A 72,089-nucleotide genomic window follows, 5' to 3' on the forward strand; every position below is an offset into this window, starting at 1 on the left:
GATACATTTTCTTCCACACAATTATTGGAAGCAACTAAGGGTGGAACATCAAGAGCACTCCATCATGCTCCATGAAATAAGAGAAGATCAAAAAGCAATGAGGGAGGAGCAACAAAGACAAGGAAGAGACATAGAAGAGCTCAAGGACATCATTGGTTCCTCAAGAAGGAAACGCCACCATCACTAAGGTGGATTCATTCCTTGTTCTTATTTCTTCTGTTTTTCATTTTCTATGTTATGTGCTTATCTATGTTTGTGTCTTCATTACATGATCATTAGTAGTTAGTAAACTCTGTCTTAAAGATATGAATGTCCTATGAATCCATCACCTTTCTTAAAAGAAAAATGTTTTAATTCAAAAGAACAAGAAGTACATGAGTTTCGAATTTATCCTTGAACTTAGTTTAGTTATATTGATGTGGTGACAATGCTTCTTGTTTTCTGAATGTATGCTTGAACAGTGCATATGCCTTTTGAAGTTGTTGTTTAAGAATGTTAAATATGTTGGCTCTTGAAAGAATGATGACTAGGAGACATGTTATTCGATAATCTGAAAAATCATAAAAATGATTCTTGAAGCAAGAAAAAGCAGCAAAGAACAAAGCTTGCAGAAAAAAAAAAGGGGCGAAAAAAAAAAAGAATAGAAAAAAAAATAGAAAGAAAAAGAAAAAGCAAGCAGAAAAAGCCAATAACCCTTAAAACCAAAAGGCAAGGGCAAATAAAAAGGATCCCAAGGCTTTGAGCATCAGTGTATAGGAGGGCCTAAAAGGAATAAAATCCTGGTCTAAGCGGCTAAACCAAGCTGTCCCTGACCATGTGCTTGTGGCGTGTAGGTGTCAAGTGAAAACTTGAGACTGAGCGGTTAAAGTCAAGGTCCAAAGCAAAAACAAAGAGTGTGCTTAAGAACCCTGGACACCTCTAATTGGGGACTTTAGCAAAGCTGAGTCACAATCTGAAAAGGTTCACCCAATTATGTGTCTGTGGCATTTATGTATCCGGTGGTAATATTGGAAAACAAAGTGCTTAGGGCCACGGCCAAGACTCATAAAGAAGCTGTGTTCAAGAATCATCATACTGAACTAGGAGAGTCAATAACACTATTCGAAATCTGAAGTTCCTATAGATGCCAATCATTCTAAACTTCAATGGATAAAGTGAGATGCCAAAACTATTCAAGAGGCAAAAAGCTATAAGTCCCGCTCATATGATTGGAGCTATGTTTCATTGATAGTTTGGAATTTATAGTATATTCTCTTCTTTTTATCCTATTTGATTTTCAGTTGCTTGGGGACAAGCAACAATTTAAGTTTGGTGTTGTGATGAGCGGATAATTTATACGCTTTTTGGCATTGTTTTTAGTATGTTTTTAGTAGGATCTAGTTACTTTTAGGGATGTTTTCATTAGTTTTTATGTTAAATTCACATTTCTGGACTTTACTATGAGTTTGTGTGTTTTTCTGTGATTTCAGGTATTTTCTGGCTGAAATTGAGGGACTTGAGCAGAAATCAGATTCAGAGGTTGAAAAAGGACTGCTGATGCTGTTGGATTCTGACCTCCCTGCACTTAAAGTAGATTTTCTGGAGTTACAGAACTCGAAATGGTGCGCTTCCAATTGCGTTGGAAAGCCGACATCCAGGGCTTTCCAGCAATATATAATAGTCCATACTTTGGCCAAGAATTGACGACGTAAACTGGCGTTCAACGCCAGCCTTCTACCCAAATCTGGCATCCAGCGCCAGAAAAGGATCCAAAACCAGAGTTGAACGCCCAAACTGGCACAGAAACTGGCGTTCAACTCCACAAATGGCCTCTGCGCGTGCAACACTCAAGCTCAGCCCAAACACACACCAAGTGGGCCCCGGAAGTGGATTTATGCATCAATAACTTACTCATGTAAACCCTAGTAGCTAGTTTATTATAAATAGGACCTTTTACTATTGTATTAGGCATCTTTTGATCAGTTTAGGATCTTAGGATCTTTGAACGCATTGTTCTTAGACCATAGGGGCTGGCCACACGGCCATGCCTGGACCTTCACTTATGTATTTTCAACGGTAGAGTTTCTACACTCCATAGACTAAGGTGTGGAGCTCTGCTGTTCCTCAAAGATTAATGCAAAGTACTACTATTTTCTATTCAATTCTTCTTATTTCGCTTCTAAGATATCCATTCGCACCCAAGAACGTGATGAAGGTGATGATTATGTGTGACGCTTATCACCATTCTCCCCTATGAACGCGTGCCTGACAAACACTTCTGTTCTACATGAATTAAGCTAGAATGAGTATCTCTTAGATCTCCTAACTAGAATCTTCGTGGCGTAAGCTAGAATGATGGCGGCATTCAAGAGAATCCGGAAGGTCTAAACCTTGTCTGTGGTATTCTGAGTAGGATTCAATGATTGAATGACTGTGACGAGCTTCAAACTCGCGATTGTTGGGCGTTAGTGACAGACGCAAAAGGAGGGTGAATCCTATTCCACAATGATCGAGAACCGACAGATGAATAGCCGTGCCGTGACAGGGTGCGTGAGCATATTATTCACTGAGAGGAGAGGATGTAGCCACTGACAATGGTGATGCCCTTGCATAAAGCCAGCCATGGAAAGGAGTAAGACTGATTGGATGAAGGTAGCAGGAAAGCAGAGGTTCAAGAGGAACGAAAAGCATCTCCATTCGCTTATCTGAAATTCCTACCAATGATTTACATAAGTATCTCTATCCCTATTTTATTATATAATATTCGAAAACACCATTATCACTTTATATCTGCCTGACTGAGATTTACAAGGTGACCATAGCTTGCTTCATACCAACAATCTCCGTGGGATTCGACCCTTACTCACGTAAGGTATTACTTGGACGACCCAGTGCACTTGCTGGTTAGTTGTATCGAAGTTGTGACAATTATGAATTAAGATCAAAGCACCAAGCTTTGGAGCCATTACCAGGGATTGTTCGAGCCTGGACATCACAATTTCGTGCACCAGTACCAATGGCAATTTATTTGTTAAGTACTTGTGGTGTTTATGTATCAAGCCAAATGCTTGAAAACAAAACACTTAGAAGTCAAGGTTAGGCTCAAAGTGCAAAAGCACTCCCTCAAAGCTCAAGGCTCTGAGCATCAATGATTAGAGAGTCAAGAAAAGAAAAGAAAAATGAGCTTAATGAAGTCCTCTAATCAAATGCTTGTGGTGCTTATGTATCAAGTGGTAATACTTGAAAACAAAGCATTTAGAAGTCGTAGCTTTGTTATCAACTCATGGGGCAAAGCACCCAAAAGGAGAAGCTAATAAGAAAATCAAAAGCTTGTTTCAAGGAAGAAATATAAGAGAAAGATTTCATAAATTGAGCTAGAGAGAAGCATCAATCATTTACATCTCTTTTGTAATTGTAGCATGCATAGAAAACTAGCTTGCCATGAACATTGAGTTGCTATTCTTCTTACCTTGGATTGTCAATCTCTATTGCATGATTCTTTTCTTGCTTGGAGACAAGCAAGGTTTAAGTTTGGTGTTGTGATGACATGTCATCATGTCATGTTTTTCTATGTTTTTTCTTTGTTTTTTTTAAGGTTTTATGCACTTTCTTGAGCCATAAGTAAGCCAATTGGGTAGAATTTTATGTTTCCTTTGATTCAATCAACCATGGATAAATTAATGCATTTTCATGAGATTTTGTGCTATAATTGTTATATATTATGAAAGAATAACAATCTCATGATTTTGAGCATAGCTTTGATGTGCTTGGTTGATTGATGATAGGTGAAAAGAGCTTTGAAGAAGGTTGAAGAAAGAAGAAATGGCAAGGAGCAAGAGAGAACAAAAAGCTTGAGCAAAAGCTTGCCTCAAACTTTAGCTCAAACTTTTGGAAGAGTTGAATTCACCCTGGATGGAGCAAAAGCTTGCGCCAACGTTTGACCTCAAGCTTTTAGGCAAACGTTGGCGCCACAACAAAACACCCTGGAGAAGAGCAAAGGCTTGCACCAACGTTTGACCTCAAGCTTTTAGGCAAACGTTGGCGCCACAACAGCTTGAAGGGGTATAATTCCAACAAGAATAACTTGAGTTGTAGATGTCCAATTGAGGTGATTCGAATTGGGTTAGAAAGCTAACATTCAGAGCTTTCCAACCATATATAATAGTCTATAGTGGGCATAAAATCTGCAACGTTGACAAGAGGACAAAGTAGCACCCCAAGAGGCATACAAGAGGGATCCACGTTTGGCTCAAAGTTTGACCTCAAACTTTAGCTCAAACGTGGATGACAGCAAAAGGAGGCAAGCTGATATGAAAGGCTTGAGTCAAAGTTTGACCTCAAACTTTTACTCAAGCTTTTCTGGTTCATGGGCCGGTTCACAAGTGGGTTTCTCTCCAACTCCAAGAGCAATCAACAGAGGCTTTTGTCAACCCAATTCCATCAAGAGCAAAGGCCCAATTCAAGGCTTGAAGATCATTTGAAGAGAGTGTATAAATAGCTTAGAATTTAAGTTTTTAGGGAGCTTTTCCTTTTTAGTTTCGCTAAGTGATTTTGGGAGAGCTTTTGGTTAGGAGTTATTTGGATATTCTAAGTCTTGGGGAAGGGAATTGAATTCTCTTCCTCTTAGTTTTCTTGTTTTCAATTTCATTTACACTTGTCTTGAATCTTGGGTTGAAGAATTGAGGAAATTCTGTCTCAATCTCACCTTGAGATCTCTCTCTGTTTTGATTTACTGCATCATTGAGAATTTGCGATTTCACTTCTTTTCTTCTACTACTGGATCTTTACTTTTCTTGCAATTGAATTCTCAATTTGGATCAAGGAAGGAATTGAGATCTAGACTTGTTTTCTAGTCTTTTTGATCCCCTGAGATCTTTACTTGTTTTTTTTTATATTTCATAATTGAATTGAGCTTTCTTGCTGATTTATCTTTCTGCTACAATTTTCTTCTCTGCAATTTTTACTTTCTGTTGCATTGCTTCCAATTTATATTTCCTGCAAGTTAAATTTTATGCAATTGATCTGAGTTCTAATTTACTGCTTTCATTTAATTTTCCTGCACCCAGCCCCCTTTTACAATTGATGCAATTTACTTCTCTTGTCATTTAAGATTTTGCCAATTTACATTCCTTGTTCTTTAAGTTTCAGTCACTTTACTTTCTGCACTTTAATTTTTCTTGCTGTTTACTTTCTGTTGGCTATATTTCACACAATTCACTCAATGTTAGCTTGACTAAACTAATCACCCACTAAAGTTGCTTGATCCATCAATCCTTGTGGGATCGACCTCACTCTAAGTGAGTTTTACTACTTGATGCGACTCGGTGCACTTGCCGGTGAGTTTTGGATATTTTGGAAATTCGTTTTTCCACAAATTTTCCCATCACATCTCCTGATCAGGTTCTTGTATCTTTCCCAAGATTCATAGATGGATTCACCTTCTCTTTGTCTGAAGGTTTAAATTTCCACTCTAATCTTGCTCATCCATTGAGGCGGAAAGAACTTAGCCAGAAAAGCATTAACTAGCTTTTTCCAAGAGTCAAGACTCTCTCTAGGTTGGGCATCCAACCGTAGCTTAGCTCGGTCTCTTACTGCAAAGGGAAAGAGCATCAGCTTGTAGACCTCAGGATCAACTCCATTAGTCTTTACAGTATCACAGATCTGTAAGAATTCTGCTAAGAAATGATAAGGATCTTCCAGTGGAAGTCCATGAAACATGCAGTTCTGCTACAGAAGAAAGACTAACTAAGGCTTAAGCTCAAAATTGTTAGCTTCAATAGTAGGTACAGCAATGCTTCTGCCATAAAAGTCAAAGATAGGCATGGTGAAGTCACGAAGGACCTTTTTGGGCTCCTCCTGTGGTTCGGCCATGTCCTCCAGTTCTTGTTCAAGACATTCTGAAAGATCTCTTCTAGAGTGTTGTGCTTTAGCTAGTTGTAAATGCTTCCTTAGAGTCTTCTCAGGTTCAGGATCAGAAGTCAAGAGGGGTTCTTTTTCCCTCTTCCTGGTCATAAACAAGAAGAAAAGAAAAGAAGAAGAGAGACTATGCCAATAGACAAGAAGCTCCTCCTTAAAGTCAGAAGTAGAGAAGAAAGAAGAAGATAAAAAACATAAAAATAAAAATAAATAAAATAAGTAGAGGAAAAATACCTTAGAAATAGTAGATAAGAGTAAATAAAAGAAGAGAGAAGAAAAGAGAAGATGGAAAGAAGAAAGCTCTTTGTGCCAATTGGCAAGAAGCTCCAAGTGAGATGTGAAGAAGAAAAGAAAGAAGATAAAGAATTGTAGGTAAAGAGTCGAAAGAAGTAGAGTTGAATGAATATAGATGAGAAGAGTAGAGGTATAAATAGAAAAAGTAAATATAAATTAAAATATTTTTATTTTTATTTAATTAATTAATTTTTCAAAAATTAAGTTAAATTAATTTAAAAAGATCTGAATTTTAATTGTTGAATTTTCGAAAATAGAGGAGGGAAGAGAAGAAGAGATTTTCAAAAATTTAAGAGAGGTGAGAGTTAGTTAGGTGGTTTTTAAAAAGAAGAGAGAGAAGATGAGAGTTAGTTTTCGAAAATTAAGAAGAGAGAGTTAGTTAAGAGGTTTTGAAAAAGATGAGAGAAAAGAAGAGATATTTTCGAAAATTAAGGCATTGAAGAGTTAGTTTGGAAGTTTTGAAAAATAAGAGAGAGAAGATAAGATTTTAATTAAGAAAAGATTAAAATAAAAATAAAAGATAAGATAAGAAAAGATTTGAATTTTAAAAATAAGATAAGATAAGAAATTAAAATGATTTGAAAAATATTTTAAAAAGATAAGATTTTGAAATTTGATTTTGAAAAAGATACAAGTTTTTAAAATTTGAAATTTGAAAAAGATAAAATTTTTAAATTTTGAAAAGAATATGATAAGATTTTGAAAAAGATAAGATTTTTTTAAAAAAGATATGATTTTTATTTTTGAAAAATTTGAGTTTTTGAAAACTTGACAACTAAGATATGATAAGATAAAAATTTTGAAATTCAAAATCTGAATTTTTTTGAAGATTTCGAAAATTAATAAAAAGATAAGATAGAAAATATATATTTTTTATTTTTGAATTTTATGATGAAAGAGAAAAATACAAAAAAGACACAAGACTTAAAATTTTTAGATCTAGCACCCTTGATTTTCGAAAATTTTGGAGGGAAACACAAAGGGACACCAAACTTAAAATTTTAAGATCAAAACACATACAAGACTCAAGACACCTTGAAGACTAAGAAGAACACAAAGAACAAAATTCAAAGACTCAAAGAACACAAGAACATAAAAAGAATACCAAACATAAAATTTTTAGAAAACTAAAAAGAAATTTTTGAAAATTAAAGAAAAACAACAAGAAAACACCAAACTGAAAAATTGAAATAAGATTTAACCAAAGAAAAATTATTTTTGAAAATTTTTTTGAAATTAAGATACCAAAAAATAAAAAATTGTTGTAATTAATAAATACAGAGACTTAAAGAAGCAAAAAGTTACCAAGAACATAAACACAAGACTCTAACCAAGATCAAGAATTAAACAAAGAAAAGAAAAATATTTTTGAAAAAGGTTTTGAAATTTTCGAAAATTTGAAGAAAAAGAAAATAAAAATAAAAGACTCAACAAAGAACAAAATTGAAACAAAGAAAATAAAAATTATTTTGAAAAGCTTTTTAATAACTTTTTTTCAGAAGTTTTGTAGAAGAAGAAAATCAAAATCAAGGACTTAACAAAAATAAAAGTTACCTGATCTAGGGAGTAAGACAATCCGTCAGTTTGTCCAAACTCAACAATCCCCGACAACGGCGCCAAAAACTTGTTGCGTTGGACCCCTGGAAGGGAGCAGGAAGCTGACGTTGGACGCCAGTTTTGGGCCTTTTAATCTGAAGCAAAGTGTAACGTCCCATCCAGCAAAATACGTTGCTTAAGTCAGGGTATTTCTACTAGAAAGAACATTATGTAATATTTCCTAGTATTAACTACTTAATTATCGAGCCTTTGTATCGAGTTGGCGTTTCAGTTTTAAGAAAATGCCAGAAAATTTTATTTTTTTTCATTAAAGGCATATATTAAAGATTTACAAGTAATAATAATCACATAAATATTATTAATAATAATTCTTATACAAAAGAAACCAAATGAAACTCAAATATAATATATCAAACCTACCCCTCTATGTAAAATAAAATCTCAAGGGATAACAGCGAGGGGACTCTATGAAAGCAATTAAAACCCTAAAGAAAACCTACTAATCGCTTGCAGCTTCATATTGCGTCTTCAAACCTGTGTCACTAAAAGGGTGAAAAATTTGGGGGTGAGAACCAAACCACAAGTTCTCAGTAGAGGTCGAGAATGCCGTAAACATAAAGAATAAATTGTAAATAGTTAATTTAGTTCAACAATATTCATTTTCATTAATTATATAAAACTCTTTGAAATTACGTTGAAAAAGAATTGGATATTAGCTTATGTAAATCTTGGTATGAATAGTCAGCCTATCCCAAGCATAGGTTCATTAAGTGTTCGCTGAAGCAGTATGACTTTTCATATAATACCTAATCCTAAGCGCAATTCAAAAACAAACAAGTAGAATACAAACAGACAAATAGAACACAAGCAAACAAAACAAGGAACACAATAAAAGCACAGGAAATATAACAGAGAATAATTCACAAACAAGATGATGCATGTCTAGCCCTAGTGCAGATAATGAGCTCATCTATCGGATATGGCTTTCCTGTTGGCTATACCCCTGTGTACATGATATAACCCCTCTGCCACCACAGGGTCCACTGCATGCAAGAAATAACACATTTGCCACTACAGGGATGTATGCCGACACACCTTCTGTATACAAGAAATAACCCCTCTGCCACTACAGAAATGGAACATGTGGTCACGGTACTTCTGTAGCAGGAAATAACCCCTCTGCCTTACAGAAATAAAATATGGATCTGTACTGCAGGAAAGCATTCTCAGTGGTTACACCACCATCTATCTGACTGCCTCAATGCAGCAGATGAATATATAAATATCTCTGAAGTTGCCTTAGTGCAACAAATGACCTTTCAATAGGCCCTCTGCTTGTTCTCTAATCTTTTTACTCTGCTCTGATTACTCTTTTCTCTTTTATCGTCGTAAATACACAAGTGGGACAAAACCCACGTCCTTGCCAACAACTTCTTAAACCAAATATCTTTTCTCAAAAGAATCACTGAAATTATTATTATTATTAAATAAGCCTTAAATATTCATTTTGAATAAATCCTTATATTTTTATAAAAATTTAGACATGATCTCTTCTGAAAATAGGACTTAACGACCCTTACGGGTTCCCTCTTTCTCAACATTTCACCAGCTTTTTATCAGCAATTGTCACAATAATATATTCTCAAAAACATTTGATAATGTTAAAGAAAATCTATTTCTTAAATTCCATATCCAAGGTAGTCATCAAAACAACATCGGCAACCAAATCTCAATTTTGTTTTTAAAATACCAAATGAATTCGGAATTACACAAACTTTATGTCCACAAGACCGTCTCAGATTAAGCTTTCTAATAAACTAAAAATCATAATTTTCTGATCAATCTTGCCTTGGAAACAGAAGAAAAACGGTGCCTGCTCTGCAGTGCTTAAAAACCAGAAAACAGCAGCAGCATACAACATTTAAAATTTCATATAAAATCCAAATTAAATCCAATCACCTTCAAAATTAATATGATTAAACTTAACTTATCCAAATTTCTTTCTCAATTGGCTCCAGATCAATATCATTTTTAATAAAGAAGTTACATAATTTGAAAATTAGGTAAAAATAAGTCAAAATCTGTTTTAGAAACCAACAAACTTGGTATCTTTCAACTAGTATAACTTTTACTAAAAAACTTCAAATAGGCTAAAGTTTGGTTCGTAGACTCCTAAATTATCTAGAAACAAGTTTGTCTTGGTTGCAACCCAATTGCTATTCAATTCTAAGAGTTACAAGCATTGGGAGTTGAGGCATAACTTGCTGAAAACTGATTCCTTCCAACTTTAATCATTAACTTTCAAAAATTCACAACTCCCAATCCTTAACTCCTAAAATTCTGATGTTTTAGAGCAATAAACCAACTTAATCAAATTTTAAAATAAAATTGGTTTCTCAGCTCGTAGGAATCGCATCAAGACAAACAAGTTGCTGCCCTGTTTGAACTCTTCTGCTGTAGGACAGATTTAATGACTTAACTTTAAAAATTCACCATAAATTTTATATTGAACAAAAATGCCTCAAATTTTCTAGTCCAGCTCCACATATTCCCAAGTTTAAACTAAACTTGGTTCCATACAATTCTGATCATTACAAAATTAGTTATAGATTTTCAAAGTTTTCAACTTCGTTTAAAAGTAATGCAGAAAATCAGATTTTACAATACAACTTTGAAAAATCATAACTAATTCTATAGTTAATACGAAATCTTAAAAATTAAATCTTGATAATTACATTTATTATATTTACATAACTTTTAATCCCTTATCAATTCAATCAATATCGAGTTACTGATTCACTTTCAAAGTTTTTATTTAGTTTCAAGAAAATTCGATTTTCAGCCGGCAGTTCAGTATCTCAAAATCCAACCCCTCAATACATCTCAAAATCAATTCCAAATCAACTACCAACCAAGTTCATCACCATCACGATACATCGAATAACCAACTCAACGACAACAATCCAATATAATCATCAAAATTCAGAAATTCTCAACAATTGGTCATCAAACAATTCTCAATCAACATAATCAATCAATATCACAAATCAACAATTCAAACCACAATCTCAACAATTCCAATCACAATCTCAGCCACAATTCAACATTCATATAATAAATCAATCACTTACAACTATTATTCCTATTTGCAGTTATCCAATAAAATTTGTGGGCATTCTTAAATTAAATCGTTTAAGTTAAACCCCCTACCTCGATGTCGCAATCGCTAATTTAACGCAACAATCCCTGTTTAGTCTAAATTGGCAGCAGCAGCGGCGATTTCAACGCAATCGGGACGACAGCAGTAGTACCATTTCTGGTTACGCTCGCAGCAACAACAATTTTGACAGTTCTAACACAACACCACAGTAGTAAAACAGAGATATTGGCTATCATAATTAAAATAAGAACATAACAGAGAAACAAAATACCAAATAGAAGAAGAGAGAGAGCGTTACAGGGTTAGGAATAGAGGTTCAGTGTCAAAACGAAGAGGATGGTGCAGTCGTTTCTCTACCCCGTTGACAAGTTCCAGCTGTAACGATTCCAACAAATATAGTGTACTCAGGAACATTAAAGGCGGAGACAAGGTCATTCTAAAGCAACAAAGGATTCATAGACAGTGACTCTGGTAACTAGGGAACAACGAACTCGTTCGTATGAATGACAACAACTAAGGTTTCCAGCGACGGCGGTGGAAGAGGAACGACTCCTCCTCTGTTGCGTCACTCTCTCAATGGTAGCGGCAGCAAACCCTGTTGGCAACGGGAACAAGATGCGACAATGATGAAGGCTCGATGAAGGCAGTGAGGCGCGATGGTGCAGGTTAGCATCTTCTCTTTGCGTGTCACCCCTAGCGAACGACAACGACGATACACAAACAACGACGACGAGGCGTGGCTCGACGGCGGCTCCTCCCTCTCCTCCGTGGGTCACGTTCGCCTCTCCCTTTCTTCTCTGCGACGGCAGCTCTGCAGTGGCACCAAGCTCTGCGGCACTGTTCCTTTCCCTCTCTTCTTCTCCCTCGTCCTCTGTCTCCCTTTCTGTTCTCCGTTTTCCCGTCTTCCCACTTTTCCCTTCCTTTCTTTTCCCTTTCTGTTTTCCCCCTCGAGCTATGTTTTCCTCCTCGAGCTCACCTGTTTCCTTTCTTTCTCTTTCTGAACATAGGTTTAAGGATTTTAGGATAGTAAATTGGAAAATTTAGGATAATAGGGTTTTTATTAGAAATTTTCAGGATTAGGATAAAATATACACAAGTAATATAACAATTTTACAAAATATTTGAGCTAAAATAACAATTCAGAAATCAAATATAATACTATCAAGATTACTTTCAAAACACGTAAAAATTTCAATAGATTTTAATACTTTCATTTTGGGTGTTTTCAAGCATAAAACTATCCTGTTTGTTATCACTTTTATCCTTTTTATTTACCTATTTCTATTTATATATTGTTTAGTTCGCCAACTCATACATTATATTGTAATACTATATTAATTTCTCATTTTATTATTTCTCAAATTAATATAATATTCCCCTTTTTTGTTTTTTTTAACAAAGGAATTTTTTTTCCATTTCAAATTTTTGGCATTGGACCTAGAGTTTCTTTCTTCCTGTAATTTTTTTTGAAAGTGCAGAATTTTCCAATGAGAAAGCAACATTTTCAAATAATCTATTAGCTATGTATTATCCTAGATGCTAGTAAATGTGTTTTCTATTTTTCCTTTTAAGAGTTATTGTAAGAACCGAATTTTTCACGAATAAAATTATTTAAGTGCCCAAATTAAATTCCGGAAAGTTAGGATGAGAATTTGAGAATTTAAATATGATTTTTGGACTTAGTAGGTCCTTCCGAGTCAGAAAATGTATTTTCTGCTAAAAATCGTGAAAAATCGCGAACTGACAGTTAAACCGATTGAACCGATTCAAGTTTGCTCAGTGCTGTGCGAGAAGCAGTGAAAATAGCCGAGAACCTTAGAAAAATATTAGAAATAAAAAACCGGGCGTTAATTTTAAAGGTTTGGCCCAAAGTTGGGCCAAACGGGCTAAAAATAATAATGGGTTGGACCGAACCCAAGTATGGCCCAAGCCTAACATATATAAGGTTCATTTAATGAACCCAAACACCCATAACACACTCAAACACACACACACACCCAGCTGAAGAAAAGAGGGAGAGGAGAAGAGAGAAGCACTATTCACTTCAATCTTCTCAAGCTCATATCTTGAGCTACGGAGCTCCAATCGCCGCACCGTTTGCTGCCACGCGTTCCTTGTGAAGAGCTCCACAAAACCCATCTAAGAAACTGGAGAGATAACCATAAAATATTCTCAGTTCTTCTCTTCAAAGTTTCGAAAATCTAGGGTTTTGGCTAAGTGAGGTTTTGTGATTTTTGTGTGTTTAGGTACACTTTAGCCTTTGATTGATTTTGATGTTGGCTTCCAAAACTGTTGGGCAAGGTAAGAGGCATTGAAACTCTTGTGAAATTTCAATTATAATGAGCACTAGGTTGATTTGTGATGATTTATGTATATATATAGCTTGATTATGGTGAGTTTGGAGCTTGTTGATGCTTGTTGAAGATTCTTGGTGGCTTAGTTTGTGATTAAAAGCTTATCTTGGGCTCAATTTGGGGTTTTCATTCATATTGGGGATCGACCAAGGTATGATTTTGGTTTTCTCTATGTAGTATATAATATTCATGGACACTTAGGCTAGTGACCTATAGGATAGGGTTGAAAATTTATATGTTGTTGATGATTGTTTGGGTTGATGATGTATAATGAATTGATGTTGTTGTTGTGGTCGAATGATGAAGTTGGGATATGATGGAATTGGATGAATAGATATTGTTGATTATTCATATGAATCATGGTTGAGTTGATGATAAAAATTGATAGTGATATAATGTTGATTGGTGAATATGTGATATAGGTGATAATGAGGTTGAGATTAGTATGTGAAGGAAAATGTGGAAAAAATGGTGCAAAATGTCATAAAGTGTAGGTTTTGATGAGAACTGGAGTTTTGGAATGGTTCTATGTGGTATTGGTTGGTTTAAATTGTGAATATAAGTAATTTGGTAAATTGTGAACTTGGGTAAAAGTTGGTTTTTGGTGAACTTTGTTTGATCATAACTTTTGCCTCGATTTTTAAAATTGATTGAAATTTGTTTGAAATTAAAGCTTATTGAAAACCCTTCAATTTGATATAAATTTTGTAAAATTTGGGTTTTTCTAGAGGAAGTTATGATTATTCAAAGTTGGTCTTGAAAATCTGAAATTCTACAGAGTGGCAGAATTTTGTGTTTTTTGGTATGTGCGCACGCACAGCCGTGTTCGTACACACACCCCTGCAAAAATTTTTATCTATGCGCATGCACAGACCTGTGCGTATGCACATGCAGATGCAGGCAGGATGTTTGCAGCACTAGCACAGCTTGTGCGCGTACATACTAATGAAGAATTGCAACCTGTGCGCACGCACACGTTGGGGAGGCTAGTCTGTTGGGGGCGCTGGCACAGGTTGTGCTAGTGTACAGACTTTGTTAATTTTGACACCTGTGCATACGCACATCCCTGTGCATACGCACACATTTTAAAACTCTCTAGAGCGTGCCCGCGCACACCCCTGTGCGGACGCACACGCCCTGTTTCTCAAACTTAAACTTTGTTTTCAACTATTTCACCTTTCCAACAAGGTTGTAAGCTTCTATAACACCATTTCAAGGCTTTTGGGCTTAATTTTGAGTATGAAAATATGGGAAATAAGCTAAGAGTTTTAGTTGATGATTATTATGAAAATCTAGAAAACGAAGGTTTAGGTTTCGGGTGTACTAGGGATGTTGGATTGACAGTGGTTGAGATGAGTCGAGGACTCTGAATGGGATGATGGATCCATGTATATTGAAAATGTTTTCTGAAAAACACTGAAGTATTAATTTGTACTGAGATTATGAGATGCTATGCGCCCGGCAGCGACGGTGGTTAATCCCGCCTGTCGAGATAGTGGCGGCGGCGTAAGGACGGTGGTTAATCTCGCTTACGTTGAGATGTGAGGTCTGACGCAAAAGAATCCCGCTCTTATCCCTTCGGATCTCTAGAGCGTACAGGCACAAAATCCTGGATAGTGATCCGAGCACTACATCTCGGGGGTTCCCATTGATGATTCAGAAGGGCGACATCTCCATGGAGATGTGTCGGGTTGGCAGTTGAACCAACAATGTGATATCACAGCCAATAAGGTAGGCATTCATCATGTGCATCTTCTATCTGTTTGTATGCTTTGCCGACTTGTAATGATTTGCCTATTTGGATAACATGCCTAAATGCTACTTGTATTACTTGCCTTATATGCTTTTACTTGTGATTTACTTGCATTGTATATAATTGTGTTTTCTACTGGGATTGAGGAGGTTCGGAAGGCGGTGGCGATGGGATTGCATGGAGGATAGATTGGTGAAGGCTGTGGGACAGCGGTGTTTGGTTAGAGTAAAAATCTTTTAAGATAGATTACCATCTTGATATGCTGATGAGCGGATAATTTATACGCTTTTTGGCATTGTTTTTACATAGTTTTCAGTATGATTTAGTTAGTTTTTAGTATATTTTTATTAGTTTTTAATTAAAAATCACATTTCTGGACTTTACTATGAGTTTGTGTGTTTTTCTGTGATTTCAGGTATTTTCTGGCTGAAATTGAGGGACCTGAGCAAAAATCAGATTAAGAGGTTGAAGAAGGACTGCAGATGCTGTTGGATTCTGACCTCCCTGCACTCAAAGTGAATTTTCTGGAGCTACAGAACTCCAAATGGCGCGCTTCCAATTGCAAACTGGCGTTGAACGCCAGTTCCATGTTGCAGTCTGGCGTTCAGTGCCAGAAACAAGTTGCAAAGTGGAGTTCAACGCCAGAGACACGTTACAAACTGGAGTTCAACTCCAAGAGTGACCTCTCCACGTGTAAAATTCAAGCTCAGTCCAAGCACACACCAAGTGGGTCCCAGAAGTGAATTTCTGCATCAATTACTTACTTCTGTAAACCCTAGTAGCTAGTCTAGTATAAATAGGACTTTTTACTATTGTATTTACATCTGGGGACATTTAGTTCTTAGATCATGGGGGCTGGCCATTCGGCCATGCCTGAACCTTTCATTTATGTATTTGTCAACGGTAGAGTTTCTACACACCATAGATTAAGGTGTGGAGCTCTGCTGTTCCTCAAAGATTAATGCAAAGTACTACTGTTTTTCTATTCAATTCAACTTATTCTGCTTCTAAGATATTCATTCGCACTTCAATATGGTGGATATGATGATTGTGACAGTCATCATCATTCTCAACTTATGAACGCGTGCCTGACAACCACTTCCGTTCTACCTTAGATTGAATGGGTATCTCTTGGATATCTAATACAGGGGACCGAGTCCGAGTTATTAGTGTCTTCGTGGTATAAGTTAGAACCCATGGATGGCCATTCCTGAGATCCAGAAAGTCTAAACCTTGTCTGTGGTATTCCGAGTAGGATCTGGGAAGGGATGGCTGTGACGAGCTTCAAACTCGCGAGTGCTGGGCGTAGTGACAGACGCAAAAGGAGCAATGGATCCTATTCCAGTATGATCGAGAACCGACAGATGATTAGCCATGCCGTGACAGAGCATTTGGACCCTTTTCACAGAGAGGATGGGATGTAGCCATTGACAACGGTGATGCCCTACATAAAGCTTGCCATGGAAAGGAGTAGGATTGATTGGATGAAGACAGCAGGAAAGCAGAAATCAGAGGAACGAAAGCATCTCCATACGCTTATCTGAAATTCTCACCAATGAATTACATAAGTATCCCTATCCTATTTTAATTTTCGTCCAGTATAATCTCTTAATACATTTGAATCCGCCTGACTGAGATTTACAAGGTGACCATAGCTTGCTTCAAGCTGACAATCTCCGTGGGATCGACCCTTACTCACGTAAGGTTTATTACTTGGACGACCCAGTGCACTTGCTGGTTAGTTGTACGAAGTTGTGAAACAGATATAAGATCATGAACGTGCGTATTGAGTTTTTAGCGCCGTTGCCAAGGAATGGAATGATCATGATTTCTCACACCAAGTTTTTGGCGCCGTTGTCGGGGATTGTTCGAGTTTGGACAACTGACGGTTCATCTTGTTGCTCAGATTAGGTAATTTTCTTTTTCGTTTTATTTTCAAAAAAAAATATTTTTTAATTTATGTTCTTCAAAATTTTTAAGAATGAATTCTAGTGTTTCATGAAGCATGTTGAAGCCTGGCTGGCTGTAAAGCCATGTCTAAATTCATTTGGACTGAGGCTTCCAAATCATCATTACAAGAGCAAGCTAGTTGTTGCTAATCAAATTTGTTATTATATGACTGATTTGTATCTTCTAAAGCTTGGCTGGCCATTGGCCATGTCTAGTGTTTTGGACCGGAGCTTTCATTGAAAGCTTGGCTGGCTAGTGAGCCATGTCTAATTCCTGGACTGAGGCTTTAGACTAAGAGTGCAAGATTCCTGGAATTCATATTAAAAATTTTGGAATCCTTATTTTTCTTTTTCACATTAATTTTAAAAAAATCCAAAAAAATTAGAAAATCATAAAATCAAAAATATTCTTGTGTTTCTTGTTTGAGTCTTGAGTCAATTTTAAGTTTAGTGTCAATTGCATGTTTTAAATTTTGCATAAAAATTTTGAAAAATTCATGCATTCATAGTGTTCTTCATGATCTTCAAGTTGTTCTTGGTAAGTCTTCTTGTTTGATCTTGATGTTTTCTTGTTTTGTATCTTTTGTTGTTTTTCATGTGCATTTTTGCATTCATGGTGTCTAAGCATTAAAGATTTCTAAGTTTGGTGTCTTGCATATTTTCTTTGCATAGAAAAATTTTCAAAAATATGTTCTTGATGTTCATCATAATCTTCAAAGTGTTCTTGGTGTTCATCTTGATATTCATAGTGTTCTTGCATGCATTGTGTGTTTTGATTCATAATTTTTATGTTATGAGTCTTTTTCATGTTTTTCTCTTTCATCATTAAAAATTCAAAAATAAAAAAAATATCTTATCTTTTTTTAAAAAAATCTCATCTTTTTAAAATCTTTTTCAAAAATCATATCTTTTCCATTTTTTTTATTTATTTTCGAAAATTTCAAAGATATTTTTCAAAATATTTTCAAAATCTTTTTCTTATTTTATCATATTTTCAAAAATCACATCATCAATTAATGTTTTGATTCAAAAATTTCAAGTTTGTTACTTACATGTTAAGAAAGATTCAAACTTTAAGTCCTAGAATCATATCTTGTGATTTCTTGTGAATCAAGTCATTAATTGTGATTTTAAAAATCAAATCTTTTTCAAAATTAATTTCAATCATATCTCTTCAAAAATATATATTTTTTTATCCTATCTTTTTCAAAATCATATCTTTCTAATCATATCTTTTCATATCATATCTTTTTCAAATATCTTTTCTAACTTCTTATCTTCTTATCTTTTAAAAATTGATTTTCAAAATTTGTTTCAACTAACTAATTAACTTTTTTGTTTGTTTCTTATCTCTTTCAAAACTACCTAACTAACTATCCCTCTCTAATTTTCGAAAATACCTCCCTTTTTTTTAAAAAATTCTTTTTAGTTAATTAATTGTTTAAATTTTAATTTTAATTTTAATTCTCCTTTAATTTTCGAAAATCATCAACTTCTTTTCAAAAATTAATTTTCGAAATTCCCTTTCCCTCATCTCCTTCTATTTATTTATTCATCTACTAACACTTCTCCTCACCCAAAAATTCGAACCCCTTCTTCTCTTCTGAGTTCGAATTCTTCTCTTCTTCATTCTCTTTCTTCTTTTCTTCTACTCACACAAGGGAACCTCTATATTGTGGTAAAAAGGATCCCTATTATTATTTTCTGTTTCCTTCTTTTTCATATGAGCAGAAGCAAGGACAAGAACATTCTTGTTGAAGCAGACCCTGAACCTGAAAGGACTCTGAAGAGGAAACTAAGAGAAGCTAAATTATAACAATCTAGAGACAACCTTACAGAAATTTTCGAAAAGGAAGAGGAGATGGCAACCGATAATAATAATAATAATGCAAGGAAGATGCTTGGTGACTTTACTGCACCAAATTCTAATTTACATGGAAGAAGCATCTCCATCCCTGCCATTGGAGCAAACAATTTTGAGATGAAACCTCAATTAGTTTCTCTGATGCACCAGAACTGTAAGTTTCATGGACTTCTATCTGAAGATCCTTTTCAGTTCTTAACTGAATTCTTACAGATATGTGATACTATTAAGACTAATAGAGTAGATCCTGAAGTCTATAGGCTCATGGTTTTCCCGTTTGCTGTGAGAGACAGAGCTAGAATATGGTTGGATTCTCAACCTAAAGATAGCCTGAACTCTTGGGATAAGCTGGTCACGACTTTCTTAGCCAAGTTCTTTCCTCCTCAAAAGCTCAGTAAGCTTAGAGTGGATGTTCAAACCTTCAAACAGAAAGAAGGTGAATCCCTCTATGAAGCTTGGGAGAGATATAAGCAACTGACCAAAAAGTGTCCTTCTGACATGCTTTCAGAATAGACCATCCTGGATATATTCTATGAAGGTCTGTCTGAATTAGCTAAGATGTCATTGGATACTTCTGCAGGTGGATCCATTCACCTAAAGAAAACGCCTACAGAAGCTCAAGAACTTATTGACATGGTTGCTAACAACCAGTTTATGTACACTTCTGAGAGGAATCCTGTGAGTAATGGGACGCCTCAGAAGAAGGGAGTTCTTGAAATTGATGCTCTGAATGCCATATTGGCTCAGAACAAACTATTGACTCAGCAGGTCAATATGATTTCTCAGAGTCTGAATGGAATACAAGCTGCATCCAACAGTACTCAAGAGGCATCTTCTGAAGAAGAGGCTTATGGTCCTGAGAACCCTGCAATAGCCGAGGTAAATTACATGGGTAAACCCTATGGGAACACCTATAACCCGTCATGGAGAAATCACCCAAATTTCTCATGGAAGGATCAACAAAAGCCTCAACAAGGCTTTAATAATGGTGGAAGAAATAGGTTTAACAATAGTAAACCTTTTCCATCATCCACTCAGCAACAGACAGAGAATTCTGAGCAGAATCCATCTAGCTTAGCAAATTTAGTCTCTGATTTATCTAAGGCCACTCTGAGTTTCATGAATGAAACAAGGTCATCCATTAGAAATTTGGAGGCACAAGTGGGCTAGCTGAGTAAGAAGATCACTGAAACCCCTCCTAGTACTCTCCCAAGCAATATAGAAGAGAATCCAAAGAGAGATTGTAAGGCCATTGATATAACCATCATGGCCGAATCCAAGGAGGAAGGGGAGGACGTGAACCCCAAGGAGGAAGACCTCCTGGGACGTCCAGTGATCAACAAGGAGTTTTCCTTTGAGGAACCAAAGGAATCTGAGGCTCATTTAGAGACCATAGAGATTCCATTGAACCTCCTTATGCCCTTCATGAGCTCTGATGAGTATTCTTCTTCTGAAGAGAATGAGGATGTTACTGAAGAGCAAGTTGCCAAGTACCTTGGTGCAATCATGAAGCTGAATGCCAAACTATTTGGTAATAAGACTTGGGAAGATGAACCTCCCTTGCTCATCAATGAACTGAGTGATCTGGATCAACTGACATTGCCTCAGAAGAAACAGGATCCTGGAAAGTTCCTAATACCTTGTACCATAGGCACCATGACCTTTGAGAAGGCTCTATGTGACCTGGGGTTAGGAATAAACCTCATGCCACTCTCTGTAATGGAGAAACTGGGAATTTTTGAGGTACAAGCTGCCAGAATCTCACTAGAGATGGCAGACAACTCAAGAAAACAGGCTTATGGACTAGTAGAGGACATGTTAGTAAAGGTTGAAGACCTTTACATCCCTACTGATTTCATAATCCTAGACACTGGGAAGGATGAGGATGAATCCATCATCCTTGGAAGACCCTTCCTAGCCACAGCAAAAGCTGTGATTGATGTGGACAGAGGAGAATTGATCCTTCAGCTTAATGAGGACAATCTTATGTTTGAAACTCAAGTATCTCCTTCTGTAACTATGGAGAGGAAGCATAAAAAGCATCTCTCACTACAGAGTCAACTAAAGCCCCCACAGTCAAACTCTAAGTTTGGTGTTGGGAGGCCACAACCAAACTCTAAGTTTGGTGTTGAACTCGCATATCCAAACTCTAAGTTTTGTGTTGGGAGTCTATAAAATTGACCTGATCACCTGTGTGGCTCTATGAGAGCCCACTGTCAAGCTATTGACATTAAAGAAGCGCTTGTTGGGAGGCAACCCAATTTTTATTTATCTAATTTTATTTTTATTTTTATTGTTCTTTCATGTTTTATTAGGTTCATGATCATGTGGAGTCACAAAATAAATCCAAAAATTAAAAACAGAATCAAAAACAGTAGAAGAAAAATCACACCCTAGAGGAAGGACTTACTGGCGTTTAAACGCGAGTAAGGAGCATCTGGCTGGCGTTCAACGCCAGAACAGACCATGGAGATGGCGCTGAACGCCAGATATAAGTATGAAGCTGGCGTTCAACGCCAGAAATATGCTGCATATGGGCGTTGAACGCCCAGAATAAGCATCACTTCGGCGTCTAAACGCCAGAAATGCATGCAAAGGCATTTTACATGCCTAATTGGTGCAGGGATGTAAATCCTTGACACCTCAGGATCTGTGGACCCCACAGGATCCCCATATACCTCCACTCACCTTCCCTCCTCATAATCCTATATCACCCTCTCTCTCTCCATTCACAGTCATCCCTTCTGTTTTCCATTCACCACTCACATCCATACACCCCACCTACCTTCAAAATTCAAAATCTCTTTCCCACCCAAGCCCACCCATATAGCCGAATACACACATCCCTCCATCTCATCCATATCTTCTTCTTCTTCTACTATTCTATCTTCTTTTGCTCGAGGGCGAGCAACATTCTAAGTTTGGTGTGGTAAAAGCATAGTTTTTTTTTTGTTTTTCCATAACCATTGATGGCACCTAAGGCCAGAAAAACCTCTAGAAAGAGGAAAGGGAAGACAAAAGCTTCCACCTCCGAGTCATAGGAGACGGAGAGATTTATCTCAAGGGTCTATAGCTCAGTGGTAGAACATTTGACTGCAAATCAAGAGATCCCTGAGATACCTCAGGGGATACATTTTCCTCCACACAATTATAGGGAGCAACTAAGGGTGGAACATCAAGGGCACTCCATCATTCTCCATGATATTAGAGAAGATCAAATAGCAATAAGGGAGGAGCAACAAAGACAAGGAAGAGACATAGAAGAGCTCAAGGACATCATTGGTTCCTCAAGAAGGAAACGCCACCATCACTAAGGTGGACTCATTCCTTGTTCTTAAGTCTTCTGTTTTTCGTTTTCTTATGTTAAATGTTTACCTATGTTTGTGTCTTTATTACATGATCATTAGTGTCTAAGTGTCTATGCCTTAAAGTAGTGAATATGAATCCATCACCTCTCTTAAATGAAAAATGTTTTAAAAACAAAAGAACAAGAAGTACATGGTTCGAATTCATCCTTGAAACTAGTTTAATTATTTTGATGTGGTGACAATACTTTCTGTTTTCTGAATGAATGCTTGAACAGTGCATATGTCTTTTGAAGTTGTTGTTTAAGAATGTTAAATATGTTGGCTCTTGAAAGAATGATGATAAGGAGAAATGTTATCTGATAATCTGAAAAATCATAAAATTGATTCTTGAAGCAAGAAAAAGCAGTGAATACAGAAAGCTTGCGAAAAAAAAAAGAAAAAAAATGGCAAAAAAAAGGAGAGAAAAAGCAAGCAGAAAAAGCCAAAAGCTCTTAAAACCAAAAGGCAAGAGCAAAAAGCCAATAGCCCTTAAAACCAAAAGGCAAGGGTAATAAAAAGGATCCCAAGGCTTTGAGCATCAGTGGATAGGAGGGCCTAAAGGAATAAAATCCTGGCCTAAGCGGCTAAACCAAGCTGTCCCTAACCATGTGCTTGTGGCGTGAAGGTGTCAAGTGAAAACTTGAGACTGAGCGGTTAAAGTCAAGGTCCAAAGCAAAAGAAGAGTATGCTTAAGAACCCTGGACACCTCTAATTGGGGACTTTAGCAAAGCTGAGTCACAATCTGAAAAGGTTCACCCAGTTATGTGTCTGTGGCATTTATGTATCCGGTGGTAATACTGGAAAACAAAGTGCTTAGGGCCACGGCCAAGACTCATAAAGTAGCTGTGTTCAAGAATCAACATACTGAACTAGGAGAATCAATAACACTATCTGAATTCTAAGTTCCTATAGATGCCAATCATTCTGAACTTCAATGGATAAAGCGAGATGCCAAAACTATTCAAGAGGCAAAAAGCTACAAGTCCCACTCATCTGATTGGAGCTATGTTTCATTGATATTTTGGAATTTATAGTATATTCTCTTCTTTTTATCCTATTTGATTTTCAGTTGCTTGGGGACAAGCAACAATTTAAGTTTGGTGTTGTGATGAGCGGATAATTTATACGCTTTTTGGCATTGTTTTTACATAGTTTTCAGTATGATTTAGTTAGTTTTTAGTATATTTTGATTAGTTTTTAATTAAAAATCACATTTCTGGACTTTACTATGAGTTTTTGTGTTTTTCTGTGATTTCAGGTATTTTCTGGCTGAAATTGAGGGACCTGAGCAAAAATCAGATTCAGAGGTTGAAGAAGGACTGCAGATGCTGTTGGATTCTGACCTCCCTGCACTCAAAGTGGATTTTCTGGAGCTACAAAACTCCAAATGGCGCGCTTCCAATTGCGTTGGAAAGTAGACATCCAGGGGCTTTCCAGAAATATATAATAGTTCATACTTTGCCCGAGTTTAGACGACGCAAACTGGCGTTGAACGCCAATTCCATGTTGTAGTCTGGCGTTCAGCGCCAGAAACAAGTTGCAAAGTGGAGTTCAACGTCAGAAACACGTTACGAACTGGCGTTCAACTCCAAGAGTGACCTCTCCACGTGTAAACTTCAAGCTCAGCCCAAGCACACACCAAGTGGACCCCGGAAGTGAATTTCTGCATCAATTACTTACTTCTGTAAACCCTAGTAGCTAGTCTAGTATAAATAGTACTTTTTACTATTGTATTTACATCTGGGGACGTTTAGTTCTTAGATCATGGGGGCTGGCCATTCAGCCATGCCTGAACCTTTCACTTATGTATTTGTCAACGGTAGAGTTTCTACACACCATAGATTAAGGTGTGGAGCTCTGCTGTTCCTCAAAGATTAATGCAAAGTACCACTGTTTTTCTATTCAATTCAACTTATTCCGCTTCTAAGATATTCATTCGCACTTCAATATGGTGGATGTGATGATCATGACAGTCATCATCATTCTCAACTTATGAACGCGTGCCTGACAACCACTTCCGTTCTACCTTAGATTGAATGGGTATCTCTTGGATATCTAATACAGGGGACCGAGTCTGAGTTATTAGTGTCTTCGTGGTATAAGTTAGAACCCATGGATGGCCATTCCTGAGATCCGGAAAGTCTAAACCTTGTCTGTGGTATTCCGAGTATGTTCTGGGAAGGGATGGCTGTGACGAGCTTCAAACTCGCGAGTGCTGGGCGTAGTGACAGACGCAAAAGGATCAATAGATCCTATTCCAGTATGATCGAGAACCGACAGATGATTAGCCGTGCCGTGACAGAGCATTTGGAACCTTTTCACAGAGAGGATAGGATGTAGCCATTGACAACGGTGATGCCCTACATAAAGCTTGCCATGGAAAGGAGTAGGATTGATTGGATGAAGACAGCAGGAAAGCAGAAATCAGAGGAACGAAAGCATCTCCATACGCTTATCTAAAATTCTCACCAATGAATTACATAAGTATCCCTATCCTATTTTAATTTTCGTTCAGTATAATCTCTTAATACATTTGAATCCGCCTGACTGAGATTTATAAGGTGACCATAGCTTGCTTCAAGCCGACAATCTCCGTGGGATCGACCCTTACTCACGTAAGGTTTATTACTTGGACGACCCAGTGTACTTGCTGGTTAGTTGTACGAAGTTGTGAAATAGATATAAGATCAAGAACGTGCGTATTGAGTTTTTAGCGCCATTACCAAGGAATGGAATGATCACAATTTCGCACACCATATGCTAAGGTCTTAAGTTTTGTTAAGGTTTTATATGTTTGCGCCTTATCGTTCTAGTATGTCTAAGATGAATCTGTGATGGGTATGGAGCTTAGGATTGCCTTTGGCGTCCTGGGGTCTTATATCCTACACCACTGAGTACTGTTACCAAACTGAGAATCTCGGGTTTTCATACCATATTTCTGTTGTGTTTTTCAGATGCAGGTCTCAACCCACCTCGGTGAGTTGCTTTGGATGGTGACACCAGCTTAGGATCTGTTACTCTTGAAGTCTTTTTGATTTACTTTATTTATATATCTCTCATCTTTTGTATTTTGTTTTACCTAGAGGCATGTATTTGAGAGAACAAAACTTGTATAAGCTCTTTTAAAACTTTAGTTTCTAGTCGTCTGTGTATGGCTAGCCGGCTTAAACTCTGTGAGCCGTGGCTAGTTTCTTATGATTATTATATACCTATCTATGTTATCTTATATCTGTTTCTTGTGCCTTAAACGAGTAGCTTCGTTAGTACGTTTTTGCGCTTTTGAAATCCTGCTTTGACTTATATTCTTCATCGGGCTTCTAGAATATATATTATTTCCTTCTATATATATAAATATGTATAAGCCTTAGAACTGTCGTAACCCATGACTAACCTTTGCCTTACGGCTAGAAGTAAGGCTTAAGGTAATTAGGGTGTTACATTTAGTGTTATTAGAGCAGTTCGTCCTTGTGAACCTGAGGGATGGACCGATTGTGCTTCATTACATACTCTGTCTGTCTTTTCTTTGATGCTATTAGGTAATTTGCTTGATATATGCATAGCATGCTTGTTTGTGAGTGTCTATTTGGGGATAATTTAAACACTAGGCTTTTGATATTGAGACTGATCACCTCGATATCGATTATTTGATGTAGACAGGAACCCAATGGCCACTCGCGGATGAGGTGGAGCACGTTCACGAGAGAGTAGGAATGAGCAACCAGCTAATAAGCATGCCGAGTTCATGGTGGCGATGGTGAATCTGGCGAACACCATGGAAGCGAATGCTGCTGTGACTCTGCAAGTTGTGCAGAGGTTAGATCAACCGGCCGGAAGCAGAAACAAAAATGGAGAGGGTGTTGAGGGCAACTTGAGAGGTGTTCCGAGAATTCTAGCTGCTTTTCGGAAAGTTGTCCCGCCAATTTTCAAGGGTTCGACAAACCATACTGAAGCAAACAACTGGTTCCAAGCTGTGGAGCGTGCATTGCTAACTCAACATGTGCCGTATGACCAGTTCGTAGAGCATGCGACTTATCAACTAGTGGGAGAAGCTTAGCAATGCTGGCAAGGAGAGTGCTGACTTCTACACCAACAAAACGTGAACATTACCTGGGCAGTATTCGAGGAAGCTTTCTACAAGAAGTACCTTCTTGAGTCAATAAAGGAGGCCAGAGAGTTAGAGTTCTTACAGTTGAAGCAAGGGTCCATGACTATAGCTAAATACACTAGTAAGTTTGAGGAACTTTGTAAGTTCTCAAGAATAAGTCAGGGTGCCCCTGAGTCCTATGAAGGATGGAAATGTGTCAAATACAAAGTAGGGCTGGGGGAAGTTATCAGGTGTGTCGTGGCTCCATTGGAGATTAGGAGGTTCTCTGAATTGGTGGACAAGGCGAGGGTTGTCAAAGAATATGCAAGGACGGTAGCCTCGTCAAGAGACACTCATAGAGGAAATACTAGTAGGGAACACAACGATTACCTTGGACCAAGGGGACAAAACTTCAAGAGATATGGTAAAGGGAAGCGGTCAAGAGCTTACTCCCCTGATATGAAATGTCAGGAGTGTGGGAACTACCATTCGAATAATTGGTTAAAGATTGTACACACCGAAGAACACATGAGGTGGGTCGATCACAACAACAGGGTTGAGGTAATTATGAAGCCGATGGCCAAACCCCAACTTATCTTCGTAGCATAGACTGTCGTCGTTTGCGTTGAGAAAAATTTTAAAGCTTAGATTGATTCTTTTAAAGAAAACTTGGACTGGAATGCTGGTTTGAATGTTTTGGTTTTAAAACTGGGATTGGAACTTTCGATCAAATGATACAATTTAAAAGGGAAAGTGAGTCCTAAGATTTTGTTAACTTGTGATTCTGGTTGTAATTTTTAGCTTAACAAAAGGGATTCAAATTGAAAGGTTCTGGTTTAAGGATTCTAATGAATCTAGGAAAAATCGTGCTTCAAAATGATTGATTTACAAATAAAATTTTTTTGACTCTTTTGATAAGGTTTTAACAATGGACTCATTTAGATTGAACTTGTTTTAAAGGTTTTGAAAAATACTACAAAATTGGTATTTGGTTTAAGGAAAAAAAATTTTGGATTCTTAACGACGATAATCAGAGTGATGCAGCAGAAGACGAGAGAGTTTTCAGACCTTGAAGTAGAAGTTAACTTCATCACTTGTTTTAATCTTGCCGGAATTGCATAAAATGTTCAAAATGTATTGTGATGCTTCTGTGAAGGGTTTGGGTTACGTGTTGATGCAACCCCGAAATGTGGTAGTAGACGTATTGATTCGAAGGACCTTGACAATTGCTTGAATGAGAATTAAGGAGGAGGAGTTAGTGGATAAGTTTGTGGATCTTAAGTTGGATATTGGTGAAGTCGCCGGAAGAGCTTGTTTAAATCAGTTGCAGATTTTAAGTACGTTTAAGACGGAGATTCAAAAGGCTCAGCAAGATGAGCAGAAGCTTCAGTAATTGTTCCAACTAGTTGGTGAGAAGAGGCTTGGAGAATACACCAAGGAAGATGAAGGGTTGTGGAGACATAAGGGGAGAATTTGCATAATGGATGTCGGGAATTTGAGGCAAGACTTATTATCAGAGGCTCACATCAGTGGGTTTTCTATTCATCCAGAAAGCACGAAGATGTATTAAGACCTAAAAAAGATGTTATGGTGGCCTAGGATGAAAGGTAATGTAGCTTCAACGGTATCCAAGTGTTTGACGTGTTAGAAGGTGAAGGTAGAGCATCAGAAATCATTGGGAAAGCTACAGTCTCTTGAAATTCATCAATGGAAGAGGGGAGGAATTGCAATGGATTTTGTGACCGGTTTACCAAGGAGTAGGTCGGGATTTGATGCGATTTAGGTGATCGAGGATCGCTTAACCAAATCCGCTCATTTTCTGCCTATTCGAGTAAACTGTTCTATGGGAGAGTTAGCAAGGTTGTATATAAAGGAGATAGTAAGGTTGCACGATGTACCGTCGAGCATAGTGTCGGACCGTGATCCCTGATTCACGTCAAGGTTTTGGGGAGCTTTGACGTTAGGATTTTTGCCAGGAAAGAATTTTATAAAAACAGTCGCGTTGTAGGTATAGTTTCTAAACCAACAGAAATCCCTTCGTACAAACGTTTTGGTTGTCACAAGTAACAAACCCCTAAATAAATTGATAACCGAAGTATTTAAACCTCGGGTTGTCTTCTCAAGGAACTGCAGGGAAGTATGTTCTTATTATTGGTTATGGAGATTGTAAATCGGGGTTTTGAAGATAAGGAGCAAGTAATTTAAATTGCAATTGAAATAAGTAAAAGACTGTAAAGTAAATAAATAACTATAGAATAAACTTTTGGCAAGGTATGAGAAATTAGAAGTCCTATCCTAGTTATCCTTATCAATGATGATGAAGATTGAATCTTAATTCCACTCAGTTAGTCTTTACTTAAAGTAAAGAAAAGTCAAGTGACTAATTAGTTAGATCCTCAAATCCTAGTTAATCCCTAAGGAAAGATTGGGATTATTGAAGTTCAATTCAATTAGCAAAGATAACAATTATAAATCATGTTTGAGTTTGATAACTCCTGAGTTACTGATTTCTTAACCAAGACCAAAAAGGGAATAAGGAAATCTACCGGAATAAAAATGTCTTCAGATTGGAAGCAACAGTAATAGAAATAAAGGAGAGCAATAATAAACTGAAATACCTCAACTAACATTAATTCAAAAGAGTAATCTGTAACATAGAAGAATTCATAAATTAAATTGAAAAGATAAATAAAAAGGAATGTTGAACCTGATAAAAAGATAATCCTGAAAGCGAATAAAATCCTAAATCTAAATTCTAATCCTAAAGAGAGAGGAGAGAACCTCCCTCAAAACTAAATCTAAATCATGAAAAGTAACTAATTGGAGACTCTGCTCTGAATGGATGCATTCCCCCACTTTATACCCTCTAATCTGTGTGTTCTGGGCTGAAAACTGGGTCAAAAGCAGCCCAAAAATTGCTCCTTGCGATTTCTGTTACGTTCAGGTCGCGGGCAAGTGACGCAGAGGCATCGTCCATGCGTCCGCGCGGATGGAAGTTCGCAGATGTGATGCGAGCGCGTCATTCACGCGTTCGCGTCGCATAACTTCGGGGCAGCTATGGAAAACTATATATCAAATCGAAGCCCTGGATGTTAGCTTTCCAACGCAACTAGAACTGCATCGTTTGGACTTCTGTAGCTAAAGTTATAGCCGTTTGAGTGCGAAGAGGTCAGACTGGACAGCTTAGCAATTTCTCAGTTTCTTGTATTCCTTCCACTTTTGCATGCTTCCTTTCCATCCTCTGAGCCATTCCTGCCCTGTAATCTCTGAAATCACTTAACACACATATCAAGGCATCTAATGGTGATAAGAGAGGGTTAATAATAAGCAATTTAAAGGCCAAAGAAGCATGTTTTCAATTAAAGCACATAATTAGGAAGGTAAATGTGAAACCATGCAAATAGTATGAATAAGTGGGTAAAGAGTTGATAAAAACCACTCAATTGAGCACAAGATAAACCATAAAATAGTGGTTTATCAACCTCCCCACACTTAAACACTAGCATGTCCTCATGCTGAGCTCAAGAGAAGCTATAAAGATGAAGAGGGATGGTAGATAAGTATGAAATGCAACCTATCTATATGAATGCAACTTCATGAAAAATGTTTCTACCTACTTGGTTAAAAGTAAACAAATCTTTTAAGAATAAATATGAACTGGATTTCACTAATTCAAATCATAAAAATGAAGTACAAATAGACTTGCAAGAAGAAAATAGCTTATGAAAGCAGGGAACAAGGAATTGAGCATCGAACCCTCACTGGAAGTGTATGCACTCTAATCACTCATGTGTTTAGGGTTCGACTCTCTCAATTCTCTACTATCCTTGCTCTCTAAGGCTTGCTCTTCATCTAACAATCAACAAAAATTTAATGCACAGATACACATATCAAGAGGTCTTTTAAGGGTTGTAATGGGGTTAGGGTCAAGGTAGGATTGTATTTGGCCAAGTTGACTAAAATCTGAATCCTTAATTAACTTAAACTTTCGACCTAACTTTAGACAATCCATGTAATCATAACACCACATCTAACTATCCATTAACCATGTTTTCCACATATTCATGCATTTTAATTCAAGTACAGTACATATGCATTGCTTTCACCACTTACTTTGGGGCATTTGTCCCCTTTTTGCTTAATTGCTCTTTTTTCTTTTCTTTTTCTCACTTCTTTATATATATATATATATATATATTTTTTTTTTTTCTTTTCTTTTATTTTTCTCAATGCATATGACTAAATTATTGGATGTATGAATCATGTCCAAAACATTTCTTTCACATTTTCAGAAAAATTCTACATACTCAATTCTCAAACCAAATGTTTCCAAATTCACTTCCCCATACTTAATTCATGAGCACTCTCACTAGTCTAAGCTAACCAAGGATTCAAATTAAGGACATTATTATTTTCCGCTTAGAGTTAATGATGTGCTAAAGTAAAGAATAAAGGGGTATAATAGGCTCAACATTGGTTTGCAAAGAATAATGAAAGGGTAAGGCCATATGGGTATGTAAGCTCAGTGAAACAAAGGCCTCAATCATGTAAGTGTATACATACATCAAACCATGGAAATATAGAATTAAGCAAGACAAAGATCACAATTTTAGAGAGAAAAATACACACTAAAACAAAATTTTAGTTGATAAAATGCAACCAATTCAAATAGGCTCAAAATCTCATAGGTTTTGTGTGTTCGAGCTCTAAACTATGCTCTAAATGCAAGATGTTTATTGGCATGTTGGCAAAGGCATGAGTAGCATAGATCAAGCATTCAATGTCCAAGTTATATTACCAAGTCTTTCAAACTAACAACATGTTTGTAAGGACAATTATATTTAAATAAAATAATATAGAAAGGGTTTTGTGAAAAGCAAGCATTTAGAGTGGTAGATAGAAAAAAATCGAAAAAAAGTGCACAATGCCATACGGGCTTTTTCACAAACACATAGCAAGCATGGTAAATAAGCTATTGAAAGTATTAAATTGAGCATGCAAGCAACCCTTTAAAAAGTAATATATAATTGTCAAACAATTCGTTTAATAATCCACAAAAATATAGAAAATAATGACCCAAATAAATTTCTAACGCCAATGAAAATAATGCAATGAATGAAAGTATGCAAATAAATTAAAATAAAAAGAAAAATAAGAAGAATGAGAAGGGAAAGAAGGGAAGAAGAAGTAAGGAAGAAAGGAGGGAGGAAAAATTAGGATTGGGGAAGAAAAGATAAGATATTTGGCCAATTGGGATAAGCTGTGCGGCGCAAGCGACGTGGACGCGTGGGGCACGCGGTCGCGTGACTTGCACTTATACGGATTGACGCGGTCGCGTCGGTCACGCGGTCGCGTGACACATTTTATGCTACTGGCGCGAGGGGAGCCTCGCGCTCGCACAACTCTCTGTTCGAAACTTAGTATTGCCAAAATCCAGGGTGACGCGATCACGTGGGGCATGCGATTGCGTGAGTGGCCATTATGAGGATATGACGCGGTCACGTCGGTCACGCGTCCGCGTGGGAAGAATTATGCGTTCAGCACCAATCCAGCACCACTCTAGCACAACTTTCGGTCGTGCACCCTTTTCACGTCGAAATCCAAGGCACGCGGTCGCGTGGGTGACGCGGTCGCGTGGGAGGCCAATGTTCCCAAGTGACGCGGTCGCGTCGGTGACACGGTCGCATGGGGTGATTTGTGCCAAAGGCACGCCTCCAGCCACACTCTCACGTGACTCTCTGTTCAATTCTTTTCTTCAAAATGCACTGGTGACGCGGACACGTCAGCGACGCTGCCGCGTCGCGTGCGTGTTTTTTTTTTATAATAATGTAGTATGCAGAATGCAATGCTAATATGAATGTTATGCAAAATTCTAGGTTCAATAAAATAAAATAAAATAAAACTCGAAAACAAATAAAACTAAATAAAAATGAAAAAGGAACGATCATACCATGGTGGGTTGTCTCCCACCTAGCACTTTTAGTTAAAGTCCTTAAGTTGGACATTTGATGAGCTCCCTGTTATGGTGACTTGTGCTTGAACTTATCCAGGAATCTCCACCAATGTTTGTACTTCCAGTAGCCTCCAGGATCCCAAACTAGGCGCAGAAAGCCTTCAAGTAAGTTAAAGCAAGTGACAAGGCCCCAAGAGTGTTGATTGCCAGAATGAATTCTGGGGTCCCAAATCTTGCTTTTGCACCCATCTTCTTGTTGATCATCATGATTCCATCCGGGTGGTTCAGCTTTAGAGTTCTCACTGAAGCGTCCAAACAACTTCCTAGACCCATTCAATTGAGCTTTACACTAACCTTTGTGTTTAAACTGAAAGCTTCCAACCATAAAGAACCTTGTAGGACAATTCTTACCACTGACCATCTTCCTCTTACTCTTAATGCTACAAAGAGATCTAAGTTGACCATCCGTCTCCAGTAGCCCATATTCAAGTGGAATAAGAAAGCTAAGGGATATGAATTTTACCCACTTGAATGTTGTGAAGGATGATGGCAACTTAGGGGGAGGTATTTCTAACGAATTTGCAAGCTCCACTCCCTTGGGCTCTTCTCTGACAACTTCCACCTCCTTGTAAGCTTCTTCAATTTCAACCTCTTCCTCTTGGTAGCCTTCTTCTAATTCAATCTCCTCTTCACTGCTTTCCAAGGGCATGGGAGGTTGTGCTTCTTCTTCTTGAATCTCCATCTCTTCACCAACCTCTTCCAAGTCTTCAACTATGGTATGCCTTGGAGGTTGTACACCCTCCTCAGCATCAATTTCAATCGCCTTGGAAGGAGGCTCTATAACTTGAGTTTCCCATGGAGGTTCCGCATCTCCTAAGTCTTCAACCACTTCTTCCTCCTCAATGGCAGGAGTAGCTTCTTCCAATTGTTTCAATATAAAATCGTGCTGCTCACTGTCCACCGGAGTTTCTAATATCTCCTTCATGCTACGTTCTTCATTAGATTGCCCACATAAGGTCATGGGGGTTCCTTGAGTGTCCAAACGTCAGGAAGGTAATCGATTTATCGCTTGATCCAGTTGGCGAAGGGTTGCTTAAAGTTTTGCACATGTTTCCGTGAGACGATCACTTGATTCTTGTTGCACTCAGCTATCATAAGTAGGATCATAGTGCTCTTGGATTGATGGATATGAAGATGGCAAATATTAAGGTGGTGGTTCTTGGGAGTGATTGGGTTAGAATTGGGGTGGTTCTATATATGGTTCATATGGCTCATAAGGTGGTTGGTGTGGTGGATACGGGTTAGAATCATGTGATGATGTTTGGTAGTAGGGGGCTTGTGAGTATGGTGGTCCAGAGTTGTGTTGAGGAGGCGGTTCATAATCATATGGTGGGCCTTGTTGGTAACTACAAGGGGGTCCACCATAGTCATCATCTTGGTATGTTCCCTGGAATGGCTCTTGACCATAGTAATTTGGTGGGTGTTGGTTGTCACGGAAGGGTCCACCATAACTATTGTTTTGGTATGCATCGTGGAATGGTCTTTGTCCGTGGTACTGTGGAAGGTGTTGTTGCCTAAAGGGTTGATCAGATCCTCTTGGCTCCATCCATCTCTGATTATTTTGACCTTGATGCATGTTCCTGTTATAATTTCCATTCCTTGCAACAACATTGGAACCAAACTCAAAACGATAGGGGTGAGAACTCATAGTAAATAATAAAAATTAAAAACAAAATAAAAACAAATAAACAAGCAAAATAAAATAAAATAAAATAAAGTAAATAAAAGGTTTTTGAAATTTAAATTTTAAAATTTGATTTTGGAATTTGAAATTTGAATTTTGAAATTTAAATATTGAAATTTGAAATTTGATTTTTGAAAAAGATTTGAATTTTGAAAATTAAAACTAAGATAAGACAAGATAAAAATTTTTAAAATAAAAATTCTGAAATTTTTTTTCGAAAATAAATCAATTTAAAAGCAAAATATTTACAATAACCAATAATAAGGCACACGTTTGCAATTCCCCGGCAACGGCGCCATTTTGACGTTAGGATTTTTACGAGTAAAGAATTTTATAAAAACAGTCGCGTTGTAGGTATAGTTTCTAAACCAACAGAAATCCCTTCGTACAAATGTATTGGTTGTCACAAGTAACAAACCCCTAAATAAATTGATAACCGAAGTATTTAAACCTCGGGTCGTCTTCTCAAGGAACTGCAGGAAAGTATGTTCTTATTATTGGTTATGGAGATTGTAAATCAGGGTTTTGAAGATAAGGAGCAAGTAATTTAAATTGCAATTGAAATAAGTAAAAGACTGTAAAGTTAATAAATAACTATAGAATAAACTTTTGGCAAGGTATGAGAAATTAGAAGTCCTATCCTAGTTATCCTTATCAATAGTGATGAAGATTGAATCTTAATTCCACTCAGTTAGTCTTTACTTAAAGTAAAGAAAAGTCAAATGACTAATTAGTTAGATCTTCAAATCCTAGTTAATCCCTAAGGAAAGATTGGGATTATTGAAGTTCAATTCAATTAGCAAAGATAATAATTATCAATCATGTTTGAGTTTGATAACTCCTGAGTTACTGATTTCTTAACCAAGACCAAAAAGGGAAAAAGGAAATCTACCGAAATAAAAATTTCTTTAGACTGGAAGCAACAGTAATAGAAATAAAGGAGAGCAATAATAAACTGAAATACCTCAATTAACATTAATTCAAAAGAGTAATCTGTAACATAGAAGAATTCATAAATTAAATTGAAAAGATAAATAAAAAGGAATGTTGAACCTGATAAAAAGATAATCCTGAAAGCGAATAAAATCCTAAATCTAAATCCTAATCCTAAAGAGAGAGGAGAGAACCTCCCTCAAAACTAAATCTAAATCATGAAAAGTAACTAATTGGAGACTCTGCTCTGAATGGATGCATTCCCCCACTTTATAGCCTCTAATCTGTGTGTTCTGGGCTGAAAACTGGGTCAAAAGCAGCCCAGAAATCGCTCCTTGCAATTTCTGTTACGTTCAGGTCGCGGGCAAGTGATGCAGAGGCATCGTCCACGCGTCCGCGCGGATTGAAGTTCGCAGATGCGACGCGGGCGCGTCATTCACGCGTTCGCATTGCCTAACTTCAGGGCAGCTATGACAAACTATATATCAAATCGAAGCCCCGGACGTTAGCTTTTCAATACAACTGAAACTGCGTCATTTGGACTTCTGTAGCTAAAGTTATAGCCGTTTGAGTGCGAAGAGGTCAGGCTGGACAGCTTAGCAATTTCTTAGTTTCTTGTATTCCTTCCACTTTTGTATGCTTCCTTTCCATCCTCTGAGCCATTCCTGCCCTGTAATCTCTGAAATCACTTAACACACATATCAAGGTATCTAATGGTGATAAGAGAGGATTGATAATAAGCAATTTAAAGGCCAAAGAAGCATGTTTTCAATTAAAGCACATAATTAGGAAGGTAAATGAGAAACCATGCAAATAGTATGAATAAGTGGGTAAAGAGTTGATAAAAACCACTGAATTGAGCACAAGATAAACTATAAAATAGTGGTTTATCAAGCATTCCAAAGAGCTTTCGGTACGAAGCTATGTCTTAGTAATGCATATCATCTGCAAACGGATGGAGAGTCGGAAAGGACTATTCAGACATTGGAAGATATGCTCAAAGCGTGTATATTAGATCAACCCGGAAGTTGGGACCGATACATGCCATTGGTGGAGTTTGCGTACAACAATAGCTTTCATGCGAGCGTTGGGATGTCTCCTTATGAAGTCTTGTATGGACGGAAGTGCCAATCTCTACTTTGTTGGTATGAGTCTGGTGAAGCAGGTGTATTGGGTCTAGATTTGGTAGCAGAGACTACGGAGAAGATTAAAAATATTTGGGAGAGAATTCTATCTTCCCAGAGTCGACAGAAGAGTTATGTAGACCAGAGAAGGAAACTTTTAGAGTTTGGAGTGGAAGAGCAATTAAGACCAAGAAGTTGAATCCGAGGTATATCGGACCGTTCGAGATTCTAAGGCGATTTGGGCCGGTGGCGTACCAAGTAGCTTTGCCACCCCATCTGTTTAACTTGCATGATGTATTTCACGTGTCACAACTCCGTAAATACACGTCGGATGCAACTCATGTGTTAGAGTCTGAGTCGGTCGAGTTGAGAGAGGACTTGACATTCCAAGTGACACCAGTGAGAATTGACGACACCAATGTAAAGAAGATGGGAGGGAAGGAAGTTTCATTGGTTAAGGTTGCTTGAAAAAGAACTGGAGTCGAAGAACGCACTTAGAAATTGGAGAATGAGATGCTTTGGCAACTTGTTGGGTTGGTTACGTTGAAAGTAGGATGCTTCGTGGAGAATATGTAATATATATATCTATTACATCGCGTGAATCGGATTTTCGAGGGTGAAAATCTTTTTAAGGAGGGGAGAATGTAAGAACCGGATTTTTCACGAATAAAATCATTTAAGTGCCCAAATTAAATTCTGGAAAGTTAGGATGAGATTTTGGGGATTTAAATATGATTTTTGCACTTAGTAGGTCCTTCCAAGTTAGAAAATGTGTTTTCTACGAAATACCGTGAAAAACCGCGAACCAGCAATTAAACCGGTTGAACCGGCAGTTAAATTGGTTGAGCCGGTTTAAGTCTGCTCAGTGCTACATGAGAAGTAGTGAAAACAGCCGAGAACCTTAGAAAAATATTAGAAATGAAAAACCGGGCATTAATTTTAAAGGTTTGACCCAAAGTTGGGCCAAACGGGCTAAAAACGCTAACGGATTGGACCGGGCTCAAGTTGAGCCCAAGCCCAACATATATAAGGTTCATTTAATGAATCCAAACACCCATAACACACTCAAACACACACACACCCAGCTGAAGAAAAGAGGGAGAGGAGAAGAGAGAAGCACTATTCACTTCAATCTTCCCAAGCTCATATCTTGAGCTATGGAGCTCCGATCACCGCACCGTTTGTGGTCATGCGTTTCTTGTGAAGAGCTATACAAAACCGATCCCAGAAAATGGAGAGGTAACCACGAAATCTTCTCAGTTTTTCTCTTCAAAGTTTCGAAAATCTAGGGTTTTGGCTAAGTAAGGTATTGTGATTTTTGGGTGTTTAGGTACACTCTAGCCTTTGATTGGTGTTGGTTTTGGCTTCCAAAACTATTGGACAATGTAAGAGGCATTGAAACCCTTGTGAAATTTCAATTATAATGAGCCCTAGGTTGATTTGTGATGATTTATGTATATATATAGCTTGATTATGGTGAGTTTGGAGCTTGTTGATGCTTGTTGGAGATTCTTGGTGGCTTAGTTTGTGATTAAAAGCTTATCTTGGGCTCAATTTGGAGTTTTCGTGCATATTAGGGATCGGCTAAGGTATGGTTTTGGTTTCCTCTATGTAGTATATAATATTCATGGACACTTAGGCTAGTGACCTATAGGATATGGTTGGAAATTTATATGTCGTTGATGATTGTTTAGGTTGATGATGTATAATGAATTGATGTTGTTGTTGTGGTTGAATGATGAAGTTGAGATATGACAGAATTAGATGAATGGATATTGTTGATTATTCATATGAATCATGGTTAAGTTGATGATAAAAATTGATAGTGATATAATGTTGATTGGTGAATATGTGATATAGGTGATATTGAGGTTGAGATTAGTATGTGAAGGAAAATGTGGAAAGAGTGGTGAAAAATGTCATAAAGTGTAGGTTTTGATGAGAACTGGAGTTTTGGAATGGTTCTATGTGGTATTGGTTGGTTTGAGTTGTGAATATAAGTAATTTGGTAAATTGTGAACTTGGGTAAAAGTTGGTTTTTGGTGAACTTGGTTTGATTATAATTTTTGCCTCGATTTTCAAAATTGATTAGAATTTGTTTGAAATTAAAGCTTATTGAAAACCCTTCAATTTGATATAAAGTTTGTAAAATTTGGGTTTTTCTAGAGGAAGTTATGATCATTCAAAGTTGGTGTTGAAAATCTGAAATTCTACAGAGTTGCAGAATTTTGTGTTTTCTGGTACGTGCGCACGCACAGACCTGTGCATACGCACACGTAGATACAGGCAGGCTAAAACAGCTTGTGCGCGTACATACCAATGAAGAATTGCAACCTATGCGTACGCACGCACGTGTGCGCACGCACACGTTAGGGAGGCTAGTCTATTGGGGGCGTTGGCACAGGTTGTGCGAGTGAACAGACATTGTAAATTTTGACACCTGTGTATACGCACACCCCTGTGCGTACGCACACATTTTAAAACTCTCCAGAGCGTGCGCGCGCACACCCCTGTACAGACACATACACCATGTTTCTCAAACTTAAACTTTGTTTTCAACTATTTCACCTTCCCAACAAGGTTGTAAGCTTCTATAACACCATTTTAAGGCTTTTGGGCTTAATTTTGAGTATGGGAATATGGGAAATAAGCTAAGAGTTTTAGTTGATGATTATTATGAAAAACTAGAAAACGGAGGTTTAAGTTTCGGGTGTAATAGGGATGGGCTTGCTGGAGAGAGAAAGAGGAATGGAGATGTTGGATTGACAGTGGTTGAAATGAGTCGAAGATTCTGAATGGGATGATGGATCCATGTATATTGAAAATGTTTTTTGAAAATCACTGAAGTATTGATTTGTACTGAGATTATGAGACGCTATTTGCCCGGCAGGGACAGTGGTTAATCCCGCCTGTCGAGGTAGCGGCGGCGGTGTAAGAACGGTGGTTAATCCCGCTTACATTGAGATGTGAGGTCTGAGGCAAGAGAATCCCGCTCGTATCCCTTCGGATCTCTAGAGCGTACAGGCGCAAAATCCAGGATAGTGATCCGAGCACTATATCTCGGGGGTTCCCATTGATGATTCCGAAGGGCGACATCTCCATGGAGATGTGTCGGGTTGGCAGTTGAACCGACAATATGATATCACAGCCAATAGGGCAGACATTCATCATGTGCATCTTCTATCTGTTTGTATGCTTTGCTGACTTGTAATGATTTGCCTATTTGGATAACATGCCTAAATGCTACTTGTATTACTTTCCTTATATGCTTTTACTTGTGATTTACTTGCATTGTATATAATTGTGTTTCTACTGGGATTGAGGAGGTTCGGAAGGCGGTGGCGATGGGATCGCATGGAGGATAGATTGGTGAAGGTTGTGGGACAGCGCTGTTTGGTTAGAGTAAAAATCTTTTAAGATAGATTACCCTCTTGATATGCTAAGGTCTTAAGTTTTGTTATGGTTTTATATGTTTGTGCCTTATGGTTCTAGTATGTCTAAGATGAATCTGTGATGGGTATGGAGCTTAGGATTGCCTTTGGCGTCCCTGAGTCTTGTATCCTACACCACTGGGCACTGTTACCATACTGAGAACATCCGGTTCTCATACCATATTTTTGTTGTGTTTTTCAGATGCAAGTCGCAACCCACCTTGGTGAGTTGCTTTGGATGGTGACACCAGCGAAGGATCTGTTACTCTTGTAGTCTTTTTGATTTACTTTATTTATATATTTCTCATCTTTTGTATTTTGTTTTGCCTAGAGGCATGTATTTAAGAGAACAAAACATGTATAAGCTCTTTTAAAACTTCAGTTTCTAGTCGTCTGTGTATGGCTAGCCGGCTTAAATTTCGCGAGCCGTGGCTAGTTTCTTATGATTATTATATACCTTTCTATCTTATCTTATATCTGTTTCTTATGCCTTAAACGAGTAGCTTCGTTAGTACGTTTTTGCGCTATTGAAATCCTGCTTTGAGATATATTCTTCATCGGAATTCTAGAATATATTATTTCCTTATATATATGTATATATATATATATATATATATATATATATATATATATATATATATATATATGTATAAGCCTTAGAACTGTCGTAACCCCTGACAGTTCTAAGGCTTATCCCATTTTATATCAAGAAGTATGACTATATCATATTATGCACTCCCTTAATTTATTTAATTGTTAATTATTAGCTATTTTCTGTTGGTCTGTGACGTTGGGATTTTTGCCAGTAAGGAATTTCATAAAAATATTCGCGTTGTAGATATAGTCTCTAAACTGACAGAAATCCCTTCGTACAAATGTTTTGGTTGTCACAAGTAACAAACCCCTTAAAATTGATAACCGAGTATTTAAACCTCGGGTCGTCTTCTCAAGGAACTGCAGGGAAGTATGTTCTTATTATTGGTTATGGAAATTGTAAATTTGGGATTTCAAGAATGAGGAACGAGTAATTTAATGACAAATAAATTAAATGGCAATTAAAATAAATAAATAATGTAAAGCAAACTTTTGGCAATGTATGAGAAATTAGAGGTCCTATCCTGGCTATCCTTATCAATGATGATAATAATTGAATCTTAATTCCACTTCGTTAACCTTTACTAAGATAAAAGAAGGTCAAGGGATTAATTGGTTTGATCTTCGAATCCTATTTATTCCCTAAGAAAAGATTGGGATTATGGAAGTTCAATTCAATTAACAAAGATAACAATTATCAATCACGTTGAGTTTGATAACTCCTGAGTTACTGATTTCTTAACCAAGACCAAAAGGAGAAAAATAAATCTACTTGGAATAAAAATGTCTTCAGAGTAAAAGCAACAATAGCATAAATAAGAGAAATCAATATTAAACTGAAATACCTCAAATAACATTAATAAAAGAGTGATCTGTAACATGAAAGGATTGATAAAGTAGCTTGCAAAAGTAAATAAAAGGAATATTGAACCTGATCAAAAGAGATAATCCTGAAAGTGAATAAAAATCCTAATTCTAAATCCTAATCCTAAAGAGAGAGGAGAGAACCTCTCTCAAAACTAAATCTAAATCATGGAAAGTGAAAGTTGGCAAGCTCTCTGTGAATGGATGCATTCCCTCACTTCATAACCTCTGGTCTATGCCTTCTGGACTTGGATTTGGGCCAAAAAGGGCTTCAGAAATTGCTGGGAGCATTTTCTGCAGTTTCTGGTGCGTGGCCTCTGTCATGCGTCCGCGTGGGTCACGCGGTCGCGTCATTCGGTGCTTTTCTTGCCACGCGGTCGCGTCAGTCATGCGGCCGCGTCGCTACTTCTTTGCACTTGGCATGCGTCCGCGTCACCCATGCGATCGCGTGGATGCCAGTTTCTTCAGAAGCTCCGTTTTGTGCTTTCCTTCTATTTTTGTATGTTTTCTTTCCATCCTTTAAGTCATTCCTACCTTAGAAGATTTGAAAACTACTCAACACACTAATCACGGCATCGAATGGAATTAAAGGTGATTAAAATAATTAATTTAAAAGCATAGGAAACATGTTTCTCACATACATCACATAATAAGGAAGGGAAAGTAAAACCATGCAATTAATATAAATAAGTGGGTGAAGGATTGAATAAATCACTCAAATTAAGCACAAAATACATCATAAAATATGGGTTTATCAACCTCCCCATACTTAAACAATAGCATGTCCTCATGCTAAATCCAAGGTAATAAGTAAGGTTAAAGTGATGGAATGTCATGCAATGCAATCTAATCTAAATACAACTACCTAAATGCATCATGCAATTCTAATTTATTCACTCATATATAAAGCTTACAGGTAGTTAAATTAATTCACATTCTCAAGGATTCATATATGTATATATAGCCAAGCCTTAAATAATCAATAAGCACTTTTACAATTGAGATGGGAGAAAAAGCATTTTGTAAACTTGCAAGACAATTAGATAATTCAAACAGAGATAATTGTTAATGAGCTATTGAACCCTCACTGGATTTGTGTTTACTCTCTAGTCACTCAGTGTTTATTGGGTTAATCACTCTATTCCTCTTTTTATTCTTCCTTTCTATAACTTTGTTCTTCATCTAACCAATCAACAATTATAGAATACAGTCATACCAAAAATCATGAGGTCTTTAATTAAGGTTGTAATGGGGCCAAGGTAAAGGTAAGGATATATGTATAAGGCTAAGTGAGCCAATAAATGAATCCTTAATTAGACTAAGATCTCATCTAACATACATACTTAGTAAAACAAAACTTCTTTACCTATTTTCCCATATTTTCCCCACTTTTGGATGTTACATGCTCATGTTTCAACTTTTGTTCTTATTCCATGTGCATTGCTTTTATTTTTACATTTGGAGAATTCTTTTGTATCCCCTTTATTAAATACTGAAATTTTTATGTTTTTTTTAATGCACATGGTGATTTAATCACTTTGATTTCTCATGAGCATGCTTCCCAAAAATTTCTTAGTTTGAGTTATTTTATTCTTTTCAACTCTTCTATCTTTTGTTTTTATCATCCATGTTCCCAATAGGTTTCCCACATTTTAAACTATTCATAATTTTCTATCTTAAGCTAACCAAGGATTCAACTTGGGATTTTATTTTGTTTTTCTGCTTAAGGCTAGTAGTGTGGCTAATAGAATAAAAGGGGATTTAAAGGCTCAAGGGGGCTAACAAGGGTGATGTGAAAGGTAGGTTAATTTGGGATAAGTGAGCTAAAATCAAATGACGGCCTCAATCACTCTTTTGGTATGCATATCTATATTCTATATTCTATATTCTATAATTGGACATATAGATTAAAACAAAGTAAAGAACATCAGAATAAATAAGAAGGGCGGAACACACAGGAATAAAAATTATGGTTTAAATCTAACCATACAATTAAGCTCAAAACTCATAGGCTGTATGTTCTCTAGCTCAAAAATCATTTATCAGTTATGTATGTCATGCAGGTTTAGTTAAAAATTCCCATTATTCTCAATGTAAAACTTAAGGTGGCTTTAAAGTTCTAGTGTTCCTCCTTGATGAAATGTTGTTAACTAACTAACATGTAATTCTATATATACAAGGTGTGTGGATTGTTTCTATTAAGTTCAAGTTTCTAGTTTACTTCCTTTTTATATTTTCAATTTAAACTAAGCTATCTTATACTAAAAAGGGTAAACTATACTAATTGATCCACAATTTTTTATAACTAATAAGTTAGAATTGCAACTAAACTAAATAACTAAAAATATGAACTAAAGTGCAAAATGCAAAAATAGAGTAAAAATACATAAAAGTAGCAATGTATAAGTACTCAGAAAAAAAAATAAAGAGAAAAATACAGAAAAATATCCAAAATAAAAGAAAAAGAGTCTGTAGTGGTTCACCAAAATAATACGCCAGAGATGGCGACCTCCCCACACTTAAAATGAAGCATCGTCCCTGATGTTCACTCAAGCAGGGTGTGAAGGGGTGTCATCACTGGAAGGGATGGTAGTTGGTGTCTCTGTGGTGGCTAGCTGGGGGTCTGGCTGCTGTAGAGGAGGGGCTGTCTGAATGGGGATCTCTGCCTGTGGTGCAGCCTGCTCTGCCTCTCCCTGGGGATGGGTCTCTGCCTCGGGCACATCCGCCTCCTCTTCAGATGCCTCGGATGGTGTGTCAGGCTCGGAGGGGATGTCACCGGATCGTATCATCAGCTTCAGGTGCTCATAGCGTCGCTTGTTGCGACGCTCCATCTGGTCAAGTCGTCGAAACAAGCGGTGCACCAGATGATAGACAAGCTCTGTGGTAGGTGGAGGTGCAGTGGTGGTGGTAGGGGTAGGTGGTGCAGCAGTGGAGGAAGAGGGACCGGCAGATGGTGTAGCTGTATCATCAGCAGTGGCAGTCAGGAATGGAGGTCTGTAGCCCAAGGCCAGGAAGTTCCTGCTGTGCGGGATAATCTTCTTGCATTCTGCAGCTGGTGGCCTCTCATCAGCATCCTTCCATGGCACGTTAGCTCGACAGCCCAGCTGTGTAACCAGATAGGGAAAGAGAAGAGTGCCTCGGACGTGGACCCTGGCCATATAGTGCCAGATAAAGCGTGGCAAGTATAGGTCCTTACCCTCCATCACACACCAAAGGAGGGTAATCATAGCGGATGGTATCTCAGTCTCGTGAGTACTCGGCATAATGTAGTTGCTGAATATCTGATGCCATAGCCGAGCCTCATCGTTCAGGTAAATCCACTTGATCCCCTTAGGCATGGTGGTGTTCTGACCCATGATCCATGGAACTGACGGGTCAAGGGCGATCCTTGCCTTGATTGCATCCCAGTTAAAACGCATAAAGCGCATATCCTCCTCAGCTTTCTGATAGCCATCTGTCTGATTAGTCTTAGGCAGAAGTTTCAGAACCTCTTCTATTGCCTCCTCAGTAACCAGAATCTTCTTCCCTCTGAGGTTCACTGCATCTAGGGAAGTTTTGAAGTAGTTACAGTAGAATTCCCTAACCCAAGATGCATTAACCTCAGTCAGAGGTCTCTCCAGAAAGAACCAGCCTCTTTGTTTGATTTGGTCAGAGGTGTACTGCTGGAGTTCTTCTGGGATCTTCAGAGTTCTCTCCAGGTATAGGTTCCTGGATGTTGCAAACATCGGATACTTCAGCTCATAGTATCGGTTTGCAAATTTAATTAGATCAGTGGCAGGAAGCAGTTGGTCAGCCTTCTCCTGCGGGGTAAAGTGTTTCTCCCGCCAGGAGGCATCATGCATGAGATCTATGATAGACATAGATGATTCTCCTCTCTTATGTTTGCCAGTGGTGGCCTTTCTTTTTCCCTTTCTATGGGTATCTGACATCCTGAAAAGTAGAAAATCAGGATATATATAAAAAAAATAGGGAAACAAATAGGCAAAAAGTCAAAAGAAACACAAAGTGGCAAAGGAGAATTAGAGTGAGGTAAATGAGTTAATTAAAGGTGTACTAAGGATTGTATAGGAGTTAAAAGTTTGAAAAGAAGAATTTAAAATCCAAAATGTAATTGAATTCATGTTAAATAGAAAAATTTAACATTATGCCATGGTTAGAGGGTTAAAAGAAAATGAAAAACCAGGAGAAAGATTTTAAAAGGTTAGTTTGGTTAGAAGTGAAAAAGAGTTTAGGAAGTTAACATTAGTGAGTTAGTAGAAAGTAGGTTAAAGTAAGTGGCATAATGAAAATATTCCAAGTAACATGTATTCACAGTTAGAAACTATAGGTAACTCATAACCACATAAGGAAAACAGGTTGATGCTGATTCAAATAGATATAGAGAAAGCAAAAATTGGAATCAAAACATCACAAATGCAGTTTATGAACCAGGAAATCAAAAAGGATAGAAAGCATGCCCTTGCATTCATGAAATGGTTTGGATAAAGCAGAGGAAAATGGAGTTCAAAATACCAAAACCAAAACATGAATGAAAATATTTTACAGAAATTTGGGCAGCATTCCGGCTAAAATTGGATTGTCCCGGAAAATAAACAGCAATCAAATAGTTCATATGAATTAAAGAATCAAGCTGCAATTACATATAATGAATATAAACATGAAAATTCAGTGTAAAGAGAAGCAATATACAAGAAATACAGCATATGAACAAGATCACAGCAACAACAGATTTGCAAATTTGATAAAAAAGAAACAAGAACAGTGCAAATAAATAGACCGAAATCCACTAACCACAACCTAGGCTACCTAACAACCTAAAATCCACTACAACATGCATATCTAACTAGCCTAAACATGAACATAAACGGAAAAATAAGAATAAACTACGAACGGATAAAAGGGATTGCGTGTTGCGGAACCTGGAAGGCCGAATAATGAGAATAGGCAGAAAGGTGGCTGGGGGTGGTGATGATGGTGGCGTCCGGTGCTGGGCACGGCGGCTGGCGGTGGTGGGCATGGCGCCGCGGCTATTCGGGGCAGGAGGGAAGAGAGGGTGATGGGGGTAGGGGAAGGGAGGGGGGAAAGAGGTGGTGTTGCTGGTGGGGTGCGGTGGGGATGATTGGCGGCGGTGGGTGGTGGCGCGGTGGTGAGCAGTGGAGGAGGAGGAGGAAGAAAGAAGAAAGAAGAAGAAAGAAGGGGGAAGGAGGAAGGGGGGTAGGTGGTCGGCGGCGTCTGGGTGGTGGCGCGGTGGTGGCTGGGTGGTGGTGGTTGAGGGTTGGGGGAGAAGAGAGGGAGAAGAAGAGTTGGGGGGGTGTCGCGACTGATGGGGTTTCGCGTGACTGGGGGGTTATATTTTTGAATCCACGCGGCCGCGTGGATCACGCGGTCGCGTGGCTGGAGCGAAAAAAGTGGTTGACGCGATCGCGTGGGTGACGCGATCGCGCGGAGGGCAAAAAGAGTAAATGACGCGATCGCGTGGGGCATGTGATCGCGTCGTTGGAATTTGTGCTAAATGCACGAATCCAGCGTCGTTTCAGCGCAACTCTCTGTCTCGTTGTGGGTGTTCGTGCAATCCATGCGACGCGGTCGCGTCGCTCACGCGGTCGCGTGGGATTGATTGTGTGCAAGTGACGCGATCGCATGGGGCATGCGATCGCGTGGGCCATTTTGTGCTAGACGCACAATGGCCGCACGATTCCAGCCCAACTTTCTGGACGTTGGATCCTTACGCCGATTTCCACGTCACGTGGCCGCGTGGATGACGAGGTCGTGTGGGAAGTGTAATTTGCCATTTGACGCGATCGCATGGGGCATGCGGTCGCGTCGCGCATCTTTTTTTGTAGAATGCAGAATGCAGTATGCAGAATGCAATGCTTAATGTGAATGCTATGCATGATTCCAGGTTCAATAAAAATAAAATTTAAAAACAAACAAAACTAAATAAAATTAAAATTGCAAAAGGAACGATCATACCATGGTGGGTTGTCTCCCACCTAGCACTTTTAGTTAAAGTCCTTAAGTTGGACATTAGATGAGCTTCCTGTTATGGTGGCTTGTGTTTAAATTCATCCAGAAATCTCCACCAATGTTTGAAATGCCATCAGCCTCCGAGGTCCCAAACTAGGCATGTGAAGCTTCTGAGCAGCTTCAAACAGATTTTCAGGCTCCCGGGGTGATGAATATCAGAATATTTTCCAGGATCCCAAACTTTGGTTCTAAATCCGCCTTCGTTTTGATCTATATTTTTTCATCCAGGCGGTTTAGAAAGTAGATTCTCACCATAGTGACCAAACGTTTTCCGAGATCCATTCAATTGAGCATGATATCAATCCGTGCAATTCGATTTGAAGCGTGGAACCTTATTGAACCTTGTACACCAACTCTGAGTACGAGCCATTTCCCTCCTACTCTTAAAGCCGCAGAGGGCTCTAAGCTGGCCATCTGTTTCAAGTAAACCATATTCAAGTGAATAAGTAAAGTTAAAGGTTAAGGATTGTACCCACTTGAAGCTTGTATTAGGCGGTAATGGCCTTAGGGTAGGTGTTTCTGGTGGTTCTGTAAGTTATACTCCCTTGTGCTCTTCCGTGAATTCCTCCACTTCTTCGCAAGATTCTTCAAATGCATATGTATCCTGGTCAAAGTCTTCTATGTCTTCCTCATCACTCGAGTCATAGATCGGAGGTTGAGAGAAATCTACCTCTGCATCATCTTCGTATTCATTTGGAGAAGGTTCTTCGATCTCAGAGAATTCACTTGCGGATGCAAGTTCATTACTAAGAGAGCTTGACTTGTGACTATCATCATCAAGGGAATTTGTGTCCTGGGTTATTCCGTCTAGTTCTTCATAAACGACTTGCCTTGGGGATTGTGCAATATCCTCCTTAGCATCAACTGTAACATCCTTGACGGAGTTCTCCTCAACTCTGGATTCCCATGGAGGTTCAACGTCTCCTAGATCTTCAACCAACTCTTCTTCTTGTACAATGACAGCTTCTTCTACTTGTTCTAGTACGAATTTATGCTCTTTCTTGTCCACTGGAGTTTCTAGTGTCTCCTTCATGCTACGCTCTTCATTAGATTGTCCACATGGGGCTGTGGTCGGTCCTTGAATGTTCGCGCGTCTAGAAGCTAATTGCATTACTGCTTGCTCCAGTTGTCGAATGGTTGTTTGAAGTTTATTTACTGTTGCCTTGAGGCGAACCTCTGATTCTCGGGGTGATGGATTTGGACATGATACATAGGGAAGTGGTGGTGCTTGGGGGTGATTGGATTGGAACTGGGGTAGGAAAGGATCATACGGTGGCGAATGGTGAAGAGAAGCTTGTGAGTGTGGTGGTTCGAGGTTATGTTGAGAGGATGGTCTATAGGCACGGGGTGGGGTTTGTTGGTAGTTACAAGGTTGTCCACCATATCTATCGGCTGGGTATGCAGTGTAGAATGGTCGTTCTCCATGATATCTTGGAGGGTGTTGTTGCCTGAAGGGTTGATTAGATCCTCTTGGCTCCATCCATCCTTGATTGGTCTGACCTTGATGCATATTCCTGCTATAACTTCTATTTCCTCCAACAAAGTTAGACCCAAACTCAAAGCGAGAGGGGTGAGAATTCATGGTAGCAAATAAAAAAATAAAAAGGAGAAACAAAAATAAATAAACAAGCAAAAGAAAAATATTTACAATAACCAATAATAAGGCACACGTTAGCAGTTCCCCGGCAACGGCGCCATTTTGACGTTGGGATTTTTGCCAGTAAAGAATTTCATAAAAACATTCGCGTTGTAGATATAGTCTCTAAACCGACAGAAATCCCTTCGTACAAACGTTTTGGTTGTCACAAGTAACAAACCCCTTAAAATTGATAACCGAGTATTTAAACCTCGGGTCGTCTTCTCAAGGAACTGCAGGGAAGTATGTTCTTATTATTGGTTATGGAAATTGTAAATTTGGGATTTCAAGAATAAGGAACGAGTAATTTAATGACAAATAAATTAAACGGCAATTAAAATAAATAAATAATGTAAAGCAAACTTTTGGCAAGGTATGAGAAATTAGAGGTCCTATCCTGGCTATCCTTATCAATGATGATAATAATTGAATCTTAATTCCACTTCGTTAACCTTTACTAAGATAAAAGAAGGTCAAGGGATTAATTGGTTTGATCTTCGAATCCTATTTATTCCCTAAGAAAAGATTGGGATTATGGAAGTTCAATTCAATTAACAAAGATAACAATTATCAATCACGTTGAGTTTGATAACTCCTGAGTTACTGATTTCTTAACCAAGACCAAAAGGAGAAAAATAAATCTACTTGGAATAAAAATGTCTTCAGAGTAAAAGCAACAATAGCATAAATAAGAGAAATCAATATTAAACTGAAATACCTCAAATAACATTAATAAAAGAGTGATCTGTAACATGAAAGGATTGATAAAGTAGCTTGCAAAAGTAAATAAAAGGAATATTGAACCTGATCAAAAGAGATAATCCTGAAAGTGAATAAAAATCCTAATTCTAAATCCTAATCCTAAAGAGAGAGGAGAGAACCTCTCTCAAAACTAAATCTAAATCATGGAAAGTGAAAGTTGGCAAGCTCTCTGTGAATGGATGCATTCCCTCACTTCATAACCTCTGGTCTATGCCTTCTGGACTTGGATTTCGGCCAAAAAGGGCTTCAGAAATTGCTGGGAGCGTTTTCTGCAGTTTCTGGTGCGCGGCCTCTGTCATGCGTCCGCGTGGGTCACGCGGTCGCGTCATTCGGAGCTTTTCTTGCCATGCGGTCGCGTCAGTCATGCGACCACGTCATGTGCGTTCTGCTTAAGGCACACGGTCGCGTCAGTCATGCGGCCGCGTCACTGCTTCTTTGCGCTTGGCATGCGTCCGCGTCGCCCATTCGATCGCGTGGATGTCAGTTTCTTCAGAAGCTCCGTTTTGTGCTTTCCTTCCATTTTTGTATGTTTCCTTTCCATCCTTTAAGTCATTCCTACCTTAGAAGATCTGAAAACTACTCAACACACTAATCACGGCATCAAATAGAATTATAGGTGATTAAAATAATTAATTTAAAAGCATAGGAAACATGTTTCTTACATACATCACATAATAAGGAAGGGAAAGTAAAACCATGCAATTAATATGAATAAGTGGGTGAAGGATTGAATAAATCACTCAAATTAAGCACAAAATACATCATAAAATATGGGTTTATCAGTCTGACTTTATTTTATGAAGTTTTGTCATTCTATTATTTTATTAAATTAGATATTGATAAGAGTTGGATTTCAAAGCCACGAGTTAGTGCAGGATATAGGAACGGTTTGACCAGATTCTTAGATTTTGCATTTGCCAATGCATCATCCGATGGGATGATACGTTGTCTATGTCTGAAGTGTGGGTTCGGCCTTTTACAAAATAGAAAGGATGAGTTCGATCATTTGCTGATAAACCCTTTCCCGTCTATTTATACATTTTGGATCCATCACGGTGAGAGATGCGTGGTAGTGAGCTCTAGTGATGGACAAGAAGATCAACCCAAAAGAAATTTCAATATGCCGATGCTTGATATGGTCCACAAGGCATTCAACTTCTCAAGACTTCATGACAATGAAGAAGACTCCGAGAATGAACATGCTGGCGCCGCTGCGGATGAGTTGCCTTACTTATACAATGAACCTAGTCGCGAGGCCCGTAATCATATAAAGTCCATATGCGTAGTGAGTGATAAGGCCTTTGGAATGATATTAGAGTTTCTCGTGGATGCCTTTGAGCATCCACGGACTCCTAGCACTATGCACGATGCCAAGAAAGTCATAAGAAAGCTCGGTGTCGCGTACAAGAAGATAGATGCATGTCCAAATGACTGCATGCCATACCAGGGCAACGACCTAGAGCTAACCAAATGCAAGCGGTGTGGGACATAAAGATGGAAGCATAAGACTAAGAAGAACTCTAGGGTGAGGATCAAGATGGTTGTTAAGAAGAATGGGAAACCGCAAGCGGCGAAGATCCTTCGTTACTTCCCCCTTATTCCACGATTGCATCGGTTATACATGTCTAGTAAGACAGTCGTTGACATGCTGTGGCATAAGAGAGGTCTTAAATCTAATGGTATGTATAGGCATCCAAGGGACGCCGAGGCATGGAAGTCATTTGACAGACGATATCCCGACTTCTCCGGTGATCCGCACAGTACTCAATTTGGCCCGTGGTTCTTAACCCATGGCTTTAACCCTCTCTATGATTATTGATGGTCCTAAAATGCCTAGAAATGACATAGATGTTTACCTAGAGCCCTTGATCAATGAGTTGAAGCAATTTTGGGTTGGTGTTGAAACTTACGATACAGTCGATAAAAAAACCGTTAAGATGTATGCTGCGTTGATGTGGACAATCAGTGATTTTCTAGGCTTGGTGATAAACCCCAATTTTGTGGTTTATCTTGTGTTGAATTAGGGGATTTTATCAAATTATCTCACATTTATTCAATGAAATAGCATGCTTTTGTAATTCTCCCTAATTTGTGCTTCATGATTGAAAAGTTGTTTTTTAGGCCTTAAGATAGCTAAATCTAATCTACTTTATTTTCATTCGATGCCTTGATATTTTTGCTGAGTGATTTCAGATTTATAAGGCAAGGGTTGAATGGAAGAAGTGAAGAGAAAAGCATGCAAAGTGGAGAATTCATGAAGAAATGAGCATTTGGAGGATTCATGGCCACGCGCTCGAGTCATCCACGCGTACGCGTGAGAGAGGATTTTGCCAAGCGACACGCACGCGTCACCCACACATACGCGTGAGGAGGGAATTTGCAAGGTGACGCGACGTGTCGACCACGCGCACGCGTGACGCTGGTCACGTGACCTCATTAAAGTGAATACGCTGGGGGCAATTTCTGAGCTTTCCAGGCTCAAATCCAACTCATTTCTGAAGCTGTTTGATGCAGAATTCAAGAGAGAACAAGGATAGTTTTCTAGAGAGAGAAGTTCCCTCTTCTCTCTAGAATTACAGTAGATTAGGTTAATTTTTCTTAGATCTAGGGTTTAATTCTTGTTTTTATCTTGTTTTCATTGCAATTTCTTGTTCCTACATCTTTGTTGTCTTAGTTTACATTGTTAATTTCCCCTTTATGCCTCTTTTTATGTTGATGAAATCTTGTTGGATTTATATTTTCTTTAATGCAATTTGAGGTATTTCATGTTTAATGTTGCTTTCTTTAGTTATTATTGTTGATTTCTTGCATTGGATAGTTGTAGATTTTATTCTTTCTTGCAATTTACCATGCCTTTTATTTTATACCTTCCATGTGTTTGACAAAATGCTTGGTTGGATGTTAGAGTAGATTTTGAGCATTCTTGTCTTGGAAAGAGAAATTAGGTGCTCTTGAGTCATTGATACCCAACTTATGTTGGTGATCTAGAGTTGTTAGTTAATATTGTTTTCGTTGACTCTAATCTCTTGCTAATTCAATTAGTCAGTTGATTAGGACTTATGGATTGAGATTAACTAGTCCTATTTGACTTTCTCTCAATGTGAAGATAACATTGTATCTTCTTCCAATGTTGGAGATGATGAAATAGGATTAGCTCTTGTTAATTATTATATTATGATTAATGACTAGGATAGAAAGCCTCGATTCTAAATCCTTGCCATGAATGTCTCTCTTTAGTATTTGTTATCTTTAGTTGCTTTATTTACTTTCTTGTCATTTAAATTCCTTGTCATTTAATTTCTTACTTCTTTATCCGCAAACCCCCCTTGAAACTCATAACCAATAATTAGGCAGTCAATTGTAATTCCTAGGGAGAACGACCCGGAAGTAATACTCTCGGTTATTTTATTGGGTTTGCATTTGTGACAACCAAAATTAAACTTTGATTGAACGTTATTTGTCGGTTTGGAACTATATTTGCAACGAAGTTATTCCTCTTACTGAGAAGAAATTCTAAGCTGACAGTAACCCTCTTTCAAGTTTTTGGAGCCATTACCGGGGAATCGCAATGTGTGCTTGTTATTGGTTATTGTATATATGCCAATATTGTGAATAGCTTAATTTTTGGTTTGTTTGCAAGTTTTGCTAGTTGTAGGACTTTGCTTTCTTTGTTTCTTGTTAGCTTATGTTTTTGTTTTTCCTTTCACTATGAATTCTCATCCCTTTGGCTATGAGTTCGGTTCAAACTATATTGTAGAGAATGAAAGCTTTAATGGAGGTTTGCATCAAGGATTTGGAAAACAAAGGTGGGAGGAGCCTCAAGTATATGGATACTCCTCTTGGAAACAACCTCCGCTGGTTTCTTATTGGTACAATCCAACTCCTAATGCTTACGAACCTAATGGATGTGGTGACCCTCATTGTCCTCAACAGAGCCCTCAACAACCCTACTCGCAAGCCCCATTCCACCTTTCACCTCTATATCCTAACTCATACCCACCATACCAACAACCATGTGAACCATACCTAGAGCCACCACCATTCCAACACCAATACTCCCAAGAGCAACCAATTCCTTATACACTACCTCAAGACTTTCACCAATTTGAACCACCTTACATCTACGACACTTTTCCTCCAAACAATGAACCCTCTCTTTCACCAACTCCTTCATTTGATGAAATTCTCCATACCTTTATGCTAGAACAACAAAGAGACATCAACTCTTATATCCAAAAGCAAGAAAAGGAGAAAAAGGAACTAAAGAAGCTAGAAATCATGGTTGCTACCATGCTGGAAGCCGTTAACCGCATGGCCTCCCACCTAAACTCATGCAATCAAGACGCTCCCATTGACGAATATGGAGGCTCAATGAAAGAGCATAGTAAGGGAGTGAATTTAGAGCTTCAAGGTGAAGAAGAGGAGTTGAAGCAAGAATTGTAACAAGAGGAGGAAGTAGAGATAATTGAATCGAAAGAAATGGTTGAAGATTTAGGAGATGTTGAATGCAAAGAGGAATCTCAAGTTAAAGAACCTTCTTCCATGGAGTTTAAAGGTGATGTTGAGGAGGATAGTGCACAACCTCCAAGGCATATTGTTAATAAAGAATTGGAAGAAATGGGGCAAGCCACAAGTTCCCCTATTTATGATGATTTCGCATCAACATACGATCCTTTTGAGCTTGATGAATCCTTCCCCATTGAATTTGAAGTTGATGTTGAGGCAGATTTCACTCAACCTCCTATTTATGATTTGAGTGATGGAGAAGAACTAGAAGACATTGGTGAGGAAGCATTTGAACTTGAGGAAGCTTGGCAAGAGGTAGAGCTTGAAGACACTTGTCAAGTGGTGGAAACTTCTAGAAGAGGATGGACGGGAGTGGAATGTACTTTATCAAGATCATTGGAAACTTCTCTACCTAGGTCACCATCTATTCCTTCATTTGAGTGGGTAAAAATTATTACTCTTAGCTTTATTATCCCACTTGAATTTGGTTTGCTTGAAATGGATGGCCAACTTAGGGCACTTTGTGGAATGAAGCGTAAGAGAAGGATGTTTAGTGGTTGACGTTGTAAATCTAGGCTCATTATGGTCGAGGCTTCAAGGACTAGATGCAAAGGTTGGACTAGTACTCAATTGGATGGGTCTAGGAGGAAGTCTTGGTGCCTAAATGAGAATTTGGACTAGTGCTCAATTGGATGGGTCTAGGAGGAAGTCTTGGTGCCTAAATGAGAATTCGGCTTGCCTACCATCCAGAGGGAATTACCATGATCAACTTGAAGACGGGTGTGAAAATAATGTTTCGGACCCAAGATTACAAGATGAGGATCAATTTTTGGAGCTCCAAGCTTGTGAAGAATTCTATCAAGACTTGGTGTAATTAATTGAGAATCTTGCAGCACAATGGAAGACCAAGCATTGGTGGAAGTTCAAGGATGAATTCAAGCACAAGCCACCTTGATGAAAGCTCCCTATAAGTCCAACTTAAGGACAATAAATAAAAGTTCTAGGTAGGAGACACCCCACCATGGTAACATCTTTTCATTTTTCTCTTTTGTAAATATTGGTAAAAATTAGTTTAATTTCATGTTTTGTTTAGTTAGTTGAGTTTATTTTGTAGTCTATTATGTTAAATAAGGTTTGATGGTGTTTTGGTAGCTATTTGGATGTTTGGAATGCTTAGTTTGGTGCTAGAACTTGAAAAATTTTGAAAAAACAGAGCACCCAGCCACGCGTACGCATGACCCACGCATACGCATGATCCCAAAATTTCCAGGTGCAGTACAAAAACCAGTTAGTTGTGCGACAAGTGTGCTGGAATTGTGCATCTAGCATAATCTTTACCCCGCGCGTACGCGTGCTTCACGCATACGCGTCATCTTCCTTTCTCTCTTATCACGCATGCGCGTCGAGGATGCATACGCGTCGCACCCTACTTCTGCCATGCACGCGTATGCGTGACCTGATGCGTGCGCGTGACCCCCTGCCCTGTTTCACTCACTTCTTTTCTTCTTTTCTCTCCATTTCTTATCTTATCTTCTCTTCTCTTCTCTTCTTTTCTTCTCTTCTTTCAATCATCCAACACTGCCAATCACCATCCACCATCATCTTATTTAGTTAGTTAGTTAGTTAGTTTAATTTCTGTCTAATTTTCTATTTTTTATTATAAGTGTTGGATTATGAATCTTCTGTGCTGAGTATTGCTGCAGATTATTGATAAGATGCTATTTTAGCATCATTGTTGTTAATTTTCATTGTTGGATTTCTTTATTGATGTTATAAATTGTTCCTTGGTTTTGAGTTCTTAATGCTTAATGTGTTTGAATACCAAGTATATAGCATTGCTTTCAAACACTCTAAAACTTTTGAATTACATGTTTTGGCCACCATGTGATTTGATTTCATTATCTATGGTGAGGTAATTTTTGTATTATCAATGCATTTTTTGTTAGGTGATGCTTGTTTATGATTGATTTTTATTTACATCACCTATTTCATGCATTGAGATTTTGGAATTGTGAAATTGGATCGTACGCTTACCTAGTGACATATTTTTTAGCCTTCTAAGCTTTGTGGACCATTCTTGCTATGTGATTGATTCTAATTTCTATCTCTCTTTTCCTAAGTTCCATAGCACCAATGTCTTCCACTTTTATGTCAATTAGGTATTGCAAATAAAATTCAAAGTGTGTCATTGATTGATGTGTAAGTTTCATATTCAATTTTGTTCATTAAAGTTACCTTGCACATCAATCTATGTGCATACCTTATCCATTTCATAATTCCTTGTTTATTGCTTGAATGCTTTTATCCTTCTTTATTGCTTGTTTGGTTGTCCTAACTTACAAGTTTTCTCTTAAGCATCTCAGGCACACTAGAATGAGCGAAGTGCTTACTTCTTTTCTGTAATTGCGACATAGCTTTCTATGCTAATGTGTGTTCTAAACCGCATGCAACTTAGAACTCACACACTGTTCTTCCTTAATGTCACACTAATTCACTCACTCCATTCTAGTGGTTCTTACCTCATTCCAACAATATATGCTTCCTTGCTTTTGTATTTTCTATTCTTACGGTATTATTTTCTATTTTTCACAGGTGAGTCATAATGCATGAGCATCTTTCCTATCTTTTCCTAGTGAATTTGTATTCAAATTATTGAGGTTAATCAAAAATTAATTATCTTTTAGCCACTATGAATGCTACTTTTACTTGTGAGCAATTCTGTTTATTTCAGGTAGCATTTTAGATGAATTTGACAGAGTTTACATGAAGAAACGAAGCCACAACAGAATAAGGATGTGGGGCCAAACTTGGATTTTCCAAGTTTGGCGCCAAGAGTGCCTCACAATCCCCATTGCTTTCGGCCTTCACGGTGCCAAACTTGGGATTCTCCAAGTTTGGCGCCACACTCAAGAATCCAAGGAATGCATACGGGTGAGTTGAAGCCAAACATGAGATACCTTAGGTTTAGTGCCAACTAAGAAGAATTGGAGAATGCATACGATCCATTTGAAGCCAAACTTGAGATACCTCACGTTTGGCACCAACTAAGGAGAACCTTGAAAATTGCATGTGGCCTCAACAGCGCCAAACTTGGATTCTCCAAGTTTGGCGCCACCTTTAGCAAATCAAGTGGTCCCCATTCGCTGTACAAGGCTTGCACGAGATGTATTTAATTAATTTTGATTAAACTTTATTTTATTTTAAAAAAGAAAAATATATTATTTAGTTTTAGGAAATATATTTTATATTAATTAGGATTAGATATAAAAGAAAAAAGAATAAGCCCTTTGGGCTCTTCTCTTCTCTTCTACCTCATTTCGTAATTTACAGTTTTTCAGAATCCTAGTTTTCTCTCTAAACCATGAGCAACTAAACCTCTACTTTTAAGGTTTGGAGCTTTGTCTATTGTATAGATTGATACTATTATTTTTCTATTTTAATTCATGTAATAATTTCTATTTTAAGAATTGTTTTCGTTCTTTATCTTATGAATTCGGGTGGAACAGAAGTATGACTGATGAGCGGATAATTTATACGCTTTTTGGCATTATTTTTAGTATGTTTTTAGTATATTTTAATTAGTTTTTATTATATTTTTATTAGTTTTTAAATAAAAATCACTCTTCTGGACTTTACTATGGGATTGTGTGTTTTTATGTGATTTCAGGTATTTTCTGGCTGAAATTGAGGGACCTGAGCAAAAATCTGATTCAGAGGCTGAAAAAGGACTGCAGATGCTGTTGGATTCTGACCTCCCTGCACTCAAAGTGGATTTTATAGAGCTACAGAAGCCTAATTGGCGCTCTCCCAATTGTGTTGGAAAGTAGACATCCTGGGCTTTCCAGCAATATATAATAGTCCATACTTTGCCCGAGATTTGATGGCCCAAACAGGCGTTCCAAGACAGCACAAGAATTCTGGCATTTAACGCCAGAATTGGCACAAAAACTGGAGTTAAACGCCCAAACTGGCACAAAAGCTGGCGTTTAACTCCAAGAAAAGTCTCTACATGTGAAAGCTTCGATGCTCAGCCCAAGCACACACCAAGTGGGCCCGGATGAAGATTTCTGCATTAATTACTTATTTTTGTAAACCCTAGGCTACTAGTTCTCTATAAATAGGACCTTTTACTATTGTATTTTCATCTTGGTTCTTCTGGTTCCCTCTCTGGGGCCGAAGCCAATGACTTCCATTATCACTTTTTTATTTTCAACGGTGGAGTTTCTACACACCATAGATTAAGGTGTGGAGCTCTGCTGTTCTTCATGAATTAATGCAAAGTACTACTGTTTTTCTATTCAACTCAAGTCTATTTCTTCTCCAAGATATTCATTCGCACCCAAGAACATGATGAATGTGATGATTATGTGACTGGTGCACGAAATTGTGATGTCCAGGCTCAAACAATCCCTGGCAACGTGAGCAACTTGGTACGCGCAATTGTGATTACACTTTGATTATGTAAAATTCATGGCTCTTTCTTTCCCTGGCAATGGCGCCAAGAACATGGTGGCAATACCATGGTTCACAACTTCGATACAACTAACCAGCAAGTGCACTGGGTCGTCCAAGTAATACCTTACGTGAGTAAGGGTCGAATCCCACGGAGATTGTCGGTATGAAGCAAGCTATGGTCACCTTGCAAATCTCAGTTAGGCAGATATAAATTGATAATGGTGTTTTCGAATTTAATATAATAAAATAGGGATAGAAATACTTATGTAATTCATTGGTAGGAATTTCAGATAAGCGAATGGAGATGCTTTCGTTCCTCTGAACCTCTGCTTTCCTGCTATCTTCATTCAATCAGTCTTACCCCTTTCCATGGCTGGCTTTATGCAAGGGCATCACCGTTTTCAGTGGCTACATCCCCTCCTCTCAGTGAAAAATATGCTCACATGCTCTGTCACAGCACGGCTAATCATCTGTCGGTTCTCGATCATGCTGGAATAGGATTCACCCTCCTTTTGCGTCTGTCACTAACGCCCAGCACTCGCGAGTTTGAAGCTCGTCACAGTCATTCAATCATTGAATCCTACTTGGAATACCACAGACAAGGTTTAGACTTTCCGGATTCTCTTGAATGCCGCCATCATTCTAGCTTACACCACGAAGATTCCGATTAAGAGATCTAAGAGATATTCATTCTAGCTTGTTGCATGTAGAACGAAAGTGTTTGTCAGGCACGCGTCCATAAGGGATAATGATGATGAGCGTCACATAATCATCACCTTCATCATGTTCTTGGGTACGAATGGATATCTTAGAAGCAAAATAAGATGAATTGAATAGAAAACAGTAGTACTTTGCATTAATCTTTGAGGAACAGCAGAGCTCCACACCTTAATCTATGGAGTGTAGAAACTCTACCGTTGAAAATACATAAGTGAAAGTCCAGGCATGGCCGAGAGGCCAGCCCTCAAAAGTGATCTAAGATAGCATACAACTGATCAAAGATGTCTAATACAATAGTAAGAGGTCCTATTTATAATAAACTAGCTACTAGGGTTTACAGAAATAAGTAGTTGATGCATAAATCCACTTCCGGGGCCCACTTGGTGTGTGCTTGGGCTGAGCTTTGAGTGTTGCACGTGCAGAGGCCATTTGTGGAGTTGAACGCCAGGTTTTGATCCATTTCTGGCGTTCAACTCTGGTTTTGGATCCTTTTCTGGCGCTGGACGCCAGAATTGGGCAGAGAGCTGGCGTTGAACGCCAGTTTATGTCGTCTATTCTTGGCCAAAGTATGGACTATTATATATTTCTGGAAAGCCCTGGATGTCTACTTTCCAACTCAATCGGAAGTATGCCATTTCGAGTTCTGTAGCTCCAGAAAATCCATTTTGAGTGCAGGGAGGTCAGAATCTAACAGCATCAGTAGTCCTTCTTCAACCTCTGAATCTGATTTCTGCTCAAGTCCCTCAATTTCAGCCAGAAAATACCTGAAATCACAGAAAAACACACAAACTCATAGTAAAGTCTAGAAATGTGAATTTAACATAAAAACTAATGAAAACATCCCTAAAAGTAACTAGATCCTACTAAAAACATACTAAAAACAATGCTAAAAAGCGTATAAATTATCCGCTCATCACAACACCAAACTTAAATTGTTGCTTGTCCCCAAGTAACTGAAAATCAAATAGGATAAAAAGAAGAGAATATACTATAAATTCCAAACTATCAATGAAACAGAGCTTCAATCAAATGAGCGGGACTTATAGCTTTTTGCCTCTTGAATAGTTTTGGCATCTCACTTTATCCATTGAGGTTCAGAATGATTGGCATCTATAGGAACTCAGAGTTCAGATAGTGTTATTGATTTTCCTAGTTCAGTATGATGATTCTTGAACACAGCTTCTTTATGAGTCTTGGCCGTGGCCCTAAGCACTTTGTTTTCCAGTATTACCGCCGGATACATAAATGCCACAGACACATAATTGGGTGAACCTTTTCAGATTGTGACTCAGCTTTGCTAAAGTCCCCAATTAGAGGTGTCCAGGGTTCTTAAGCACACTCTTTTTTTCCTTTGGACCTTGAGTTTAACCGCTCAGTCTCAAGTTTTCACTTGACACCTACACGCCACAAGCACATGGTTAGGGACAGCTTGGTTTAGCCGCTTAGACCAGGATTTTATTCCTTTAGGCCCTCCTATCCACTGATGCTCAAAGCCTTGGGATCCTTTTTATTTGCCCTTGCCTTTTGGTTTTAAGGGTTATTGGCTTTTTGCTCTTTCCTCTTGGTTTTAAGAGCTTTGGCTTTTTCTGCTTGCTTTTTCTTTTTCTTTCTATTTTTTTTTCGCCTATTTTTTTTCGGCAAGCTTTGTTCTTTGCTGCTTTTTCTTGCTTCAAGAATCATTGTTATGATTTTTCAGATTATCAAATAACATGTCTCCTAGTCATCATTCTTTCAAGAGCCAACATATTTAACATTCTTAAACAACAACTTCAAAAGACATATGCACTGTTCTAATTAAACTAAGTTCAAGGATAAATTCGAAACTCATGTACTTCTTGTTCTTTTGAATTAAAACATTTTTCATTTAAGAGAGGTGATGGATTCATAGGACATTCATAACTTTAAGACAAAGTTACTAACTACTAATGATCATGTAATGAAGACACAAACATAGATAAGCACATAACATAGAAAACGAAAAACAGAAGAAATAAGAACAAAGAATGAATCCACCTTAGTGATGGTGGCGTTTCCTTCTTGAGGAACCAATGATGTCCTTGAGCTCTTCTATGTCTCTTCCTTGTCTTTGTTGCTCCTTCCTCATTGCTTTTTGATCTTCTCTTATTTCATGAAGCATGATAGAGTGCTCTTGATGTTCCACCCTTAGTTGTCCCATATTGGAACTCAATTCTCCTAGGGAGGTGTTGATTTGCTCCCAATAATTTTGTGGAGGAAAGTGCATTTGAGGCATCTCCGGAATCTCATGGTAATGAGATTCATACGCCTCTTGAGCTCCATGAATGGGCTCTCTTGCTTGCTCCATCTTCTTCTTAGTGATGGGCTTGTCCTCTTTAATGAGGATATCTCCTTCTATGAAAGCTCCAGCTGAGCAACATAGATGGCAAATGAGGTGAGGGAAGGCTAACCTTGCCATGGTGGAGGACTTGTCAGCCACCTTGTAGAGTTCTTGAGGTATAATCTCATGAACTTCCACCTCTTCTCCAATCACGATGCTATGGATCATGATGGCCTGGTCTATAGTAACTTCAGACCGGTTGCTTGTGGGAATGATTGAGCATTGAATGAACTCCAACCATCCTCTAGCTACAGGCTTGAGGTCCAATCTTCTTAGTTGAACTGGCTTGCCTTTGGATTCAACCTTCCATTGAGCTCCTTCTACACATATGTCCATAAGGACTTGGTCCAACCTTTGATTAAAGTTGACCCTTCTAGTGTAGGGGCGTTCATCTCCTTGCATCGTGGGCAAGTTAAACGCCAACCTCACATTTTCCGGACTAAAATCCAAGTGTTTCCCCCGAACCATTGTAACATAGTTCTTTGGATCCGGGTTCTTACTTTGATCATGGTTCTTGGTGATCCATGCATTGGCATAGAACTCTTGAACCATTAGGATGCCGACTTGTTGGATGGGATTTGTTAGAACTTTCCAACCTCTTCTTTGAATTTCATGTCGGATCTCCGGATACTCATTTCTTTTGAGTTTGAAAGGGACCTCGGGGATCACCTTCTTCTTGGCCACAACATCATAGAAGTGGTCTTGATGGGCTTTGGAGATGAACCTTTCCATCTCCCATGACTCGGATGTGGAAGCTTTTATCTTCCCTTTCCCTCTTCTAGAGGATTCTCCGGTCTTAGATTCTATCAATGGTAATGGAAAAACAAAAAAAAAACTATGCTTTTACCACACCAAATTTAGAATATTGCTCGCCCTCGAGCAATAAACAAAAGAATAGAAGAAGAAGAATAAGAAATATGGAGAGGGAGAGGGAGATGTGGTTTCGGCCAAGAGGAGTGTATAGGGGTGTGTTATGTGAATTTGATGAAGAATGGAGGTCTTTATATAGGGAAGGGAGGGGGGAAAGGTTTCGGCCATATGGGTGGGTTTGGGTGGGAAATTGGTTTTGAATTTTTGAAGGTAGGTGGAGTTTATGAGGTAGGTTTATGGGGAAGAGTGGATGGATGTGAGTGGTGAAGAGGTGATGGGAAAGAGAGTTTGAGGTGATTGGTGAAGGGTTTTTTTTGGGGAAGAGTGTTTATTGGGTTGTGTGAAAAAAAATGGTGAGAAGAAGTGAGTGGAAGTAGGTGGGGATCCTGTGGGGTCCACAGATCCTGAGGTGTTCAAGGATTTACATCCCTGCACCCATTAGGCATGTAAAAATGCCTTTGCACACAACTCTGGGCGTTCAGCGCCAGGTTGGTGGCCATTTTGGGCGTTCAACACCCATCTGTGTGCCATTTCTGGCGTTGAACGCCAAAACCATGCCTGTTCTGGCGTTCAGCGCCCAGAAGCTGCCCATTTTGGGCGTTCAGCGCCAGAACCATGCTCTGTTCTGGCGCTGAATGCCAGACAGATGCTCCTCCAGGGTGTGATTTTTCTTCTGCTATTTTTTTTATTCTGTTTTCAATTTTTATATTTATTTTGTGACTCCACATGATCATGAACCTACTAAGACATATAACTAAGAAAAATATAGTTAGATAAATAAAAATTGGGTTGCCTCCCAACAAGCGCTTCTTTAATGTCAATAGCTTGATAGTGGGCTCTCATGGAGCCTCACAGATGTGCAGAGCTTTGTTGAGACTCTCCAACACCAAACTTAGGGTTTGGATATGGGAGTTCAACACCAAACTTAGAGTTTGGTTGTGGCCTCCCAACACCAAACTTAGAGTTTGACTGTGGGGGCTTGGGTTGACTCTGCTTTGAGAGAAGCTTTTCATGCTTCCTCTCCATGGTTGCAAAGGGAGATCCTTGAGTTTTAAACACAAGGGAGTCCTCATTCCATTGAAGGACTATTTCACCTCTGTCAACATCAATCACAGCTCTTGCTGTGGCCAGTAAAAGGTCTTCCTAGGATGATTGATTCATCCTCTTCCTTTCCAGTATCCAGGACTATGAAATCAGCAGGGATGTAAAGGCCTTCAACCTTTACTAACACGTCCTCTACTTGTCCATATGCCTATTTTCTTGAATTGTCTGTCATCTCTAATGAGATTTTAGCAGCTTGCACCCCATAGATTCCCAGTTTCTCTATTACAAAGAGGGGCATGAGGTTTATCCCTGAACCAAGGTCACACAGAGCCTTAAAGATCATGGTGCCTATAGTACAAGGTATTCTGAACTTTCCAGGATCCTGTCTCTTCTGAGGCAATGTCAGTTGATCCAGATCACTTAGTTCATTGATGAACAAGGGAGGTTCAACTTTCCAAGCATCAATGCCAAATAATTTGGCATTCAGCTTCATGATTGCACCAAGAAACTTGAAAGTTTGCTCTTCAGTAACATCCTCATTCTCTTCAGAAGAGGAATACTCATCAGAGCTCATGAAGGGCATAAGGAGGTTCAATGGAATCTCTATGGTCTCTAGATGAGCCTCAGAGTCCTTTGGTTCCTCAGAGGGAAGCTCCTTATTGATCACTGGACGTCCCAGGAGGTCTTCCTCCTTGGGATTCACGTCCTCCTCTCCTTCTTTGGGTTTGGCCATGGTGCTTATGTCAATGGCCTTGCACTCTCCTTTTGGGTTCTCTTCTGTATTGCTTGGGAGAGTACTAGGAGGGATTTCAGTGATCCTTTTACTCAGTTGGCCCACTTGTGCTTCTAGATTTCTAATGGAAGACCTTGTTTCATTCATGAAACTTACAGTGGCCTTAGATAGATCAGAGACTAAGTTTTCTAAATTAGAAGTATTATGTTCAGAGTTCTCTGTCTGTTGCTGAGTGGATGATGGAAAAGGTTTATTATTGTTAAACCTGTTTCTTCCACCATTATTAAAGCCTTGTTGAGGCTTTTGATCCTTCCATGAGAAATTTGGATGATTTCTCCATGATGAGTTATAGGTGTTTCCATAAGGTTCACCTAAGTAATTTACCTCTGCTATTGCAGGGTTCTCAGGATCATAAGCTTCTTCTTCAGAAGATGCCTCTTGAGTACTGTTGGATGCAGCTTGCATTCCATTCAGACTCTAAGAAATCATATTGACTTGCTGAGTCAATATTTTGTTCTGAGCCAATATGGCATTCAGAGTATCAACCTCAAGAACTCCCTTCTTCATAGGCGTCCCATTATTCGCAGGATTCCTCTCAGAAGTGTACATGAACTGGTTATTAGCAACCATGTCAATGAGTTCTTGAGCTTCTGCAGGCGTTTTCTTTAGGTGAATGGATCCATCTGCAGAAGTGTCCAGTGACATCTTTGATAGCTCAGATAAACCATCATAGAATATATCCAGGATGGTCCATTCTGAAAGCATGTCAGAAGGACACTTTTTGGTCAACTGTCTGTATCTTTCTCAAGCTTCATAGAGGGATTCACCTTCTTTCTGTCTGAAGGTTTGAACATCAGCTCTAAGCTTGCTCAGCTTTTGAGGAGGAAAGTACTTGGCTAAGAAAGCCGTGACCAGCTTATCCCAAGAGTTCAGGCTGTCTTTGGGTTGAGAATCCAACCATAATCTAGCTCTGTCTCTTACAGCAAAAGGAAAAAGCATGAGCCTGTAGACTTCAGGATCTACTCCATTAGTCTTAACAGTATCACATATCTGCAAGAATTCAGTTAAGAATTGAAAAGGATCTTCAGATGGAAGTCCATGAAACTTGCAGTTCTGCTGCATCAGAGAAACTAATTGAGGTTTCAGCTCAAAGTTGTTTGCTCCAATGGCAGGAATAGAGATGCTTCTTCCATGTAAATTGGAATTAGGTGCAGTAAAGTCACCAAGCATCTTTCTTACATTATTATTATTTTCGGCTGTCATCTCCTCTTCCTGTTCGAAAAATTCTGAAAGGTTATCTTTCTTATCCTTGCTCCTGCTTATATGACAAAGAAGAGGGCACAGAAAAATAATAATAATAATAGAGATCCTTTATACCACAGTATAGGGATCTCTGTGTGAGTAGAAGAAGAGGGGGAGACAAAGAATGTAATATAATGGAAGAAACACAACTGTGAGGAGGGTTGAGATGTGAGATGAGATGTTAGTAAATGAATAAATAAATAGAATAAGATGGGAGAGGGAGAATTTTCGAAAAATATTTTTGAAAAAGAGTTAGTGATTTTTGAAAATGGTTTTTGAAAAATGTTAGTATTTTTCGAAAATTTTTAAAATCAAAAATAAAAATAATTAGTTAATTAAAAAGAAATTTTTGAAAAAGGGGGGAGATATTTTCGAAAATTAGAGAGAGAGAGTTAGTTAGGTAGTTTTGAAAAAGTTAAGAAACAAACAAAAAGTTAGTTAGTTAGTTGAAACAAATTTGAAAATCAATTTTGAAAAGATAAGAAGTTAGGAAGTTAGAGAAGATATTTTGAAATCAAATTTTTGAAAAAGATAAGAAGATATTTTTGAAAAGATATGATTGAAATTAGTTTTTGAAAAAGATTTGATTTTTAAAATCTCAATTAATGACTTGATTCATAAGAAATCACAAGATATGATTCTAGAACTTAAAGTTTGAATCTTTCTTAACAAGCAAGCAACAAACTTCAAATTTTTAAATCAAAACATTAATTGATTATGTTATTTTCGAAAATTTGATATAAAAATAAGAAAAATATTTTTGGAATTTTTGAAAATAACTAAGAATTTTGAAAAAGATTTGATTTTTGAAAAAGATTTTGAAAAAGATAAGATTTTCAAATTGAAAATTTGATTTGACTCATAAGAAACAACTTGATTTTAAAATTTTTTGAAAAAGTCAACTCAAATTTTCGAATTTGATGAGAGAAAAAGGGGAAGATATAATTTTTGATTTTTGAATTTTTATGAAAAACACTAAAATGATGCAATGCATGAAAATTTTGGATCAAAACTATGAATGTATGCAAGAATGCTATGAATGTCAAGATGAACACCAAGAACACCGTGAATATCAAGATGAACACCAAGAACATATTTTTGAAAAATTTTTAATGCAAAGAAAACATGCAAGACACCAAACTTAGAATTCTTTAATGCTTAGGCACTAAGAATTCAAGAATGCATATGAAAAATACCATACAACACAAAACAAAAAATCATCAAGATCAAACAAGAAGACTTACTAAGAACAACTTGAAGATCATGAAGAACACTATGAATGCATGAAAATTTTCGAAAAATGCAAGATGCACATGCAATTGACACCAAACTTATGATATGACTCAAGACTCAAACAAGAAACACAAAATATTTTATTGATTTTTATGATTTTCTAAATTTTTTGGATTTTTATTTTTCGAAAATTAATTTGAAAAAGGAAAATAAGGATTCCAAAATTTTTAATATGAATTCCAGGAATCTTGCATTCTTAGTCTAAAGCTTCAGTCCAGGAATTAGACATGGCTCACTAGCCAGCCAGGCTTTCAATGAAAGCTCCAGTCCAAAACACTAGACATGGCCAATGGCCAGGCAAGCTTCAGCATTTAACATCAGAGTATATTGCTCTTGATAACAAATTGCAAGCCTCAGTCCAAATAAAATTAGACATGGCTTTACAGTCAGCCAGGCTTCACATGCTTCATGAAACACTAGAATTCATTCTTAAAAATTTTGATTCTAAAATTTTTTTTTTCGAAAACAAAGGAGAAAATTTTGAAATATTTTTGAAAAATTTTGAAAAGAAAACAAAAAGAAAATTACCTAATCTGAGCAACAAGATGAACCGTCAGTTGTCCAAACTCGAACAATCCCCGGCAACGGCGCCAAAAACTTGGTGCACGAAATTGTGATGTCCAGGCTCAAACAATCCCTGGCAACGTGAGCAACTTGGTACGTGCAATCGTGATTACACTTTGATTATGTAAAATTCATGGCTCTTTCTTTCCCTGGCAATGGCGCCAAGAACATGGTGCCAATACCATGGTTCACAACTTCGATACAACTAACCAGCAAGTGCACTGGGTCGTCCAAGTAATACCTTACGTGAGTAAGGGTCGAATCCCACGGAGATTGTCGGTATGAAGCAAGCTATGGTCACCTTGCAAATCTCAGTTAGGCAGATATAAATTGATAATGGTGTTTTCGAATTTAATATAATAAAATAGGGATAGAAATACTTATGTAATTCATTGGTAGGAATTTCAGATAAACGAATGGAGATGCTTTCGTTCCTCTGAACCTCTGCTTTCCTGCTATCTTCATTCAATCAGTCTTACCCCTTTCCATGGCTGGCTTTATGCAAGGGCATCACCGTTGTCAGTGGCTACATCCCCTCCTCTCAGTGAAAAATATGCTCACATGCTCTGTCACAGCACGGCTAATCATCTGTCGGTTCTCGATCATGCTGGAATAGGATTCACCCTCCTTTTGCGTCTGTCACTAACGCCCAGCACTCGCGAGTTTGAAGCTCGTCACAGTCATTCAATCATTGAATCCTACTCGGAATACCACAAACAAGGTTTAGACTTTCCGGATTCTCTTGAATGCCGCCATCATTCTAGCTTACACCACGAAGATTCCAATTAAGAGATCTAAGAGATATTCATTCTAGCTTGTTGCATGTAGAACGAAAGTGTTTGTCAGGCACGCGTCCATAAGGGATAATGATGATGAGCGTCACATAATCATCACATTCATCATGTTCTTGGGTACGAATGGATATCTTAGAAGCGAAATAAGATGAATTGAATAGAAAATAGTAGTACTTTGCATTAATCTTTGAGGAACAGCAGAGCTCCACACCTTAATCTATGGAGTGTAGAAACTCTACCGTTGAAAATACATAAGTGAAAGTCCAGGCATGGCCGAGAGGCCAGCCCTCAAAAGTGATCTAAGATAGCATACAACTGATCAAAGATGTCTAATACAATAGTAAGAGGTCCTATTTATAATAAACTAGCTACTAGGGTTTACAGAAATAAGTAGTTGATGCATAAATCCACTTCCGGGGCCCACTTGGTGTGTGCTTGGGCTGAGCTTTGAGTGTTGCACGTGCAGAGGCCATTTGTGGAGTTGAACGCCAGGTTTTGATCCATTTCTGGCGTTCAACTCTGGTTTTGGATCCTTTTCTGGCGCTGGATGCCAGAATTGGGCAGAGAGCTGGCGTTGAATGCCAGTTTACGTCATCTATTCTTGGCCAAAATATGGACTATTATATATTTCTGGAAAGCCCTGGATGTCTACTTTCTAACGCAATTGGAAGCGCGCCATTTCGAGTTCTGTAGCTCCAGAAAATCCATTTTGAGTGTAGGGAGGTCAGAATCTAACAGCATCAGCAGTCCTTCTTCAACCTCTGAATCTGATTTCTGCTCAAGTCTCTCAATTTCAGCCAGAAAATACCTGAAATCACAGAAAAACACACAAACTCATAGTAAAGTCTAGAAATGTGAATTTAACATAAAAACTAATGAAAACATCCCTAAAAGTAACTAGATCCTACTAAAAACATACTAAAAACAATGCCAAAAAGCGTATAAATTATCCGCTCATCAGTGACACTCATCACCATTCTCACCTATGAACGCGTGACTAACAACCACTTCCATTCTACATGCAAACAAGCTTGAATGTGTATCTCTTGGGTTTCTAATCTAAGATTAGAACCTTCGTTGTATAGGCTAGAATTATTGGCTGCTATTCCTGAGATCCGGAACGTCTAAACCTTGTCTGTGGTATTCTGAGTAGGATCTGGGAAGGGATGACTATGACGAGCTTCAAACTCGCGATTGTTGGGCGTGTGACAGACGCAAAAGGATCAATGGATCCTATTCCAACATGATCGAGAACCGACAGATGATTAGCCGTGCGGTGACAGCGTGCGTTGAACATTTTCACTGAGAGGACGGGAAGTAGCCATTGACAACGGTGATGCCCTACATAAAGCTTGCCATAGAAAGGAGTATGAATGATTGGAAGAAGGCAATAGGAAAGCAGAGGTTCAGGAGAAACAAAGCATCTTCATACGCTTATCTGAAATTCCAACCAAAGAATTACATAAGTATCTCTATCTTTAGTTTATGTTTTATTTATCTTTTAATTATCAATTCTCCATCACCATCTGAATCCACCTGACTGAGATTTACAAGGTGACCATAGCTTGCTTCAAGCCGACAGTCTCCGTGGGATCGACCCTTACTCACATAAGATTTATTACTTGGAGGACCCAGTGCACTTGCTGGTTAGTTGTGCAAAATTGTGACAAAGTGTGATTCACGTTTGAGAGCTCCAAGTCCTTGGGCGCAATTGTTGATGATCACAATTTCGTGCACCAATGACCCTTGTTCTAATTGAGTTCTTGTATAAATTGAAAAAGCTCTTTACTTGAACAACAGCTTGAAAACAATTTCTCCTAAATTTCTAATTATCTGGACTTAACAGGATACGTGATATATAATCCTCTTATATTTGGATAATTAGGATCTCTGTGGCATATAAACTAGAATTGAACTTCACCCTCTAATTGAAATCAAGTGACCATGGAATTGGCAGTTGATGAAAGTTAGAGGAGACTAAAAAGGTCTAAGGAATTAGGGTTTAGTCACATATAGTTTGCCATGAAATGAATCTTGCATAATTGAAATAGTCAACAAGAAAAGTCAATCCGGAAGACAGATATCTCTGAAACCTTAACTGTTTTCTCCATATATATTTCACCTCAATTTACTGCTTGTTTTCTGATTCTCTGAATTACTGTTTGATGCATTTGAACTCTCAACACTCTTTTCTGTTTGTCTAACTAAGTGAATCACTCAATCATTGTTGCTTCATCCATCAGTCCTCATGGGATCGACCCTAATTCAGTTGAGGTACTACTTGGTACGACCCGGTACACTTGCTGGTTAGTTTGTGTTTATAAATTCCCCACCAAGCTTTTGGCGCCGTTGCCAGGGATTGACTGTGATTGACAACTATAAGTTGTTTGATTGCTTAGATTAGGCGTTTTAGCTTTAATTTTATTTAATTTTAATTTCGCACTTTGATTTTTGAATCTGAAATTAAGTTTGATGTCCCCTAGTTATTTTCATTTTAATTTTTCCTGTTTATTTTTCTTAAAAATAAATTTCAAATTTTTTTCTGTCCTAATTTTGCTTATAATTTTCTATCTGTTTATGAGCAGGAACAGGGACAAGGCACCTCTTATAGATTTTGTTCCTGAGCCTGAAAGGACTTTGAGGCAACGCTTGCAACAAGCTAGACTTTACAATGCTAGTGAAAATCTGAGTGAAACTCTTGAAAGGGAAGCTGTAGAGTCCACCATGGATCAAAATCATGCTGCGAATGCCAATATGGCAAATCTGAATGAGAATGAATAACCTAGAAGAGTGCTTAGCTCATACACTGCTCCCAATACAGATCTTTATGGAAAGAGTATTGTGGTGCCTTCCATAGCTGCAAACAACTTTGAGATGAAGCCACAGCTGGTCACTCTTGTGCAACAAAATTGTCAGTATCATGGACTCCCTCAAGAAGATCCAGATCAGTTTATTTCTAATTTCCTACAGATTTGTGACAGTGTGAAAACTAATGGAGTGAATCCTAAGGTATACAAACTCATGCTCTTCCCATTTGCTGTGATGGATATTGCAAAGCTGTGGTTAGATTCTCAACCCAAGGAGAGTTTAGATACTTGGAATAAGGTGGTCACTAAATCTCTTACTAAACTTTTCCCACCACAAAAGCTAACTAAGTTGAGGGTAGAGCTTCAAACCTTCAGACAGAAAGATGGTGAGACCCTTTATGAAGCCTGGGAGAGATTCAAGCTACTGACTAGGCAATGCCCTCCGGACATATTTTCTAAATGAACTCAACTAGATATCTTTTATGAGGGCTTATGTGAAATGTCCAAGATGTGTTTAGATAATTCTGCAGGTGGTTCGTTCCACATGAAGAAGATACCAGAGAAAACTACTGAGCTTATTGAGTTGGTTGCTAACAACCAATATTTATACTCATTTAACAAGAATCCTGTGAACTCTGAAAATCCTCAGAAGAAAGGCGTTATGGAAGTAGAAGCTTTTGATACTCTTCTTGCTCAGAACAAAATTTCATCTTAGTAGATGAATTTAATTACTCAACAATTGAGTGGGATGCAAGTTTCAGCTGTCAACACTCAGAATGCACCTCAAGAGGTCCCTTATGACATGACTGGTAGCTCTATGCAAAGTGAAAATTATGATTTTGCTCATTCTTCCACTGAACAGGTCAATTACATGGGGAATGCTCCTAGAAACCCCAAATAATGATCCATACTCTAAGACCTATTATCAGGGATGGAAAAATCACCCAAATTTTGGGAGCAGAGAGCAACCTCAGAGATCACATAATTTTAACAATAATTCTCAGGGCGGTTTTCAACAGAGCAATCAAAATAATCGCCAGTTCCAGTCTCATCAACAACAACCACCTCAGTAGACAAAATTCTCAGCCCAAGAAGAACACTGATTGAGAAGCACTATTGAATAATTTTATGCAGGAAATTAGAGCTTCTATCAGAAACTTGGAGGTGCAAGTAGGCCAGTTGATGAATGGATTCTTGACGGTTTAGAATTCACAATTGAAGTCTCGTTGCAAGTATAGTTTCTAAACCAAGCAATAATCCTTTCATACAAAAATTTGTTTGTCACAAGTACAAACCCCTAAAATCTATAAACCGAAGTAT

At 38.1% G+C, this 72,089-nt stretch overlaps 2 non-coding genes across 2 annotated transcripts; both read right to left on the minus strand.

The window, feature by feature from the left end:
- Positions 1-19,222: 19,222 nt before the first annotated feature.
- LOC112773558 (small nucleolar RNA R71) lies at positions 19,223-19,330 on the minus strand. The gene has a single exon (XR_003188103.1). It is a non-coding gene; the product is annotated as a small nucleolar RNA R71 (small nucleolar RNA).
- A 51,785-nt stretch (positions 19,331-71,115) lies between these two features.
- LOC112773518 (small nucleolar RNA R71) lies at positions 71,116-71,219 on the minus strand. The gene has a single exon (XR_003188065.1). It is a non-coding gene; the product is annotated as a small nucleolar RNA R71 (small nucleolar RNA).
- Between the last annotated feature and the right edge of the window lie 870 nt (positions 71,220-72,089).

The sequence above is a fragment of the Arachis hypogaea genome, chromosome 18 (assembly GCF_003086295.3).
Source record: "Arachis hypogaea cultivar Tifrunner chromosome 18, arahy.Tifrunner.gnm2.J5K5, whole genome shotgun sequence".
Classification (NCBI taxonomy): Eukaryota; Viridiplantae; Streptophyta; class Magnoliopsida; order Fabales; family Fabaceae; genus Arachis; species Arachis hypogaea.